The 72,089-nt window shown below is 37.5% G+C and overlaps 2 protein-coding genes and 2 pseudogenes across 2 annotated transcripts in view; 1 reads left to right on the plus strand and 3 right to left on the minus strand.

The window, feature by feature from the left end:
• The window catches only part of LOC150038064 (defensin-like protein 21), a 770-nt gene extending 447 nt beyond the window's left edge, over positions 1-323 (minus strand). Inside the window, exon 1 of the mRNA XM_090310585.1 lies at positions 244-323. Coding sequence (XP_090166711.1) covers positions 244-304 — 61 coding nt within the window. The 5' untranslated portion in view covers positions 305-323. The remainder of the gene's footprint in view (positions 1-243) is intronic.
• Positions 324-29,382: 29,059 nt separating this feature from the next.
• Positions 29,383-37,232, minus strand: LOC120072158 (wee1-like protein kinase; annotated as a pseudogene).
• A 320-nt stretch (positions 37,233-37,552) lies between these two features.
• LOC120072159 (peroxisomal targeting signal type 2 receptor pseudogene) lies at positions 37,553-38,253 on the plus strand (annotated as a pseudogene).
• Positions 38,254-48,104: 9,851 nt separating this feature from the next.
• On the minus strand, positions 48,105-48,731 carry LOC150038065 (uncharacterized). The gene has a single exon (XM_090311126.1). The coding sequence runs from the start codon at positions 48,729-48,731 to the stop codon at positions 48,105-48,107; it is 627 nt and encodes a 208-aa protein (XP_090167252.1).
• Positions 48,732-72,089: the final 23,358 nt, after the last annotated feature.

Raw genomic sequence — 72,089 nt, forward strand, 5'->3', positions numbered from 1 at the left:
ATATGGAAAAAAGTTTTCATAATGCTCATGTTCTTTTTCTCATATATTAGCTGCGTTTAATTTATCAGTTACATACTTTTACATTACTTCTAAACATAATGATTTTGAATTGAATCATGACAAATATAACTCCCAAAACATGCATGGACTATTTTTATCATTTTTCAGGAAAAAAATATATTGATTCATCTAAGGTAACTATTTTAAAACAATTATAAACTAAATCTATAAGAGAAGATATACCTGAATATAAGATGAGGAAGGTTATTAGGATCCAAGTAGAAGCTACTCCTAACTTTGCCATTGCTTTTGACTTTGTTGTACAAAATGGTTGGAATGTATAATGTAGTTGCAAAGGAAGATGTTTTTATAGGAAAAATTCGTACAATGGATGAAGTGCATATTTTGTAATAGATGAGAACAGTTTCCTTTAAAGGTTTTCATGCACTAAACTTTAATGTTAAGAATTTCACCTAAATTTCATTTCAAAATTTAATGAAATGGTTAATATTTTGTTAGATGTTATACCTTCATTTCAAATTAGTGCCATTTTTATTGCAAGTTATATATGTTTATATTTATGGATATCACAGTAATTATTTAAAATTTAGAATTAGATGTATTATTCTTAATTAGTTAATGTTGTGAATAGGTTATAATTTCATTTGCATTCCTATTTTGGTTAAATTCTTATTGCAAGTTATAAATGACCATATTCATGAATCTTAAGAAAACTAATAATTTTATAAACCTGAATATAATCTCGACTAAAAGATCGGCGATTGTAATCCTTCAACACACATTTTATTGGATTATTGGGTAAAATTTTATTTAAATTTTAAATTTAACTTGTGGATTCTTAAATTTGACAATGATGTCTAATTTTCAAACAATTGCGCCAATTTTAGAGTCAACTACAATAGCATCTGGAGAGTATGTAAAATATAAAGTAACAATACTAGTAATAATAGAAATTTAAATACGAGTAATCCTACAAATTAATTAAAATCGTGAATAATCTAAAACTAAAATTGAAAATTTGAATTTTATACTAAATATTAAATTATCATTAATAAATTTGATTTGATAAAGATGGTAAGAAATTTATAATTTAATAATTTTTGTTGTTAGCGTAGAAAATTGAAAATTTATTAATTTATCAATTTAACTATTGAATATGTTATGTGCAGCGATTAAGCACACTTGATGGTGAAGTTGCTTTGTTCTCATTCACATGCTTCTTAAGAAAATTCTAGGTCACTTAACATAGAATTTTTTCAAGCTAAGCACACTTAACTTTGGAGTTCTTATGATTGAGCCGTCGAAAAGGAAATTGCATCAATAGTAACACTTTCAATTCTTTTAAGCATTTCTTAACCATACTTTTATATCTTCAGAATATCTCTCATTCATATTTGATTTCGGTTCATTCATATCCTCTTCCTAAATTCGAGGCATTACATGTCCCCTTCTAATTAAAAGATTAGAAGTTCAAATCCTTCAACCTCATATTTCATTTCATTATTAGGAAAAAAATTAACTAAAATTTGAAACAATTGCATTAATGGTAGACTACTAGCATTTGAAGAGTATGTCAAATCTAAAAAAACAATAAAAATAAAAATTTAAATATGAGTAATCATACGAATTAAAATCTTATGGTCGTCTCATTCAACCAAGTGATAAGTTCCTTCATTTGCTCTAAGAAAGGCTAATTAGGATCAAACTCTGTCCAAAAGATAGGTTTATAACTTTGAAACAAAGAGCAAGATAACAAAAATTACTATAATTCAAACATTTAGGGATGTTTGGATTGATCAAAGATTTTTTTTTAAAATAAATCAATTTTATTTAAATTCTTTTGATAAAAGAGATTTAAAATAAACTTTGAAAGTGTTTCAAAAACTATTTTGAGTGGTTACTAAACATTTTATTTTTTTTTCTAAAATGACTTATTTTCAAAATTAAACCCTTGAAAAGTTAAATTAAACACATCCATAATATCAATGTCAAATTATCTACGTCATCAATATAATAAACAAGATATATAATAATCTCTCTTAATTAAAGTAATCATGTTCTAAAAATAAATAAACATAAAATTATTAAACATCAAGTGAAGTTTTTGGATTTGTGATAGTGAGGAATGAAGAACCATGTAAAGGGACCATAAAACAGAAGTGGATCATCTCAATTTTCCCAAATTTTACATAATGTAAAATTTTATAGAGACAAAAAGAAAATATGCATTTAACCTAGAAATTACAGCATGCATTAAACAAATTACAGAATAATAAAATGGGTTCGAAACACTTATCTTTGAAGAACGATTCTTCACTGAAAAAATCTCTCGAACAATTGGATAGCACCACAATGGCTTCCACGGTATTTTTTGGGTGAGAATCCAAGAGGGTGTGGGGCTCTTACTATTTTGGATTTGTAAGAGGGAAAGGAGATTGAGAGAGGACGGGAAGATGGATAAAAATTATAGGGAGACCTTCGACCTTCTATTTTATTTTCTCAAGAAAAAGAATAATGAATGAAAACCTAGAGAGAATAATGGTAACTCCCTCCCTAAAACTGTTAATTAATTTTTTTATTAAAATAAAATTAATAAAATTAGTTTTAATAAAAAAACTTTAATATATATATATATATTAAACTATATGTTATATACCTATAGTTTGATATTGTATCCCATACAATATAACCTATAGTTTAATTCTCTCAATAATGATATTTAATATAAATCCCATTTATATTAAATTTAATTATATGAATCCAATTCACATAAATTAATATTTGAATCATATTCAAATATGTAATTTCTCTCAAATAAATACTTAATATTATAATGTATCAAATACATTATAGTAATTATATCATATATACTTAAAAATTAATTATTTATTTCATATATATAATTAATTCCCTCAACTAATTTGAACAATTCAAATTAATCCAAAATCTGTTTCTCATTAAATCATGTTAAGCTACCTAGGGGACCTCATGGACCTGTAGCTTGAAGCTTCAACGATACGTGAATAATTAATTAAACTATTTAATTAAATTATTCACCATCTGTTAATTGTCGGACACTCCACTAAAGACCGACAGTTGCACTCTTCGTACTACAAATATATTTTTGTGTTCATTGGATATGACCAATCAATAGTACAACAACCTTTCACAAATCGTTCGTCAGTACAGTTGGGCCAGAATTATCATTTTGTCCCTGTAGTTACATCTAACTCCTTAAGTACCACCGATCCCTCTAATGAGCAACAAATCATAGTTTAACTATGACCAAACCCCTCTCGGGCAAGGAGAGGATGTTGTGCCACATTGTTCATGTTACACCCCGCCCCAAGCCCGCACTCCTAAGTCCAAGGAGAGGCGTGAGGGACCGCAGATACCATCCTTTTGTGATACCTACTGTCCAGCTGAACCTTTCTACTACACTAAAAAAAAACTTTAAGTAAAGGAGATAACAACAACTGATTAAGTAGACCCATTTTATTAAACAATGTAATGTTTATACAACTCCACGACTTAACAACAAAGTTTACAACAACAACTCTTTAAAACCCTCTAGAAGTGTAACTGTGGCTTGTGGTAGACCTTGACCTTAGCAGCAACCTGGAACTCCTCACCTTTCTCTACCTGGGAAGAAAAACATCAAATAACAGAATGAGCTGCATAAAGCTCAGTGAGTGGTAAGCAACTTCTAGAATCTAATTCAACTCATAATAACAAGCATATCATAAATACGAGAGATTACATTCAAACCTCATCCTTGAATGAGTCTGTTCTCAACTCTATCTACATGTACGGTAGATAGCTAAACTGATAACTACTTAGAATGAGTACGCTGTCTACCTACACACACGGTAGATAGTTAACTAATACTAATCATGAACGCCTACTCAGCTGAGTTCCCTTTTGCTCCCAATGTCTCTTATGTGCACATAGCTCCCCGCGCATGGGCTCAGAAGCTAGGCTCGTCGACCCTCTGATCATCCCATACGAGGTTCCTCCCACAGGCTTAGGAACTAGACCTCTCGGTCTCCTGACCATCTCGTGAGGTTTTACTTTCGGGCTCAGGAACTAGGTCTATTGACCCCCTGACTATCCCGATCACATAATCTCATTCTCATGCTAGGTACTCATTCATAACATAATAATATACAATTTAATTTAAAATATATGCTTTAAGACTTAAAGGAAATTACTACTCACCTTGGTAAGGATAGGAATCTTTCTCTCAAGAAGTTCTTTGATCACCTCGGGCTCCCTTTTGAACCCTAAGATCCAGATTCAATTTAAAGCTCAGATTACTCATAGTTCTAGGCTTGATCTCGAGATACTTCCTTCTACAAATATGATCTAAAATTTCTCAGGAATCTTGCCCTAAAATATTCGCTTAGAACTTCTTGTCGTTTGGCCGGAAACAGCAAAACATCAAGACTGGCCCAGCTAACCCAATAGCTCGACCCTTCTGTCTTGTTCTCATTCTCCAGCCCGATTCCTTGAAGCTTCTTCTCCACCAGCCCTACCCTGAAAACTAGACTCTTTTAGCTTTCAGATGGCTTTGGAATCATATCAAACACACGAGTATTCTGGGAAAACTCCTATTGCCAAGTTGATGCTACTTCCAGACCCTCCTGTCCGACAGAATCTCCTTCTCTTGGAACTTCATGACTGACGCATGGTCTTGCTACCAACGCATGTGTTCCTCCATCAACTCATAATCTCCTCCAAATCAGCCTTCATACACTCTTCTGAATGTCCTTTGAGGAGAATTTGAGTTATAGTCTGAAGTCCTTGGCCTTATTTATAGGCGTCCAAGATTGCACTAAGGCCGACACCTCTTACTTGGCCACATGTCCAAGTGTCCTTTCCTTACACTATTAACGCAACCTTGCATCATCGCAACCCAAGGTGTCATCTTCCCCTTTTACCAACGAATGGCCCTCACATTTGCATGTCTTCTTATGCACCCACCTCATTTGCTTAAGGCTATGTTTAGCCACATGTCCGGATGACGTCCTTGAATGTGTCCATCCTTCATATGCGTTCATCTAAACACAAATGCACCCATCCAATTGCCGCAACATTCCTATGTCTGGACACCACCAATTGCACATGCGTCCACATGCCTTGGATGTCCTTGGCTCATAGCACATCACCAACACATAACAACCTTTGGGTCGACTTGGTTCTCAACTCAACACCTCAAGGCATGGCTCACCATCGCCTAGGTTCTTGCTAATGTATCTCTTATGACCAACGCAACCAACCTCATGAACCTTGTTACTGCAAGCCTTAGCAACGCAAGGACAAATCACCATGTGTCCATCTTAGCTCATTCCATCGCCTAGCTCATATTTTAGCAAGGCCGCCGCATCCATCATATCTATTGTATCCATCGCCGCATGCCATCGCGTAGCAGCATCCATCGCGTAGCATCGCCGCATGCCTCTATCGCTGCATGCCTCCATCGCATACTACCAACGCATTCCTTCGGCCGCATACACACATACCATCGGCCGCATACCATAGGTCGCATCACCGCATGCCCTCGGTCGCATCACCGCATGCCCTCGACCGCATCACCGTATGCCCTTGGCTGCATCACTGCATGCCCTCAGCCTCATCACTGCATGCCCTCGGTTGCATCATCGTATGCTCTCACGTAGTACTGCCGCAACCATCGCATCCATCGTGCCGCATGCATTGTTCTAACCTCTCAAGACATTGGCTGCCGCATGCGTTTCTCTTGGCCAAAATTTGGCTTCCTTCAACGCCCTAGAAACCTCTAAAAGCTTCATGGCTAACGCATGGCAACTCTTGGCAATGCCTCTTGCCAATACTTTGGCCAATCATGCGTCCAACCTTACAAACGCATGGTTGCCTTCTCAACTTATGCATTAATGTCTCCTAACACTTAACGCATGGGTCCTTTTGACCTTACACTTAGCCAAATTTCATCAATTAAAGCTTAACTCAAAACTACCCAAGGAAAATCTATTCAACACTTAGAAATTTCCTTCTCTTCAACATAGGATTTAACTTTCACTTAGTTAATTCCTTTTAACACCTACTTGAGTAAGGAAAAATGGAAATCTGGATTTCATAGTTTAAGCCCCGAAATCAGCCCTTAAGGGAGTAATTTATCTACTTGCCCCGACATTGAGGAAAGAGTGAATTCTTTCCATTGTAGCTGTGTTCTTATCTGCCAAATTAGGCGCACCCTAAAATGGTAGGCATGTTGAGTCGGGGATCTGTCCACTCTCACCCATACAAATCAAAGGACCTCCTTCATAGGCTCATTTACAACTGACTCATGATTCATGTCATGTTGCCTATGGTCATCCTGGTGAAATGTAAGTGTCTATTATGAACGATGTTATATAATGAGACTAAACATTCCGTAGTCTAATCTTATACAAAGTCCTTTTTATAGAATATCCCCACTCACATGTCCCCACATGAATAATCAGGATCAAATCATTTATAGCATTTTACAACAATTGTAACATCTACAAAGCGGGCCATACTCATAGTGTCACATCCCACCCCAGATTACCTTCTAGACCTGGATAGAATGGTGACTGCAGCAGTTACCAACCCTTTTGCTGGCACTTACTGCCTAACTATCCCGCTAATCTTTACTCAAACGCTGAATACATACATATCATCAATATACCAATATATTGACTCGGAACTTAACACATTTACATTACAGGGTTTCGCAACATTATTCATACATGAATATTACAACTTAGTGAGCCCTATCTAGTATACTAGTCACTAGACAGACACGTGTGTACTAACTAACATAGGTCGTTAATTACGCTTCCTTCAACCTGTTTCTTTGAGTGGCAGAGCATCAATAGAATAGTCTTTTGGGAACTGAATGCTACCTGAAAGAAAATATTTGAAAACATGAGCTAGAAGGCCAGTGAGTGACTTAATAAAAATATAAATCCCATGCTCAAAACTGGAAGCTTGAAACCATAATACTGAAACTAAAGTATACCAAGCAAACATGTACATAAAACCTTTAAACCACCATTAAACATCATTATTCCTTAGTTGAGAACGAGCATACATACCTCTAGCTCCTAACATCTGTTATCGGCCAAGAGACCCATACTTCGGCCTCCCTTTGTTGGTATATACCCTAGGAGACCCATACTTTGGACTCTCATTCAGAAATACCTACGGCACATGGAGTTTTCTATGTACCGTCAACACCTTAGGTACATTTATTCAAATACCTTCCTTACCTTCAGTATCCAGCTCACTTAAGCTATCAAGTTCTCGAATATAGCATAGAAAACTATTTAGGATACCTTCCCTACCTTTAGTATCCCTTTTCATTATGTTTAGGAATACCAATGCATGTACTTTGACAATCTTAGGTACATCAAGCTTCATTCAACCTTAGCTTTAACCCTAATGCATGCTTCATACTTTGTAAAATAAGTTGACTTAAATCATGTTGATCTAGCTTGTAAAAACTATTAGTATGCGTTAGATATGAAAAACATACTTGGAAAATTCATACATTAGTAACATCATGCGTTGATAAACATTCATAAGCATTAGCAATTCCAAACTATCCTTCTAGCCTAGGAGAAGATATGACTGCCCTTATCCTTAATTGAGAGTGAACTATTAGATCTAACCCTCAATGTCAACCTTGGTCGGGGAGAACCCTTTTGCTCAATCCCTCGACGTCGTATTCCTACGTGCACGTGGTTACAATTGAGTACCGTCATACCTTAGGTACTTGACTAGGATACCTTTTCATTGTCCTTCATTATCCGTCATATAACTAGTCATAAACATTTAGTTGACAGGATACCTTCTCATTTTCCTTCAGTATCCATCATATAACTAGTCATAAACATTTAGATGAAAGGATACCTTCTCAATGTCCTTCAGTATCCATCATATATCTAGTCATAAACATTTAGTTGACAGAATACCTTCTCATTGTCCTTCAGTATCCGTCATATAACTAGTCATAAACATTTAGTAGACAAAATACCTTCTCATTGTCCTTCAACATCTGTCATTAACATTTAGTTGAACACTAAGGCTTAGTGCTCAAATCATCAGACTAGTTCATCCATCATACTGGTTCATCATAAAAATGGAGTTACTTAAACATACTAATAGTATTTGGACAAGATAGCATACCTAAATCGTGTCAATTCCAAGGAAAACATACTTTACTTAACATGAGAAACAGTTTCACAAATATGTTACTTGGCAATCCATTTAAACACTTAGCATGGGAAATATCTTCAAGAAATCATAGTTTCTAAATCATTAAAATAGTAAGTCATCACATAGTCACTCACAGTTCGTTGGCCTCTTAACGGGTTATACACCTTTCCTAGCTCTTCTTAGCTTGAAAGGGCATAATTCTTGATTAAACTACTTAGAATTCTTAGCAAAATATCTCAAATAGTTCATTTACTAAAGGAACTTTCATCAACAAAGACAGCTTTACTAGCGAGATCCTCCTCATGAGCGAGATCAGCGAGATCCTCATGAGCGAGATCAAGCTTTTCCTGGCAACTGTTATTCTAGCGATATTAACCTTACCAGCAAGATACAACCCAATTTATAGTGAGATTCCCTTCTAGAGCGAGATCCTCATTCTCCATATGAGCTGTTTACTTGTTCTTCCCAAGCAGCTTGCTTATGCACAGCTTCTCTGTTACAAATTCAAAAATTCATAACTCAAAATCCAGCCCTCTTTTAAATAAACTTCCTTCTACAAAAATGTTTAGAATTTCGTAAAAACATTACTTTAAATTTCAGCTCAAAATTCCTCGTCGTTTAATCTGTAGATTCAAAACTTCATCATTGGCCCCAATTCAAGCAACTGCTTGCTTGTTCAACAATATCCAGTTCAAACTTCAAAATTATATAACTCGATTTCCAGGCCTCATCTTAAAAAGTTTCATTCTACAAGGTTGTTTATAACTGAGTTAACAATATTTCTTCAAATTTTTAGCTCAAAACGCTTCGTAATTCGTCCTGGAGCTTCAATTCTTCACTGATGGCCTAGATTCACCCAAGAAACGAACCCTTTGTCTTTATTTTGCCCCTCCGGCCTTATTTAGGCGATTTTCCTTCCAGCAACCTGCCACGGAAAATAGACACACATAGCTTTTGAATGCCACTAGAATTACACAAATAGCCTAAGTAGTTTGTCCAAACCGACCTAATGAACTCGACCTTCTTGCTTATATTACCGCCCAAAATCCAGCATGAACTCTCCTTGCCACCTGGCCCACTATTGGTGGTGAAGGGCCAGGATTTAGCAAATTTCCTTTTGCTAACTTTACTCACAAAATTACTTCAGCACTATACCTCATTAGATGGCATGGTCTCATTCATATGCTTATTATGCATTCCATCATCAAGCATGACCTTCCTTAGCCTAGCCGAGTTTTGTCCTACTTTTACACTTAGCTACCCAAGAGCCTATTTCTTCTTGCTTACATCTTCTACCCTTCCTAAGACATGGCTTCATTTAGCTCATTAAAAGACATCACATTACTTACTCTTACTTAAAGTAATTAGGGTTCAGATTTTACAAATTCTTCCCCTCTAAAAGAAATTTCTTCCTCGAAATTTGCTCGAACCTACTTATAACTTAGACTTTGACAAAATCCTTTGGTTGTAAATTTACAACCTTCATCCTTTCTTTGTAATATAACATTTCCCAACTACGACTTACCATACTGTATACATAAGGTTTTCTTAACTATATTAGTTCCTAACTCAGGTACAATTCAAACTTCGAGCTATTACTTGGAACATCAGCAGATTTGGACCTTTTCCTTTTTGTATTCTACTGACCATTTTGTTCCTTACTTTTATACTCAACGTACCCCTGGTACATTTCGAGCTCATTGTTGCTCATCTTTTCCCTCTTCTTAGGATTAATCTGACTAGGACTTCCTCTAGATTACACCCTTTCTCTGAATTCACTAGAATAGACTTCATGTTTGCCACTAACCTCTGAGCAAACCTGCAATACATTTTATTTCTAGTGAAAAGTCTATATTTACCTGTGAGTAATCCTGTCGGCCTCTGCTCTCCAGGTTTCACTTGTTGACAAAACAAACATCATATAACACTTTTCTTATTTTGCTAGATTGTGCCTTAATCTATTAGTCTAGAGTGGCCGTTTCGCTCACTCCTTATCATTCTTTACTGCGTTACTACTTAACTGGGAAGGAACTCCTCTTGCTCTCTTCCTACAATCATAACTTGCATTCCTAGTTGAGAGAGAATCTTTACTCAATCTTTCAACGTCAATTCATGGCTAGAATGGAGTGTTTCAACACTATCAATCACAACTTTTCCCTTAATTGTACAGTTCTAGTTCAAATACCATCGTACCTTAGGTACTACTGCTCAGATACCTTCTCCGTGTATCTCAGTATCGAACTGCTTGGATACCTTCTTCATGTACTTCAGTATTGAGCTATTCAATTCCTAAGACTGAGCTTCAGTACCTTCTCCGTGTACTTCAGTACTGAGCCACTCATACTCAATTTGCATATTCTTATTTCTCAATGACTTACTTGCCCAAAACATTCTTACTAATGCATCCTCATGGTCATTGTAAAACAACATAAATACAATATTAATGTGAGGTGCATTGCTTGGTAACTATTTGAGAACAGTTGTTATAAATAGCTTTCAGTAAACATACATTGCTAAACATTCATAAGCTTTAGCAATTTACTTAAAACATTTAAAGCATCTAAAGTCATTCCCTCCTGCTGCTGGAACCATATGACCAAGAAATACAACCTGGTCTCACCAGAAATCACATTTGTGGAACGTGGCATACAATTGCTTCTTTCGCAGTGTCTGCAAAACTATCCTCAAATGATTCCCGTGATCTTCCCTACTACTTGAATACACCAATATGTCATCAAGGTGACATACTGGATTTGTTGTAACCCTTATTTATTAATTCCTGTAACTGAACTTTCAACTCCTTAAGTTCTTCTCACACCATCCTTTATCGTACCTGAAAAATAGGTGTTGTATCTGGAATTAAATCGATAGTAAACTCAATTTCCTTGTCATTGTAAATCTGATGACTTTTCAGGGAAAACATCCAGAAACTCTTGTACAACTGGTACATCCCCAGGTTTCATCTTCTCGTCCTACGAAATCGTCACATGGGCTAAATAGGCTTAACATCTTTTACTTAGCAACTTCCTAGCCTTCACTGCTATTATTAGGCTTTCTGGAATATTCCTTTGCTTCCTACAAATACTGTCTCTTGCCTACCAAATCTCTCGAACATTATCCATCCTTAAAACAATTCATACGGTTGTAACATTTATTCGGAAAATCCATGCTCTAGAGTGACACTAATTCTAAGAAATCAATGGAAGCACTTCATAACTATACTTATCAACAACTACTCCAGAGCCTGTAAAACTCTTATACTATTACAACCTCTCCACAGCATAATAATAACTACTTAGGGACATGCTCTCTACAATCTTTCCTACAAACAGTGCAACATATCAGATAACAATAAAGGTATAACACCATAGGCAACTAGTTCATAAATATATTGATACATAAAGTTACTTTACCATTCACAACATTAGGTAACTCCTTTACCTCTTGGTAGGACACTTCGTAAAAACCTGCCTTGCCGCTGAGATCGTCCTGCTTCCTTTCTCGTTTTTCTTCTCTTGAATTCCTTCCTTGGCTTCTGAGCCACTAGGCTTATCTATCGTCTATAAAGCCATTCTGTGTTCCATCTGAACTTCTCGACCTAGCTAAGGCATTTCTTCTTGAAATGTCCTGCCTGTCCGTACTGGAAACATACGTTTTTCCCTTAATAACATGTCTCTCGATGATGCTTACCACATATCGTGCATAAGGGTTTCTGACCCGAACTAGCTACCAGCTCGGTAGAAAGCTAAAACCTTGATCTATCACCCATACTAACCACAAGTCTTGGCTTCTTCCTTCCTACACAATGTTGACTTGTAGCTCTCTATCCTTTATCAATTCCTATTAGGTCATTCTAAATACCGTACTTCCTTTCCGAATGTCACAGCCCCTCCCGGATTACGCTTTTATTCTGGAAGAGGATATGACCGTGGTAGTTACTAGCCTTACCGCCAATACTCACCACCCAAGCCTACTAATCTAAATACCAACCTATTCATCTCATTAGTAATATACGCAAACAGCTAACCTCCTTTAAGGTTCTACAAAGATTACATAAATACATGCATACAGCCAAGACATTACTTTTATAGAAAAATATTCACAGGTGGCCTAAACATTCTTACAGAAGCCCTAGTCCCTCTAAAAAACATGTGTACATAAATAAATCATCAACCTAAGTCTTTTAATAAGCCGAGTCTTTCGGTGGCAAGCAGCAGCAGGATCAACCTTGAGGAAACTGACCGCTACCTGGAAAGGAAAAACACAGGAATTCTGTGAGCTAAAAGCCCAGTGAGAGGCTATAGAATCGTAAAGCAACAGCGTAGCATCATTATAAACATGTACGTATACCAATGAGTAAACTCAAGCAATTGTCTCTAAATGTAGCTTTAACCATTCTCAGACATCATTAAACATTATTATTCCCTAGTTGAGAATGAGCCTAAACGCTCTAGCTCCCAAATGTTTATTACTGTCAAAGAAATCCATACTTCGGTCTTTCATTCATAACTGCCTATGTGCACGTGGCCACACTAAGTAGCATCATATTTTAGGTACTTTTGCTCAGATACCTTCTCAAATCTGTCCTTCAGTATCGAGCTACTATGATACCTTCTCATATGTCCTTCGGTATCAAATTGGCCAGATACCTTCTCAAATGTCCTTCAGTATCAAATTGGCCAGATACCTTCTCAAATGTCCTTCGGTACCAAATTGGTTAGATACCTTTTCAACGTCCTTCGGTATCAAATGTGTATTTTGTAACATCAAATTAAGTTCCATTACCACTAATTTACACAAGAACACATTCTCTCATAGTCTTCCTCTGGAAAGCATATATCAAAATCAGAAACATAGCTTTTGTAATGGTTACATGACATACCTTGGCCTGTGTTACACACATAAAAGCCGGGAAACATGCATTAAGTTATTCTCCAACCATTTGTTGCTTGAGGAAGTATAAATTCATCATTAATGTCACTGTGCTTTACTTGATCATATATGCATGAGTATTGGAAACCTTAAGTTTACTTAGTCACTCACAGTTTGTCAAGCTGTTAATGGTTTATATGCTTCCCCTAGCTTTTCTTGGCTAAAAGATATAATTCCCGATTAAACTACTTAGAATTCCTAGTAAAATACCTTAAATAATTCATTTATTAAAGGAACTTCCATCAACACAGACAGCTTTATTGGCAAGATCCCCCTGAGCGAGGTCAGCGAGATCCCTTAGAGCGATACCAGCGAGATCCTCTAGAGCGATGCCAGCGAGATCCTCTAGAGCGATACCAGCGAGATCCTCTAGAGCGAGATCAAGCTTTTCCTGTTAAATTTTCATCTTAGCGATACTCACCTCAATTCCTAGAGAGGTTTTCCCCTAGAGCGAGATCCTCTTTACAAAATCAGCGAGATTCCCTTTATAAGCAAGATCCTCTTGCCCAAATCTCACTAAAACTCTCCACGATGAACTGCTTGCTTGTTCTTCACAAGCAGCTGTCTGCTTATGCACCAATTTCCTGTTATAACTTCAAAAATTCATAACTCAAAATCTAGAGCTTTTTTTCAAGAAACTTCCTTCTACAAACTTGTTTAGATTTGAGTTAATTTCCTTACCTTAAAATGTCCTAGAATTCCTTATAGTTTGGCTTGGAACTTCCAAACTTCACCATGGCCTTGCTTAAACCCGAGATTCTGCCTTCTCTTGGTTTTTTTCACTCCTTGTTCTTCTCCTCCTAAAATTTTCCTTCGGCAAGACAATTTCACAACCTAGATTCTCTTAGCTTTCGAATGGCATCGAATTCACTAAATTTGCTCTTGTCAATTGCCGAAACCATGCTTTTGAAATTTCACTTCCCTTTTATTCTTTCTGCCGCTTCCTGAATTGAAAGAGTAGATTGCCACGTCACCCCACACTTAGTGCCTTCAGCCAAACTAATGATTGAGTTTATTCATTTAATATATTTTCCTTCTCTTCCTTCATAATCCCTATAAACAACATTGATTTCTACTTAATAAATATATAGTATAACATCCTTTGGCTAAACATGCTTATCTAGGGAACCTAAGTTTAGGGTTTACAATCATCTCCCCTTAAAAGAAATTTCATCCTCGAAATTTACCTAATATGTCATTTTAAAAGTTGAGGGTATCTCTTCCTCATTTGCTCTTCAGGTTCCTAGGTTGCTTCCTCGATTCCATGATTACGCCATAACACCTTCACTAAAGGAATTATCTTATTTCTGCGTACCTGATCTTTCCTGTCCAAAATCTTGATGGCCTCTTCCTCGTAAGATAAATCTTCTTTGAGCTGTACTGGTTGTGTTGCTAGTATGTGCATAGGATCAGGATCGTATTTCCTTAGTATCGACACATGAAATACGTCTTGAATACGAGCTAGCTCCATCGGTAACTGCAACCTATAAGTTGTTGGACCAACTCGTTCCACAATTTCATATGGTCCAATGTATCGTGGACTTAACTTCCCTTTTCTCCCAAATCGGAGAATTCCTTTCCATGGGGATAGCAGAAGAAATACCCATTCTCCGACTTCAAAATCTTCTTTGAGCTGTACTGGTTGTGTTGCTAGTATGTGCATAGGATCAGGCACATATTTCCTTAGTATCGACACATGAAATACGTCTTAAATACGAGCTAGCTCCATCGGTAACTGCAACCTATAAGTTGCTGGACCAACTCGTTCCACAATTTCATATGGTCCAATGTATCGTGGACTTAACTTCCCTTTTCTCCCAAATCGGAGAATTCCTTTCCATGGGGATAGCAGAAGAAATACCCGTTCTCCGACTTTAAATTCTAGTTCTCTTCTTTATTTATCGACGTAGCTCTTCTGTCGATCGCGAGCCGCCTTAAGATTATCCCTGATAAGTTTCACACTCTCTGTTGTTTGTTGAACTAATTCTGGTCCCAATAATTGTCATTCTCCGACTTCCTTCCAGCATACTAGAGTCCTACAAGGTTGGCTATACAATGCTTCATAGGGAGCCATTCCGATACTAGGATGGTAGCTATTGTTGTAGGCAAATTCAATCAACGATAAATGTGTATCCCAACTTCCTTTGAATTGTAGTACACAAGCTCTTAACATATCTTCCAATGTCTGTATAGTTCTTTCTGACTGTCCATCTGTTTGCAGATGAAAAGCCATACTGAAATGCAATTTAGTGCCCATAGCCTTCTGTAAACTAGGCCAAAATTTTGAAGTGAACCTCGAGTCCCGATCCGACACTATCGACACTGGGCTCTATATTGACTGATTATCCTATCCACATAAATCTTAGTCAGTTAATCGACTATTACCCAAATTCCATCAAATCCTGAGGGTGTCTTAGGAAATCCAAATAGAAAGTCCATTGTCACATGCTCCCACATCCACTCAGGCACTGGAAGTGGATTGAGTAATGCTGCTGGTCTTTGTCTCTCAGGTTTTACTTGTTGACAGACTATACATCGGTCCATATATTCTGCTATGTCTCTCTTCATCCCAGGCCACCAGTAAGATTTCTTCAATGTTCTATACATCTTGGTGCTATTTAGATGCATGGCATAAGCGGAACTATGTGCTTCCTCTAGAATGGCTTGTTTAAGCTTGTTGCTATGCTATTTACAAATAGGTAATCTTTAATCAATTCAATCCATCTTCGTTGTCTTAAAGTCAACTTTTTTTTATCAAAGATATATTTTAAGCTTTTGTGATCTGTTAATATCCTACAGCGCTCTCCAAATAGGTAATGTCTCCACAAATTCAGAACCAAAACAACTGCTGCCAACTCTAGATCATTTGTGGGATAAATGCCCCTGTGTTTCTTAAGTTGACAAGAAGCATATGCAATCACCTTCCCATCCTGCATCAACACACATCCCAATCCCTGTCGAGATGCGTAACAATAAATCTTAAATTCCTTACCTGGAATATGCAAGGTAAGCACTGGTGCTGATACTAGTCTCCGTTTCAGCTCCTGGAAACTATGTTCACATTCCAAGGACCATTCAAATCTCACGCCTTGCTTGGTCAGGTTCGTCAACGGAAGGGCTATCTTAGAGAAACCCTCCACAAATCTCCGATAATAACCTGCCAAACCTAGGAAACTACGTATTTCTGAAATAGTCGTGGGTCGTTCCCAATTAACTATTGCTTCCTTCTTCTAGGTATATACACTAATGGCCTCTACTGAAACAACATGCCTAAGAAATACTACCCGATTTAACCAAAAATCGCATTTACTGAATTTAGCATACAACTGCCTATCTCGCAATGTCTGCAATATTATCCTCAGGTGGGTAATATGATCCTCCCTACTACCAGAATACACTAGTATATCATCAATGAATACTATCACGAACTAGTCCAAGTAGGGATTCCTGTTCATGAGATCCATGAATACCGCAGGGGCATTTGTCAATCCGGATGGCATTACCAAGAATTCATAATGTCCATATCTTGTTCTAAATGCAGTTTTAGGAATATTGGATTCTCTCACTTTCAGTTGATGATAACCTGATCTCAGGTCTATCTTTGAAAACACTATGGCTCTTCTTAACTGATCAAACAAATCATCAATGCGTGGTAACAGATATTTATTCTTAATTGTTACCTTATTCAACTGCCTATAGTCGATACACAATCTAAGTGTACCGTCTTTCTTCCTCACAAACAATACCGGAGCTCCCTAAGGCAATACACTAGGTAGAATGTATCCCTTGTCAATTAACTCTTGTAGTTGAACCTTTAATTCTTTCAACTCAGTCGACGCCATTCTATACGGTGCCTATGATATAGGAATTTTTCATGGAACTAAGTCAATAGTAAACTCCACCTCCCTGTCGGGTGGTAATCCCGATAGTTCTTCAGGAAATACATCCTGAAATTCATTTACCACTGAGACATCTTCTGGGTTTAGATCTTTCCCTTGAGCAACCATCACATGAGCCAGATAGGCTTTACATTCCTTGCTCAATAACTTCTGAGCTTTCACTGTTGATATCAAATTCCCCGCGATTAATCGCTTGCTTCCTGTTAACATTGCATCCTGGCCATTTGATTTTCTGAGCACCACCTCCTTCTTATAACAGTCTACTAAAGCATGATACTTACTTAGAAAATCCATCCCCAGGATAGCATCAAACTCCAACAGTTCTAAAGGAAGTAAATCAGCATAGAAGTTCTGACCATTGATCAGTACCTCACAACGATTATAGCATCTATCTACTACTATCACATCTCCTAAAGGGGTAGAGATAAATAACTTTTCAGGCATAGGTTCAACCAACCTATCTATACTAGGTGCATACATGCTAGATATAAATGAATGTGTGGCACCAGGATCGAATAAAACATAAGCAGACTGTCCACATAACATAACATTACCGGTCACAAACTCTGGAGACTCCGCTGCCTTCTGGTGTGTCACGATATACACTCGCCCCTGTTGCTGGGGTCGACCTACGACATTCTTCTACTTGGCACCATTCGACCCTTCGCCCTGATTTCCCAGCACTCTTTGGTTGGTTAACTATTTGGGAGGTCGACTGTTGTGCTGTTGGAACGTCCCTGTTCATCTGAGGACAGTCCCTCTTGAAATGCCCTGTTTGTTCGCATTGGAAATATGCACCTCTGCCACTATAGCATGCCCCAAAATGCCTCTTGCCACAACTAGGGCATGTCGGTCTTCTGTCTGTGCTGGCTACCGACTCACCAGCTCGTAGCATCTCTGATCGGCTAATTACACTGGCCAAGGGTCTCGTTTCCCTTTTCTTGGATCCTTGCCAACTGGTTCCCCTGAAATGGCTTCCACTAGTCTAGGTTGCAACTGGAGATCGGAATCCCCTGTCTCTAGGCCCTACTATGGCCTCACTACCTCTTGGCACCTGCTCAACATCTGCCAAACTCCGCTCGACTCGTATTGATGTTTCTACTAACTGGTTAAAATCTAGCCAATTAGCTGTAGACGTCACCGGTGTTCTAATTTCTTTTCTCAAATCTTGTTCAAATTTCCTACATCTATCTCTTTCCTCAACAATAATCGGCAGAGCATATTGTGATAATTCTGTAAACTTCTGCTCATATTCTGCCACCGATATCGTTCCCTGTGTTAATCTGAGGAACTCATATCTTTTTGCATCTCGGAACGGGCTGGGCTAATACTTATCTTCAAAGGCCTTCCTGAACTCAGGCCATAACATCACATCTGTACTGGCTCGTCTGGCATATATCACTTCCACCATTTCTCTGCTTCTTTCTGTAGCAGAAAGGTGGCTAATCCCACTTTTCTATCCTTTGGACCTCTCATAACATTGAAACATTTTTCAACTACATCCAGCCACAACTCAGCTTCAGCTGGATCTATTGTATCTTCAAATGTCACAGCCTCTAGGGCTTTAAACCTCTCAATACCATATTTCTTTTCTGGGTCGGCTCATGTAGAGCCCACACTGGCTACTAATCTCTGCACTATCCTGTCAAAAACTAAGTCCTCTAGCTGAGAATCTGCCTTTGCCTGGGGGTACTAGACTCTCCTTCAGACATCATTTCCTGACCCGCTGGATCATTCACCTTCTTTTTCCACCTAGTGGGTTCTCTCCAACCTCCAGGCCCCTATTGGTAGGGTCAGTATTCCTACTACCTGTCTGCTTACTCGGTCTGCCACGTTGCCTCAGCATTTCACCTAATACAATGTACACATGTTAGAGACTCACACTTAGGGACTTAGACTTATGCATGAACTTCCCCTTTCATTCTCAAAACCTTATGCTCTGATACCAACTTGTCACACCCCCTCCCAGATTACCCTTTTATTCTGGAAGAGGATATAACCGTGGTAGTTACTAACCCTACTGGCAGCATTCACCACCCAAGCCTGCTAATCTAAATACCAACCTATTCATCTCATTAGTAATATACGCAAACAACTAACCTCCTTTAAGGTTCTACAAAGATTACATAAATACATGCATACAGCCAAGACATTACTTTTATAGAAAAATATTCACAGGTGGCCTAAACATTCCTATAGAAGCCCTAGTCTCTCTAAAAAACATGTGTACATAAACAAATCATCAACCTAAGTCTTTTAATAAGCCGAGTCTTTCGGTAGCAAGTAGCAGCAAGATCAACCTTGAAGAAACTAACCGCTACCTGGAAAGGGAAAACATAGGAATTCGGTGAGCTAAAAGCCCAGTGAGAGACTATAGAATTGTAAAGCAACAAGCGTAGCATCATTATAAACATGTAAGTATACCAATGAGTAAACTCAAGAAATTGTCTCTAAATGTAGCTTTAATCATTCTCAAACATCATTAAACATTATTATTCCCTGGTTGAGAACGAGCCTAAATGCTCTAGCTCCTAAATGTTTATTACCGACCAAGAAACCCATACTTCGGTCTCTCATTCATAACTGCCTACGTGCACGTGGCCACACTAAGTAGCATCATATTTTAGGTACTTCTGCTCAGATACCTTCTCAAATCTATCCTTCATTATCGAGCTACTATGATACCTTCTCATATGTCCTTCGGTATCAAATTGGCTAGATACCTTCTCAAATGTCCTTCGGTATCAAATTGGCCAGGTACCTTCCCAAAATGTCCTTTGGTACCAAATTGGTTAGATACCTTCTCAACATCCTTCGGTATCAAATGTGTATTTTGTAACATCAAATTAAGTTCCATTACCACTCATTTACACAAGAACTCATTCTCTCATAGTCTTCCTCTAGGAAGCATATATCAAAATCATAAACATAGCTTTTGTAATGGTTACACGACATACCTTGGCCTGTGTTACACACATACAAGCCGGGAAACATGCATTAAGTTATTCTCCAACCATTTGTTGCTTGAGGAAGTATAAATTCATCATTACTGTCACTGTGCTTTACTTGATCATATATGCATGAGTATTGGAAACCTTAAGTTTACTTAGTCACTTACAGTTCCTCAGGCTCTTAATGGTTTATACGCTTCCCCTAGCTCTTCTTGGCCTGAAAAGATATAATTCCCGATTAAACTACTTAGAATTCCTAGTAAAATACCTTAAATAATTCATTAATTAAAGGAACTTCCATCAACCCAGACAGCTTTACTGGCGAGATCCCCCTGAGCAAGGTCAGCGAGATCCCCATGAGCGATGCTAGCGAGATCCCTCTGAGCGATGCTATCGAGATCCTCTAGAGCGATGCCAGCGAGATCAAGCTTTTCCTGTCAAATTTTCATCTTAGCGATACTCACCTCAATTCCTAGAGAGATTTCCCCCTAGAGCAAGATCTTCCTTACAAAATCAGTGAGATTCCCTTTTATAAGCGAGATCCTCTCGCCCAAATCTCGCTATAATTCTCCACGATGAATTGCTTGTTTGTTCTTCACAAGTAGCTATCTGCTTATGCACCAATTCCCTATTATAAATTCAAAAATTCATAACTCAAAATCCAGAGCTCTTTTAAAGAAACTTCCTTCTACAAATTGTTTAGATTTTAGTTAACCTCCTTACCTTAAAAATTCAGCCCAGAATTCCTTATAGTTTGGCTTGGAACTTCCAAACTTCACCTTGGCCCTACTTAAACCCGAGATTCTGCCTTCTCTCAATTTTCTTCACTCCTTGTTCTTCTCCTCCTAAAATCTTCCTTCGACAAGAAAATTGCACAACCTAGATTCTCTCAGCTTTCGAATGGCACCAAATTCACTAAATTTGCTCTTGTCAATTTCCTAAACCATGCTTTTAAATTTTCACTTCCCTTTTAATCTTTCTGCCGCTTCCGGAATTCAAAAAATAGATTGCCACAACACCCCACACTTAGTGCCTCCAGCCAGACTAATGATTGAGTTTCTTCATTTAATATATTTTCCTTCTCTTCCTTCATAATTCCTATAAACAACATGAATTTCTACTTAATAAATATGTAGTATAACATCCCTTTGGCTAAACATGCTTATCTAGGGAACCAAAATTCGGTGTTTACACCGAATCTGCCAGAATGGATTCAACACTTTCCGCCAACCTCTTGGTGATCTTGTTAAATATTTTGTCCTCTAACTGAGGATCTGTTCCTGTTTGCGGAATGCTCGACTCCCCGTCAGAAGTCGTTTCATGATTTACTGGGTCTTTACCTCTCCGTTCACAATCTTGGAACTTCTTTAAGGTAGGGTCAGGGTTCCCGTTGTCTGTCTGCATGCTCTGCTTGCCACTTTTCCTTGACATCTTCCTCTTACTTAGATAGTACACATGCTATGGACTCAAGACTTAGGCTTATATATAAACTTTTCTTCTCTCTTCCCAAAATCTTTTCCTCTGATACCAACTTGTCACATCCCACCCCAGATTACTCTTTAAACCTGGATAGAATGGTGACTGTGGCAATTACCAACCCTTTTGCCGGCACTTACTGCCTAACTATCCTATTAACATTTACTCAAACCTTGAATACATACATGTCATCAATATACCAACATATTGACTCGAAACTTAACACATTTACATTACAGGGTTTCACAACATTGTTCATACATGAATATTACAACTTAGTGAGCCCCATCTAGTATACTAGTCACTAGACATACACATGTGTACTAACTATCATAGGTCTTTAATTACGCTTCCTTCAACCTGTTTCTTTGAGTAGCAGAGCAGCAGAATAGTCTTTTGAGAACTGATTGCTACCTGAAAGAAAACATTTAAAAATGTGAGCTACAAGCCCAATGAATGACTTAATAAAAATATAAATCCCATGCTCAAAACTGGAAGCTTGAAACCATAATACTATAACTAAAGTATACCAAGCAAACATGTACATAAAACCTCTAAACCACCATTAAACATCATTATTCCTTATTTGAGAACAAGCATACGTCGCTCTAGCTTCCAACGTCTATTACCGACAAAGAGACCCATACTTCGGTCTCCCTTTATTGGTATATAGCCTAGAAGACCCATACTTTGACCTCTCATTCAGAATTACCTACGACACATGGAGTTTTCTATGTACCGTCAACACCTTAGTTACATTTATTCAAATACCTTCCTTACCTTCAGTATCCGGCTCACTTAAGCTATCAAGTTCTTAAATATAGCATAGAAAACTCTTTAGGATACCTTCCCTACCTTTAGTATCCATTTTCATTATGTTTAGGAATACCAATGCATGTACTTTGACAATCTTAGGTACATCAAGCTTCATTCAAGGGGGAGGTGAATGTAAACCCCAAACTCTAAGTTTCCTAGATAAGCATGTCTAGTCCAGGGAATGTTATATTAAATACTTAACAATTGGAAATCTATTTTTATTTATAGGAGTTGTGGAGAAAGGAAAAGAAAAACATATTAAATGAGGAAGCTCATTTATTGGATTGGCTGGAGGCACTAAATATGGGGTGACGTGGCGGTTTAATCCTTGAACTCGGGAGGCGGCAGGAAGATAAAAAAGAAGAGGAATTTCAAAAGCCTAGTTTCTGCAATTGGTATGAGCAAATTTAGTGAAATCAGTGCCATTTGAAAGTTGGGAGAATCTAGTTTTCAAGGTTGTTGCCAAAGAAAGATTGCTTGAGGAGAAGAACAAAAAGTGAAGAATTTGCAGAAGAGGCAGAATCTCGAATTAATCAGGGCCCAAAGTGAAGATTGGAAGCTCCAGGCCAAACTATAAGAAATTTCTGGCTGAACATTTAAGTTAAGAAATTTAACTCAATTCTAAACAGGTTTGTAGAAGAAATTTTCTTGAAACGAGTTCTGGATTTTGAGTTATGAATTTTTGAAGTTGAAATAGAGAATTTGTGCAGAAGCAGACAGTTGCTTGGGAAGAACAAGTAGAGAACTCACCGTGGAGAGCGAAAGTGAGATAAGAAGGATGAGGATCTCGCTTAGGATGATAATCTCGCTGATTTTGTGATGAGGATCTCACTCCAGAAGGAAATCTCGCTAGAAATGTGGGCTGAATCTCGTTGGTGAGGAAGCAAAGCTTGTTAGAGGAGGTGAGTATCGCTAGGATGAATGTTTTGCTAGGAAAAGCTTGATCTCGCTCATGATGAGGAACTCACTCATGAGGATCTCGCTCATGAAGATTAATTCACTCATGATGATTATCTCGCTAGTAATGCTGTCTTTGTTAATGAAAGTTCCATTAGTAAATGAACTATTTGAGGTATTTTTCTAAGAATTCTAAGTAGTTTAATCGGGAATTATGTCCTTTCATGCCAAAAAGAGCTAGGATAGGCGTATAAACCATTAAGAGCCCTGACGAGCTGTGAGTGACTTAGTGAACTTAATGTTTTCAATACTTATGCATATAAGGCCAAGTAAGTTACAATGATGTTAATGGTGAATTTATACTCCCTCAAGCTACAAATGGTTAATGAATGGCTTAACGTATCTTCCTCGGCTTGTATATGTTTAACACAGGCCAAGGAATGTTGTGAAATCATTACAAAAGTTAAGTTTCTAATGTTGAAATATGCTTCCTAGAGGAAGGCTATGATAGAATGAGTTCTTGTGTAAATGACATTTGATGCTAGTAAATAACCCGATACTGAAGGACATGGAAAAGGTATCTGGGTAATAGTACCTAAGGTATTGACGGTACTTAGAAAACTCCACGTGCACGTAGGTGGTTCTGAATGAGATGCCGGAGTATGGGTCTCCTAGGCCATACACCACCAAAGGGAGGCCGAAGTATGGGTCTCTTGGCCGATAATAGACGTTGGGAGCTAGAGCGTTGTAGGCTCGTTCTCAACTAAGGAATAATAATGTTTAATGATGTCCAAGAATGGTTTAAAGCTATATTTAGAGAAAGTTTCTTGAGATACTCATCAATATACTTACATGTTTATAGTGATGTAATGCATGATGTAATATGATTCTATAGTCACTTACAAGGCTACCAGCTCACAGATTTTCTGTGTTTTCCATTTACAGGTAGCAGTCAGATTCCTCATGGTTGATCCTATTGTTGCTTTCCACTGAAAGGCCTGGCTTATTAAGAAGACTTAGGTTGATGATCTCTGTTTATGTACACATGTTTTGAGAGGGACTTGGGCTTTGTTAGAGATGTTTGGGCCCAACTGTAAATATTTTTTTTTTCCGTAGATGTTATGTCATGGCTGTATGCATGTGTTTATATAATCTTTCGTAGAACCGTAAGAAGGCATGCTGTATGCATACAGTATTAATGTTTAACAGGTTGGCATTTAGATTAGATGGCTAAGGTGGTGAGTGCTGGTGGTAGGGCTAGTAACTACCATGGTCATATCCTCTTTCAGATTAAGAGGGTAATCTAGGTGGGGGTGTGACACAGTACCTCTAGAGATGTTTGGGCCCAACTGTTTATGTCATGGCTATATGCATGTGTTTATATAATCTTACGTAGAATTGTAAGGAGGCATGTTGTATGCATACATTATTAATGTTTAACAGGTTGGCATTTAGATTAGACGGCTAAGGTGGTGAGTGTTGGCGGTAAGGCTAGTAACTACCATGGTCATATCCTCTTTCAGATGAAGAGGGTAATCTGGGAGGGGGTGTGACAAGTTGGTATCAGAGCATAAGGTTTTGGGAATAGAAGGGAAAGTTTAAGCATAAGTCTAAGTCCCTAAAGTGTGAGTCCCTAACATGTGTACATTGTAATAGGTGAAATGCCGAGGCAAAGTGGTAAACAGAGTAAGCAGACAGGAGGCAGGAATACTGACTCTACCAATAGGGGCCCGGAGGTTAGAAAGAACCCACCAGGTGGGAAAAAGAAGGTGAACGATCCAGTGGGTCAAGAAACGACGTCTGAAGGAGAATCTAGTACTCCTCAGGCAAGGGTAGATTCTCAGCTAGAAGACGTAGTTTTTGACGGAGATCGCGAAGGTTAGCAGTCAGTGTGGGCTCAGTACGAGCCGACCCAGAGAAGAAATATGGTATCGAGAGGTTTAAAGCCCTAGGGGCTGTGACATTTGAAGGTACAGCAGACCCAGCTGAAGCCGAGTTATGGCTGCATGTAGTTGAAAAATGTTTCAATGTTATGAGTTATCCAAAGGACAGGAAAGTAGGGCTAGCCACCTTTCTACTACAGAAAGAAGCAGAGAAATGGTGGAAAGTGATGTCCACCAGACGCATCAGTACCGATGCGATGTTATGGCCTGAGTTCAGGAAGGCCTTTGAAGACAAGTATTTCCCCAGCTCATTCCGAGATACGAAAAGGGATGAGTTCCTCAGACTAACGCAGGGAATGATGTCAGTGACAGAATATGAGCTGAAATTTACAAAGTTATCACAGTATGCTCTGTCGATTATTGCTAAGGAAAGAGATAGATGCAGGAAATTTGAACAAGATTTGAGGAAAGAAATTAGAACTCCAATAACATCCACAGCTAATTGACTAGATTTTAACCAGTTAGTAGAAACGGCGATACGAGTCGAATGAAGTTTGGTAGATGATGAGCAGTTGCCAAGGGGTAGTGAGGAAGTAGTAGGGCCTAGAGACAGAGGATCTCGACCTCCAGTTGTAACTCAAACTAGTGGAAGCCAATTCAGGGGAACAAGTTGGCAGGGATACAGGAAAAGGAAATCGAGACCCTCAGCCAGTGTAGTTAGCCGACTAGAGATGCCACGAGCTGGTGAGTCGGTAGCCAGCACAGACGAGAAGTCGACGTGTCCTAGTTGTGGCAGGAGGCATCTTGGAGTATGCTATAGTGGCAGAGATGTATGTTTCCAATGTGGACAAGCAGGCATTTCAAGAGGGACTATCCTCAGGTGAACAGGGATGCCCAAACAGCACAACAGACAACCTCCCAGACAGTTAACCAACCAAAGGGCGCTGGAAATCGAGGTGAAGGGTCAAGTGGTGCCAAGCAGAAGAATGTTATAGGTTGACCCCAGCAGCAGGGGTGAGTGTATGCCGTGACACACCAGGAGGCAGCGGAGTCTCCAGATGTTGTGACCGGTAATGTCATATTATGTGGACAGTCTGCATATGTTTTATTTGACCCTGGTGCCACACATTCATTTATGTCTAGCATGTTTGCATCTAGTATAGATAGGTTGGTTGAGCCTATGCCTGAAGAGCTATATATCTCTACCCCTTTGGGAGATGTGATAATAGTAGATAAATGTTATAATCATTGTGAGATACTTATTAATGGTCAGGAATTTTATGTTGATTTACTTCCCTTGGAGCTGTTGGAGTTTGATGCTATCTTAGGGATGGATTTTCTAAGTAAGTATTGTGTTTCAGTGGATTGTTACAATGAGGTAATGCTTAGAAAATCAAATGGCTAGAATGCAATACTAGGAAGCTGCTGAGCAAGGGATGTAAAGCCTATCTGGCTCATGTAGTGATTGCTCAAGGGAAAGAGCTTAATCTAGAGGATGTCCCCATGATAAATGAGTTTCAAGATGTATTTCCTAAGGAATTATCGGGATTGCCACCCGACAGAGAGGTGGAGTTCACTATTGACATAATTCCAAGAACAACTCCTATATCGCAGGCACCGTATAGAATGACGCCAACTCTGTTAAAAAAATTAAAGGTTCAGCTATAGGAGTTAATTGACAAGGGATACATTCGACCTAGTGTATCACCTTGGGGAGCTCCGGTGTTATTTGTAAGGAAGAAAGACGGTACACTTAGATTGTGTATCGACTATGGGCAGCTGAATAAGGTAACGATTGAGAATAATTATCCGTTACCACGCATTGGTGATTTGTTTGATCAGCTAAGAGGAGCCACGATGTTTTCAAAGATAGACCTGAGATCGGGGTATCATCAGCTGAAGGTGAAGGAAGCTGACATTCCTAAAACAGCATTTAGAACAAGATATGGGTAGTATGAATTTCTAGTAATGCCATTCGGACTAAAAAATGCCCCTACGGTATTCATGGATCTTATGAATAGGATATTTCATCCCTATTTGGACCACTTTGTGATAGTATTTATTGATGATATATTTGTATATTCTGGCAGTAGGGAGGATCATATAACCCACCCGAGGATAGTATTGAAGACGCTGCGAGATAAGCAGTTGTATGCTAAGTTTAGTAAATGTGATTTTTGGTTAGATCGGATTGTATTTCTTGGGCATGTTGTCTCAGCAGATGGTATCAGTGTAGATTCCCAGAAGATAGAAGCATTGGTTAATTGGGAACGACCCACGACTATTTCAGAGATACGCAGTTTCCTAGGTTTGGCAGGTTATTACTGGAGGTTTGTAGAGGGTTTCTCTAAGATAGCCCTTCCATTAACGAACCTGGCTGAGAAAAGTGTGAGATTTGAGTGGTCGTCGGAATGTGAGCATAGTTTTCAGGAGCTGAAACAGAGACTAGGATCAGTGCCAGTACTTACCTTGCCTGTTCCAGGCAAGGAATTTAAGATTTATCGTGACGCATCCCGACAAGGATTTGGATGTGTGTTGATGCAGGATGGGAAAGTGATTGCATATGCCTCTCGTCAACTTAAGAAGCACGAGAGCATTTATCCTCCGCATGATCTGGAGCTGGAAACAGTTGTTTTAGCTCTGAAGTTGTTGAGACATTACCTATTTGGAGAGCACTGCAGAATATTCACAAATCACAAAAGTTTAAAATATATCTTTGATAAAAAAAAAAAAGAGTTGAATTTAAGACAAAGAAGATGGATTGAATTGATCAAAGATTATGACTGTTCCATCGAGTACCACCCTTGTAAGACTAATGTTGTAACGGACGCACTAAGTAGGAAATCCTCGAGACCCAAGGCCATTATTGGTTCAATGAGAGGAATGCTATTGCAGGAGTTCAGGAATTCTAGAACCATCTTATCAGTGGGACCGTCAGGAGGAGTGATAGCTACATTCCAGGTAAGGCCTACCCTAGTAGAAGACCTTAAGCAGGATCATTGAAAGACCCTGACCTTCAGAAAATTGTTGATGATGTAAGTAAGGGAATCAGAGTTGACTTTCAACTAAAAGCAGATAATGTCCTAGAGAAGGAGGGAAGAATGTGTGTGCCTAGTAAGCTACAGCTTAAGCAAGCCATTATGGAGGAAGCACATAGTTCCGCTTATATTATGCATCCAGGGAGCACCAAGATGTATAGAACTTTGAAGAAATCTTACTGGTGGCCTGGGATGAAGAGAGACACAGCAGAATATGTGGATCGATGTATAGTCTGTCAACAAGTGAAACCTGAGAGACAAAGACCAGCAGGATTACTCAATCCACTCCCAGTGCCTGAGTGGAAGTGGGAGCATTTGACAATGGACTTCCTGTTTGGATTACCTAGGATGCCCTCAGGATATGATCGTATTTGGGTAATAGTTGATAGACTAACCAAGATGACCAAGTTTATAACAGTAAAATTTACTTTTACACTAGACCGTCTAGCTAAGATTTATGTGGATAGGATAATCAGTCAACATGGAGCCTTAGTGTCGATAGTGTCAGACCGAGACTCGAGGTTTACTTCAAAATTTTGGCCTAGTTTACAGAAGGTTATGGGCACTAAATTGCATTTCAGTACGGTTTTTCATCCATAAACAGATGGACAGTCGGAAAGAACTATACAGACACTGGAAGATATGTTGAGAGCTTGTGTATTACAATTCAAAGGAAGTTGGATACACATTTACCGTTGATTGAATTTGCATATAACAATAGCTACCATTCTAGTATCGGAATGGCTCCCTATGAAGCGTTGTACGGTCGACCTTGCAGAACCCCAGTATGTTGGAACAAAGTTGGAGAACGACACTTATTGGGTCTAGAATTAGTTCAAAAAAAAAAAAAACAGAAAATGTGAAGCTTATCAGGATAATTTTAAGGCAGCCCACGATAGATAGAGGAGCTATGCTGACAAGCGAAGAAGAGAACTATAATTTAAAATCGGAGATCGGGTATTTCTTCGACTGTTCCCATGGAAAGGAATTCTTCGGTTTGGGAGAAAAGGGAAGTTAAGTCCACGATACATCGGACCATATGAAATTGTGGAACGAGTTGGTCCAGCAGCATATAGGTTGCAGTTGCCGATGGAGCTAACTCGTATTCACGATGTATTTCATGTGTCAATGTTAAGGAAATACGTGCCTGATCCTATGCACATACTAGCAGCACAACCAATACAGCTCAAGGAAGATTTATCTTATGAGGAAGAGGCCATCGAGATTTTAGACAAGAAAGACTAGGTACTCAAGAGTAAGACGATTCCTTTGGTAAAGGTGCTATGGCGTAATCATGGAATTCAGGAAGCTACATGGGAACTTGAAGAACAAATAAGGAAGAAATATCCTCAACTTTTCAAATGACATATCAGGTAAATTTTGAGAATGAAATTTCTTTTAAGGGGGAGGTGAATGTAAACCCCGAACTCTAAGTTTTCAAGATAAGCATGTCTAGTCAAGGGAATGTTATATTAAATACTTAACAATTGGAAATTTATGTTTATTTATAGAAGTTGTGGAGAAAGGAAAAGAAAAACATATTAAATGAGGAAGCTCATTTATTGGTTTGGCTGGAGGCACTAAATATGGGGTGACGTGGCAGTTTAATCCTTGAACTCGGGAGGCGGCAGGAAGATAAAAAGAAAGAGGAAATTCAAAAGCTTGGTTTCGGCAATTGGCATGAGCAAATTTAGTGAAATCAGTGCCATTTGAAAGTTGAGAGAATCTAGTTCTCGAGGTTTTCTTGCCGAAGAAAGATTGTAGAAGGAAAAGAACTAGAAGTGAAGAATTTGTAGAGGAGGCAGAATCTTAGAATAATCAGGGCTCGAGGTGAATATTGGAAGCTCCAGGCCAAATTATAAGAAATGTTTGGCTAAAATTTTAAGGTAAGAAATTTAACTCAATTCTAAACAAGTTTGTAGAAGTAAGTTTCTTGAAAGAAGTTCTGGTTTTTAAGTTATGAATTTTTGAAGTTGAAATAGAGAATCTTTGCAGAAACAGACAACTGCTTGGGAAGAACAAGCAAACAGCTCACCGTGGAGAGCGAGAGCGAGATGAGAAGGATAAGGATAAGGATCTCGTGCAGGATGATAATCTCGCTGATTTTGTGATGAAGATCATGCTGAAGAAGGAAATCTCACTAGAAATGTGGGTTGAATCTCGTTGGTGAAGAAGCAAAGCTTGTTAGAGGAGGTGAGTATCGCTAGGATGAAAGTTTTGCTAGCAAAAGCATGATCTTACTCATGAGGATCTCACTCATGATGAGGATCTCACTAATGATGAAGATCTCGCTCATGAGGATGAATTCACTCATGATGATTATCTCGCTAGTAATGCTGTCTTTGTTGATGAAAATTCCATTAGTAAATGAACTAATTGAGGTATTTTGCTAAGAATTCTAAGTGGTTTAACCAAGAATTATGTCCTTTCAAGCCAAGAAGAGCTAGGACAGGCGTATAAACCGTTAAGAGTCCCGATGAGCTGTGAGTGACTAAGTGAACTTAATGTTTTCAATACTTATGCATATAAGGCCAAGTAAGTTATAATGATGTTAATGGTGAATTTATACTCCCTCAAGCAACAAATGGTTAATGAATAGCTTAACGTATCTTCCTCGGCTTGTATATGTTTAACACAGGCCAAGGTATGTTGTAAATCATTACAAAAGTTATGTTTCTAATGTTGAAATATGCTTCCTAGAGGAAGGCTATGATAGAATGACTTCTTGTGTAAATGAATGCAATGAAACCTAATTTGATGCTATGAAATAACTCGACACTGAAGGACATGGAGAAGGTATCTGGGTAATAGTACCTAAGATATTGACGGTACTTAGAAAACTCTACATTCACGTAGGTAGTTCTGAATGAGAGGTCGAAGTATGGGTCTCCTAGGTCATACACCACCAAAGGGAGGCCGAAGTATGGGTCTCTTGGCCGGTAATAGACATTAGGAGCTAGAGCGTTGTAGGCTCGTTCTCAACTAAGGAATAATGATGTTTAATGATGTCCAAGAATGGTTTAAAGCTATATTTAGAAAAAAGTTGCTTGAGATACTCATCAATATACTTACATGTTTATAGTGATGTAATGCATGATGTAATATGATTCTATAATCACTCACTAGGCTACCAGCTCACAGATTTTCTATGTTTTCCATTTATAGGTAACGGTCAGATTCCTCAAGGTTGATCCTGTTGCTGCTTTCTATTGAAAGGCCCGGCTTATTAAGAAGACTTAGGTTGATGATCTGTTTATGTACACATGTTTTTAGAGGGACTAGGGTTTTGTTAGAGATGTTTGGGCCCAACTGTAAATATTTTTTTTTTCTGTAGATGTTATGTCATGGCTGTATGCATGTGTTTATATAATCTTTCGTAGAATCGTAAGGAGGCATGCTGTATGCATACATTATTAATGTTTAACAGGTTGGCATTTAGATTAGATGGCTAAGGTGGTGAGTGCTGGTGGTAGGGCTAGTAACTACCATGGTCATATCCTCTTTCAGATTAAGAGGGTAATCTGGGTGGGGGTGTGACACAGTACCTCTAGAGATGGACCACCTAGATTCCATCAAAGATTGAATGGGCACTAACAAGCATCAAGCTCATCGCAACAACCAACAACTTCACCTTTGGAAAATTTATTAAAAGTATACATACAGAAAATTGAGGCGGTCATGGAAAATCAAGCGACATCCATTTGAAATCTTGAAATTAAAATAGGGTAGATCGTTGGAGAGTTGAAAAACATACCACAAGGCTTACTATCAAGCAACACTGAAGTTCCTCACAATGTGGGACGTTTAAGCAAAGAACAATATCACACAGCAATATTAAGAAGTGGTCGCATCATGAAAGAACATCCGAAGGAAAAATCAAGCAAGTCCACTAATGAGGTATAAAAGTATTCTTTTGATGAACACACTAACGCACAATCAATACAAGAACCAACAGTACCATCACATGAAAACCAAAAGGAACGCAGAGACTCATCTTCGATAGCTTTTACCTTAAAGGGATCAAATGAGGTGCAACTACCACCATACCTAGAAAGATTGTAAAAGAAGAATGATGAAGGCCAATTCCAACACTTCCTCGAAGTGTTAAAGCAATTGTAGATTAAAATTCCTTTCATCAAGGCATTAGAGCAGATGTCGTCTTATGCCAAATTCTTAAAAGACATCACATCAAAGAAAAACAAGATGGGAAATTTCGAGATTGTCCCATTTACACAAGATTGTAGCACCATTATTCCACAAAAAATGTGAGATCTAGGGAGTTTCACCATTCCCTGTTCCATTGGAAGAGTTTATATAGGGCAAGCCCTATGCGACTTTGGAGGCAGCATCGACTAGTTGGAGTTAATGTCCTAAATCGAGTGTATCTTGTAGTTTTTTAAGACAAATTATATATCTAATAAAGTAAAAGGTATTTTATTAATGTTTAGATTGCATTAATTTAATCTAATAAATTAAGATCTAAGGTTTTTTTTTTATGAAACATAAACATGTATGTAGAGACATAAAGGTAGATCATGTTTAAGTAATAACCTAAATGATTTGCAGTAGATGGATAAGGTTGGATACCTTATCCTAGTGACACTACAAATATGGCTTGCTTTGCAGATGTTACAGTTGTTGTAAGGTGCTACAAATGATCTGATCCTAATAGTTCATGTCATTAGAAGAAATTCGGGCTTTAATGTCGATTTTAAACCGACATTAATGATAATGTTATTAAAGCCCTTTAATGTCGGTTGCCTTTAATGTCAGTTTTAAAGCGACATTAAAGGGCTTCAATAACACAGCCTTCAATATCGGTTGCAACCAACATTAAAGACCTTCAGTGAAATTTCCAACCGACATTAAAGCCCGAATCTGTCCGTTTTTTTTTTTTAATTCCGTTGTCGAATCCATTTTTTTGGTAAAAAAGTATAACATGACACATCATCATTGAACGTTGTGGCTATGACATATTATTCATGTATGGATTGTAAATCTACTTTAATTTCCAACCGACATTAAAGCCTCTATTTTTTTTTTAATTATGAACCGACACTGAAGCACGAATCTGTCCATTTTTTTTAAATTTCGTTGCCAATCCATTTTTTTGGTCAAAAAGTATAACATGAGACATCATCATTAAACGTTGTGGCTATGACATATTATTCATGTATGCTATTACATTTAATCCACAAATTTTACTATAATATTATAATTTAAAAGGTTGTACAATAATTCAGGCCTTGAAAACACAAATTACAAGTAATACAAACATTATGAGATTACTGTCTCTCTCCACTTGGTAAGTATGGATCCCTTCATAATTCTTCTTGAACCAACCCCCTAGCTTCAGCAGTGTCTAGTTATAGGCATCTTTGTCTGACCACTGTTGTCAAAGGATCACAAACAAAAAAGGTTTAAGACAAAGGATTGAAAGTGAAAATGTGATAAGAATTCATATTCAACTAACCGTGTTTATTGGGAATGCGCATAAATGGTACATTTAAGGCAAAATTTTTGACTGAATGTGTTGGATCTAAAGTTCCCCAAGAAAAAGCATAAAGAGGTTGCGATACCAAATATTTACTCCTTTGTTGCATCTGCAAAACAAGAAAACTCAATAGTTGAATAAATGAGAGAATCTTCTTTTTCAAGATTTTGAAGAAGAGAAGCTTGGTTACCTAGATATGAGATATGAAGACGATGGAAAATTTTTGGCAGCATAACGATGCTACCACAACAAAACCAAAAATTTACCTTGAACCTGTTCAAAGAAACACACTCCCAAAAATATTTCACAACCACTTGTTCTCAACAGAACTATCAGAATTCCCAAAAAATAAATATTCAAGAACACATACATCAATAAGAAAATTTAGCTCACAATATACTTCAAACCTCAAAAGTCAAAGACTATCATAGTGCATGAATAACCCATAAACTACCATAGTGCGACCTACAAACTCGAGCACCTTGAATCAAATCTAAACTACAAATAAATAGTACCCATGAGTCATAAACGGGTGTTACATTATAATCCAATATGATCCAAAGAGAAATAAATAGTACCCATGAGTCATAAACGAGTGTTACTTCTAAGGAAAGAAATAAATGCAGCTTCCTTTTGTCTTTTGGAAGGTAGGGTTGCAACTTTGTACAGTTTTACTTTAGGTGGGATAAGTTTTGACCTTTTGACAATGACAACTTTTTACATTTTTAGTGGAAAGTAAAACTAATGGGAAGAAATGCAAACATGGGTAAGTATATAATGACCAGATTCCACCATAAGGTTCACAGAGGATGAGTCCAAGCCAAAAGGCATAGTCAGTAGAAATGAAGAGAAAACAAAATACGACATTAGTAATCAGTACCTTGATTATGTTTTGAAATTGCAACGAATGACCAGGAAGGAGTGACAATTTTCCCTCCTTAAGGTTCATGAAATGCGTTTCTGGTAGTGTGGATCCTCGGAAATCTCATAAATAGCAGCTCCCAAGGAGAAAATATCAACTTTGTCAAGATAATCACATCTTTCATTCAGAATTTCTTGAGGCATATAGCGTGCATCACCCTCCTCAATCGGTAGGTTCTTATCAAGAAAGGTAACACACCCAAAATCACCAAGTTTAAAGACACCATCTTTGACATAAATATTGTCAGGTTTCACGTCTAAATGAGCTACTCCTTTCTCATGCACAAAGAGCAATGCCTTTGCAATCTATTTGTAGTTTCATTGTCAGTAGAGAAGCCATTAATTTCAAGAGTTACCAGTTTTAGAACTTAAAATTTGGAATAGATAAAGCTTACATATTAAACATTTTAAGGCTACATAAGAATTGGAATGTATAAAGATTAAAAAAAAATAGTACATAACTTATAACATTCTGGATCATTATTTTTCCGAAGAGGCATTTCCTGTTCAAATTAACATATTGAATGAACTGCAGAAATAAAAAATTTACTCTTTCAAGTAACAAATTAAAATTAAGCTTTCATTAATGTCATCGTGTGTTAAAAAAAAGAAACAATTTTGGAATGAAATGTCATATGCAGAGAATGTAATGTTTCACAGCTCAAAATGGAACTAAATCTCACCTGATACAAGGCTTTCAGTGCATCTACATTAGAGAATGGGTGAGAATACTTGCCAATTGATAAACTACAATCATAGAGCTCCATTTGAATACAGAGTTGTTCATTTTCAAACAATGAAAAGTAGTATCCAACAATGTTTTCATGATATCATACACGTTCAATAGAGGATAACAATCAAGAAAAAATAAAAAATTGCACCAGAGAAGAAAAAGAGAACAATGACAACAGATAAATATAATAAATGGAAAACCATATCTAGATAAATTTACTAACGTAAAGCTGCCAAAGCTTGAACTTCCATCAAAGATCTCCTCCTACAAAGGGAAGGAAAAACTTCAATTACACATTTGCTAGTGTTTAGAGGTTAAACATATACAGACACGCACCAAAAGAAGTAACCTTTCTATGTCTTGATTCAACGATCTTGTGCTTTGTTTGATAACATATAAGCAGCCATCAATCCTCTTCAATACCTTGAAGACACGGCTAAAATTTCTAGTCCCTATTTGCTAAAAATAGACTAAAGTTATTGCAAAATTTAATAGCCTGAATTGAATATTAATAGAAAAAATCTCAATCTCTATTAGCAAAAGCTTGCAGACACTAACTAGATGTTTCTGAATAACTTTATCTCATGAAAATCAGTGTGATATCTTGAAAGACCATCTCCACTAAACAGCGCAGGAAAAAGTCCTACACAAAATTGAAAAACACAAAACGAATTGATTTCCCAGAAAAATCTATCATACTGTAGAAGACGATTTCAAAAATATATTTTTTTTTAAAGGAAACAAGACCTTTCATTGATATAACAAAAATAATGTAATGCTTAAACTTACAAGAAATGATATTAAAGTAAAATACAACAATGGATAAAACAGAGAAGAAACGATTTCAAAAAAATGTTTTATTACTTTTGATGTCACTAAGAACTAAGTGAACTGTACCTGCACATTTTGTTCTTTAATTACCAAATGGGTCTATGCCTACATCTGAAGCATCTTTCAAGTATGGGTTCTTCATGCAAGGAGGAGGCATAACTCGACAGCGAAGAGCAACTACAGATTGAGAAACATAGTTTTGTTTCTTTGGCATTGCCATTATCTCTTTCTCCATATCCACATCATCTGATCCAAACATGTCGTTTCCAAGTTCCACAACTTGTTCACAGCCAGATAAACTCGGACTCAAAGGATGTACTAAAACACTTTTTGCACCAAAATGAATATTAAATGAAGAAAACTATTACATTACATTGTTCGAACAACTTAAATCACTTATTTCAGAAACAAATACAAGGTTGTCAGATTTTGAAGCCTCAAAAATATTTCAGATCAATGTCTCTATATTGATCAATGACTCTGACACTAATTCTCATTAGTTGCAAGTGATTAACCATTTACCATTATTGATTTGGAAAGTTTAGCCTAACATGATTACAATTAAGCATATATCATTTGCACGTGATCATCTGATTTCTTATATCAATCCCATTCAATACAATTAATTAGCTGAGATAAAAGTTCAAGATCGTCAACTTACCATGTATTTTTCTCTTAGTTTTAACAGTATTAATCTTCTCTGGAAACAAAATGCTTGAACCGGAGGAACAGCAGAAGCTTTTAGGGCCTCACTTGAAGAGCAAAGACACTGGTAGGCCTCCAAAAGTTTGTCAGAATAAATTTTTTTAGTGATACTCCCGGCTTGATGTTGGTTTATTTGTTCTTCAATGGAAAACATGTTTAGAATGGTTTCCTTCTCTAACTAGATTACCAAGCCAGAACCATATTGTGGTAATAGTAGTAATTGGATTTTTCTCTCCGCAAGATCAAACTGAAACAAAGATTTCAACCAGTAATGGAAGACATCAGGGCAAATCTTTGAAATTAAATGGCCAAAAATCAAAGTAGCAGCAAACCATGATCCATGACATGCCGCATGTCTCCTAGCCTTATACCTGTCCTTATAAGCTGAAGATAAATTAGTATGAGCTTGAGCCATAATAGGCAAAATATTGGAGTTTAGGCAAGAAGAGGCATAAGAAAAGAAGAAATGGGGAAGGAGTTTTGGAGCCATAATATTGAAATAACCCCATGTTTAAAGCCAAGAGGTTAAGCAAAAAAATCAAACCAGAAACAAGCTACAAACAAACTCACCATGTTGCTAAAAAGAAGAACCACGACATTGACTTGAGCACAGAATGGGCAATTTGTAGTTGGATAAAGGGATTAAAAAAGAGATGCGTAGCTTCGAACTAACCAAGAGGATGAGATCAGACTTCAGAGAGAGAGAGACAAAGAGATGCTCCTCACTCCTAAATCATGCCCGTCTTTAAGACTCCCTTTAATGGCTAATCCGTCAAGTTTAACCCCTTCTACGAATCCAGCATCGTCGTTGCCACCGCTCAAAATTTTAGAATCCTTGGCAATGTTCTCCTTCACTCCCTCGATCTCAATCCAGTGGGTCCCTTATTCGAGCACAACGCCTTTGACACCGCCGATGGAGTCAACGACGTCTCTTGGTCTGAATCTCATGACTCCGTTCTCGTCGTCGCCATCTCCGATGGCTCTGTCAAGCTTTACAACCTCGCTTTTCCCCCCATATCTAATCCCATTCGTTCCTTCCACGAATATACTCGCGAGGTTCACTCTATTGACTACAACCCCGTTCATTCGACTTCTTTTTTACTTCCTCCTGGGACGATACCACCAAGCTCTGGACCCTAGACCGCCCTACCAGTGTCAGAACATTCAAAGAGCATGCCTATTGCGTCTATTCCTTCGTCTGGAACCCTCGTCATGACAATGTCTTTGCTTCTGCCTCTGGCGATTGCACCATTCTCATTTGGGATGTGCGAGAACCAGGCTCCACCATGGAGAGACCCACGACCAGGAGAGACCCAAACGTGATGGAGACTGACGAACGGACGACGGACAACCACGAACGGATGACAGACACCCTGATTTGCACGACCAAGGAGAGATATGGTTTGGGTAAGAGAGAAATGAAAGGGTTTGGGTAGGAGAGATAGGCGCAAGAGTTGAAAATTGAAAGGGAGTTTTTAATAAAGTAAGAAAAAAAATAAATTAGACCTTTAATGTCGGTTTAAAACTGACATTAAAGCCCATCTTCAATATCGATTTAAAACCGACATCAAAGATCCATTTTTTTTTTTTTTGTTTAAAACTGGCATTATATATCTGATTTCACTTTTTCCAACCGACATTAAAGCCCAAAATTCTTGTAGCGTGTGTGTGGAGACATACGAATGGGGTATTCTATATAAAAAGTTTGTATAAGACCAGACCGCAAAATGAATAGTCTCTCTATATAATACCGTTGCTAGAAGAGACTTACATTCACTAAGATGACCATAGGTGACTAGACCTTAATCCTGAGTGAGTTGTGAACTCTTGTCTGTGAGGACAATCCTTTGATTTGTATGGATGAGAGTGGCCTTGTTAGTCGACTTAACAAGCCTACCCTTTTGGGGACTTGTCCGAATAGAGAGCTAGGAACACAACTACATAAGATTGAATTTACTCATTTCTCAAAACATAGAGAAAGTAGATAAATTGCTCCCTTACTAGCTGATTCTAGGTCTTGAACATTGAGGTCTCAACCTCTCACTGGCCAGAGAGGTGTTAGTTTATAGTTGGACTATAAATTGATTTTTCATTAGAGGGATTACTTGTATTTAAGGAGTTAGATGTAACAATAGGGGTAAAATTGTATTTTGACCTAGCTATAGTTATGAGCAATTTGTGAAGGGCCGCCTTATTGTGGATTGGTTATATTTATGGACATAGAAATAAATCTACAGTGCGAAGAATGCCGCTATCGATCTTTAGTGGAGCGGCCGGTAGTTAATGAAAATTGATTAATTTAATTAAAGAGTTTAACTAATTAATCTTATACCATTGAAGCTTCTAATCTATAGGTCCATAAGGTCCACTTGTTACCTTACTAAAGGATTTATAAGAGGAATGGTTTGAATTGTTCAAATCAATTACATATTAATGAAATTAATATAATATGGTTAATTATAGATGTGATCTATAATTAAGAGCGATTTTTTTTTTTTTTTTGTTAATAAGATTCAAATATAAAAGAGATGGATACATATAAATATGTGATAATTATATGTTGATTAATTCTATATAAAATATGATTTAATATAGTCGTTTAATTAATTTTTGAGAAGTAGAGATAAACATGTGATATTTATTTATTTATTAATTAATTATACATATTAATTGGATTTAATATATATGGTTATTTAATTATTGGGCTAATTAATTAAATAAAAGTTATTTAATTAAATTAGAATTAGAGTAGGAATAGGAAAGACTAGGAGAAGGGGTCACCATTCCTCTTTATAAATAGGTCTTCATGGCCCATGTTTATAACACAGTTGAATTGGAAATTTTGAATCCTAGTTTCCTACTACTTCTCTCAAAATCTCTCTTCTTTTCTGTACTACTTATTCTTCCTCTTCCAAGTCTTGGAGACCATGCATCCAATTCTTGGGATCCTAGAGAATAATAAGATGTCACTTATGGTGGTATCCCTTGATCATTGAAGAGACGTTCTAGAGAAGACGCGGAGGGAATCGTGAAGAATTTCGGAATCTACAAAGGTAAAGTTTAGCTCTTCCATCTTTTCTTCTCTTAAATGCATACTAATCTTGATTTTTTATCCATTATGTTATTATTTTTATTCCATATTATTTTAATGTAAAATCGAAAACAAAATTGCAGGGTGATTACACGCTTCCGCTTGGGATTCGATCCCTTCAATTGGTATCAGAGCCCAATTTGTGCAATTTTGATTTTTCATTTTTTAGAAAAAAAAAATCATAATAGAATGATGGGTTTCTGTTAAAATATATGCATGAGATGTAAGTGATTTTAATTGTGGCTTGCGGGTTGACTGTTTGGGCTTTAGGCATTTAAATTTATATTTTTAATTGATGATCAATGTAAAACCCAATGTTTATGGGTATTCTTTTTACTGTAAATCGAGTCTGTATGTTCTTGTCTTTTGTGGCAAAAAAGTTTCTATGAAAAGAACCCGGAAAAAAAAAGGCAAAACAAGAAAAAATGGAGAGAAATAATGTAGTGCAGTTTGATTTTTCAAGGACAACTTTTACAAATTTGTCGTTAACTGGAGTTCTAATTGTTAGCTCGCGCTGAAATTTGGTCAATGAAGACATGCAAAAACGCATGTCATCTTAGGCCTTTTATTTAGAATTACGAGGGCTGTAAAGCAGAATATGCGACAATTATGTTAAGAATTCATGAGAAAATGAGATTGCGTCGTTCAACATTAAGAATCTCGACTAACCCACTATTATGTATTATTATGCGTTGAATTGTCTATCTTTCATAGTTAACGCAAAAAGCGGACGCAGATGCAGAAGCCAGGCTATCGCGGAGATGATCGCATACACTCGACGAATGAATATTGCATCTATTAATCGCATGCGGTGATTGACGACAGTTGTATAGGTGTTACGGCTGTCAAGCGAATGCGTCCATTGTATGGGAATTGCGGTCATCGAGCGAATGCGGTCATCGCATAGAAGATGCAGTCATCGTGTAGAAGTTGCAGTAACCAAGCGAATGCGGTCATTTCAAGATTGCGGCTACACGATGATAACCATAATAGCAGGATTACCGCAAGGTTGGTGGAATGGAAAAATCAACGCATATCTCGAGAAAATCAAAACATGATGTTGACATTTCACCTACCACACCGTTAGTAGCCGAGATTTAGAAAAGGACCAACGCATCACAGATGTCAAAATCCGAGCAGGTCCATTAATGTTATCGGCGATCATTCTCTATAAATAGAAGCCGCTGAGCATAACTTTAGATTATCCAAGGTTTCCATCCGAGTTTCTACCTTCGGGTGGATCATTATGTTCCAAATGAACGCATGAGAGGAAAGCTTGAGAGTTCTTCATCTCCTTCATCCATTCCGAGTGATGACCGGAGCCTTCGCCGGAGTTAGATCTCAAGAGAGTCAGCTCCACCGCCCTTCCATGGCACCATTGGCAGCTTTGACGCACATCTGTTGAAAGCAAGACATTGTTTCCAGCTAGCCTTTTCCATTTCTCTTCTTTCTTATATTGTATTGTATTACATTATACCTTACGAAATTAATACATTTTGTGAACAATGCATTTCTATAATTTCCATCGACTCCATCTCCATCTTCATTACTTAGCATATTTAACCTTCATTGCATCTCTTAGTGAGATTGCTAGAGTATCGTATACTTAATCATGTGGCATAGGAATATAAAACATGTAGCAAACCACCGGGAGGTGTGCATTGTGTGAGTGTGTGAGAAAGCCTTATTTGCTTAGTGTGAAGCTGTAGCAACGCTTGTCTATAAGTGGACGCAATGCTTGTCTATGAGTAAAATTAGCAACCACTAACTGCCTGGGAGGGTAAGTGGATGGTCGCATTAAGCAGTGTAAGCAAGTGTTCACTAGAGATAGGAATAATCTTACGTCAACTAGGCTTTTGTGGTTACCTTATCTTATGTATGCGTCTATCATACCTTTAGAGCTACTCGGGAGAGAGTCTAAAGAAAGAACCTAAGACTCGGGAGAGCTAGGTTAGAATCGATGCTTGGGAGAGCTAGATTTAGGTCAATATTTAAATACTGTAAATAGAAATCAAGATTTTTTTTTATGTGGAGAAAAAAATGACATAAGTTGTTAACATACCCTACATAATGCCATCAAATTTCTACCTATATAAGGGAACATCACTACCATATTCTTACCTTATTGAATTCACGTAAACCTTCCACAATTTTCAGGTAAGTTAGCTAATGTTTGTGATTGAGATGATTTTTTAGAATTTTAATATTGAAAATTTTGTCAATATTAAATAAGCTAAGACTATGAAAATGAATTTTTAAAATTTTTTAGAATTCATGTAAACCCTCCACAATTAAGCTAAGACTACGAAAATTTTAAAATTTTCAATAAGGGACTTCTACACAAGTGTTAAGTTCATAATATTGAAAATTTAATGTTTTTTTTTTTAAGATTGTCGAGATAAGTTTGAAAGACCCAAATTTTATCTTTTATATTTTTTTAAAGATTTATTTAATCTAAATCTATATTGTTTTTTAATTAAAGATTTAATTGCGATATTTTGAATTGGAGAAAAATAAAGATTTAAAAGAACCATTTTTTGAAGTTATAAAAGGAAAAACAAAATAAATGAAAAGGAAAGAAGGAACGCTAATGTTTCATCTTTTTCTCTTTTTCCCCCACATCCACAAGCTACCCCATTTCCATCATGTTTCTTGTTTTTTCTCTCCTCCCTCTCATTCTACTATATAATAAAACATTGTTGAGAAAAGAATAGAGAGCTTATATAATGCATTCCTCTAAACTTGTGGGGAAAGGGAGAGAGAAACTTTATTTAGAGAGAAAATTTTAGATTACAGATCAGGAGGCGCCTCTAAGGTTAAAGAGTTCATATAACATAGTCCTCTAAACTCAAGGGCCAAAAGCGAGATTCCCATACTTGGTCATTTGAAGTACAAGATATATGATTCAAGGCATTCGAACAGTATTGATTTTCCCTTTCTTCCTATATTTTCATACCATCTTGTACATATTTAGTTCAATTCGTATACCCAACATCGTATATCTAATGTTATTATTTGAACAAAGAAAAAGAAAAAGAATTGGCTGAATCGTATTCAATAATTATAGGTTGCTTGTTTATTATATGCCTCTTGAAGAATATTAAATTTTAAAAGAAGTAAGACATATTCCTCAATTTTCTTTTTTAGGTGCAATTTCTTTTACTTTTTTTAAATTCAACTCATACTGGCAGAGATGAGATTGAGTCCTTCTTTCTTATTATATTAATGATTTTTATTATTAAAATCATTGCTATTGAAGAGCAATGCATGACACTGCATACATGAAAACAAAGGTTAAAAAAGAAATAATAACATGAAATCAGCAATAGCAATGACAAATATGGCCACTCCTAACTTGTTTGCAAAAGCCTCCTTTTTCACAACCAGAAATGCAATAAATCCAACACTTTCCATCTCCTTGATCATCTACTCCAGGCTTGCAGGGCCCTAGTTTAGGATGGTTGTTGCAGCACAATTGAGCACTTATATTCAAACTCCCTGTAATTTGACCCATTAAGTTTCAGTAAGAAATGAAACTCTTCAAGCTACTTTCAAACTGCTACTAACATGAGTTTAAAGCGAGTGTAATATTTGAAGTTTAATAAATTTTTATGGGATTTGATTAGTTAGATAGGAATGTTGTTCTAGACTGGTGAAATGTATTTCTAGAGTAATATAGAAAGAAGTTTTCATAATGTTCATGTTCTTTTTCTCATACATTAGCTGCGTTTAATTTATCAGTTACATACTTTTACATTACTTCTAAACATAATGATTTTGAATTGAATCATGACAAATATAACTCCCAAAACATGCATGGACTATTTTTATCATTTTTCAAGAAAAAAAATATATTGCTTCATCTATAAGAAAACTACTTTAAAATAATTACAAACTAAATATATAAGAAAAGATATACCTGAATATAAGATGAGGAAGGTTATTAGGATCCAAATAGAAGCTACTCCTAACTTTGCCATTGCTTTTGACTTTGTTGTACAAAATGGTTGGAATGTATAATGTAGTTTCAAAGGAAGATGTTTTTATAGGAAAAATTCGTACAATGGATGAAGTGCATATTTTGTAATAAATGAGAACAGTTTCCTTTAAAGGTTTTCATGCACTAAACTTTAATGTTAAGAATTTCACCTAAATTTCATTTCAAAATTTAGTGAAATGGTTAATATTTTGTTAGAGGTTATACCTTCATTTCAAATTAGTGCCATTTTTATTGCAAGTTATATATGTTTATATTTATGGATATCATAGTAATTATTTAAAATTTAGAATTAGATTTAACCTATCTTAGATGTATTATTCTTAATTAGTTAATGTTGTGAATATATTATAATTTCATTTGCATTCCTATTTTGGTTAAATTCTTATTGCAAGTTATAAATGGTCATATTCATGAATCTTAAGAAAACTAAAAATTTTATAAACCTGAATATAATCTCGACTAAAAGATGGGCGATTGTAATCCTTCAACACACACATTTTATTGGATTAACTTATAGATTCTTAAATTTGACAATGATGTCTAATTTTCAAACAATTGCACCAATGGTAGAGTCAACTACAATAGCATTTGGAGAGTAGGTAAAATATAAAGTAACAATACTAGTAATAACAATAATAATAATAATAGAAATTTAAATATGACTAATCCTAAAAATTAATTAAAATCGTGAATAATTTAAGACTAAAATTGAAATTTTGAATTTTATACTAAATATTAAATTATCATTAATAAATTTGATTTGATAAAGATGGTAAGAAATTTATAATTTAATAATTTTTGTTGTTAGGGTAGAAAATTGAAAATTTATCAATTTATCAATTTACTTTTAGATAATTTATTTGCTTCCTATTTGACTCATTTTTTAAAATGTTCATTGTTTACATTGGTTACAAAGTTTGGAACTTCTATTCAAAGTGGGAAGAGTTTTTTTTTCCTTATATCTTAATCTTACCTCAACTGAACCTTTTATGTAACCATATTTCTTAATTTTTTTTTCTCAATTTAGCATCAAGGTATCCAATTGGCCTACACAGTTTGAGATCTCCCATTACTCTCTTGCATGTTACAAGTCATTTTATATTCAAAATTTAAGTGACTCGTATAAATTTTGACAATTATGTAGCATTCTTATGATTTTTTATAGACTGAAAGTTCAATGCTTTTCCATTGTTGATTGATGACTATGTTGTGATTGTCAATTTTTAGATTGATTAATGAGTTGTGTGTGATTAGGCACACTTAATAGTGGACTTCGAGTTTAACAAAAAATTATTAGGGAGTGTGTTTTATTTACAACAATTTTTTTATTTTTATTTTTTACTTTTATTGCATTAAAAATCAATTGTTTATGATTTCAATTATTTTGATTTAAACCACTATCATGAGGATTCTATCCTATAATAATCTCAAGTATTACTTGCTAAATGGCTAGTTTATACTTGAGCTAATGCTTAGGTGACAAAAGAAATTCAAAATTTATCAAGTTAGCTACTTTTACATAATTTCTATTTAATTTGAAATAGAAATTATTAAAATTATTTTGAAAGTTTGAAAGTTAACACAACTATATTGATGGGGACTTGTCTGAATAGGGAGATAGGAATACAACTACACAAGATGGAATTCACTCGTTTCCTAAAACTTAGAGAAAGTAGATAAATTGCTCCCTAATAGCTGATTCTGGGTCTTGAACATTGAGGCCTCAACCTCTCACTTCCCAGAGAGGTATTAGTTTATAGTTGGACTATAAATTGATTTTTCATTAGGGATTACTTGTATTTAATGAGTTAGATGTAACAATGGGTAAAATGGTATTTTGACCTAGCTATAGTTATGAGCAATTTGTGAAAGGTCACTTTATTGTTGATTGGTTATATCCGTGGACACAGAAATAAATCTACAGTGCGAAAAATGTAACTATCGATCTTTAGTGAAGTGGCCGGTAGTTAATGAAAATTGATCAATTTAATTAAAAAGTTTAACTAATTAATATTATACCATTGGAGTTTCTAATATATAGGTCCATAAGGTCCACTTGTTACCTTACTAAAGGATATATAAGTGTCACACCTCCTTCCAGATTACCCTCCTAATCTAAAAGAGGATGTGACCACGGTAGTTGCTAGCTCCGTTGCCAGCACCCACCACCAAAGCTCTCTAATCTAAATTTCAACCTGCTAAATATTAATAATGTGTGAATATGGTATGCCTCCTTAAAAGGACAACAAAATATAATATAAACACATGTGTACAGCTATGATATAACATCTAAGTCCTCTTATTAAGTCGAGTCTTTAGGTGGTAAGCAGTAGTAGGATCAACCCTGAAGAATCTGACCGCTACCTGGAAAAGGAGAACACAAAAACTTGGTGAGCTAAAAGCCCAGTGAGTGACTTTAGAATCGTAAAGCAACAAGCATAGCAATACTAAAAACATGTAAATATACAAACGAGTAAACTCAAGCAATTGTCTCTAAATGTAGTTTTAAGCCATTTTCAGACATCATTAAACATTATTATTCCCTAATTGAGAACGAGCCTAAACGCTCTAGCTCACAAACGTTAATTACCGGCCAAGAGACCCATACTTCGGTCTCTCATTCATAACTGCCTACATGCATGTGGTCATACTAAGTACCATCATTCTTAGGTACTTCTGCTCAAATACCTTCTCAAATTTATCCTTCAGTGTCGATCTATTAAGAGACCTTCTCAAACGTCCTTCAGTATCAAATTTGCCAGGTACCTTCTCAAATGTCTTTTAGTACCAAATTGGTTAGATACCTTCTCAAATGTCCTTCGGTATCAAATGTGTATTTTGTAACATCAAATTAAGTTCCATTGCCTAGTATTTACACAAGAACTGTTCCATTGCACTCATTTACACAATAATTCATTCTCCTATAGCCTTCCTCTAGGAAGCATATATCAAAATCAGAACATAGCTTTTGTAATGGTTACACGACATACCTTGGCCTGTGTTTCACACATACAAGCTAGAAACATGCATTAAGTTATTCTCCCACCATTTATTGCTTGAGGAAGTATAATTTCATCATTAATGTCACTGTTCTTTACTTGATCATATATGCATGAGTATTGGAAACCTTAAGTTTACTTAGTCACTTACCGCTCGTCAAGCTCTTAATGGTTTGTACGCTTCCCCTAACTCTGCTTGGCTTGAAAAGATATAATTCCCGATTAAACTACTTAGAATTCTTAGTAAAATACCTCAATTAATTCATTTATTAAAAGAACTTTCATCAACACAAACAGCTTTATTGGCAAGATCCCCTTGAGCGATGCTAGCGAAATCCCCCTAAGCGATGCTAACAAGATCCCCCTGAGTGATGCTAGCGAGATCCTTTAGAGCGAGATCAATCTTTTCCTATCAAATTTTCATCTTAGCGATACTCACTTTACCAGCGATACTCAGCCCAATTCCTAACGAGATTTTCCCTAGCGCGAGATTCTTCTTACAAAATCAGTGAGATTTCCTTTATAAGCGAGATTCTCATGCCCAAATCTCACTATAATTCTCCACGATGAACTGCTTGCTTGTTCTTCACAAGCAGCTATCTGCTTATGCACCACTTAACTTCAAAAATTCATAACTCAAAATTCAGAGCTCTTTTCAAGAAACTTCCTTCTACAAACTTGTATAGCTTTGAGTTAACTTCCTTACCTTAAAATTTCAGTGTAGAATTCCTTATAGTTTGGCTTGGAAATTCCAAGCTTCACCTTGGCCCTGCTTAAACCTGAGATTCTGCCTTCTCTTGGTTTTCTTCACTCTTTGTTCTTTCTCCTCTTGAAATCTTCCTCTGGCAAGCCAATTTCACAACCTAGATTCTCTCAGCTCTCGAATGGCACCGAATTCACTAGAATTTTCATGTCAATTGCCGAAACCAAGTTTTAAATTTCTTTTTCCAAAAACACCTCCCACTGCCTCCCAAGTTCAAGGATTAACTGCCACGTCACCCCACCTGATATGTTTTTCCTTCCCTTCCATCATAATTCCTATGAATAACCATGAATTATTACTTTAATAAAAATAAGAAAAAAATATATAATATAACATTCCTTTGGCTAAACATGCTTATCTAGGATCCTAGAGTTCGGGGTTTACAATCATCCCCTCCTTAAAAGAAATTTCGTCCTCGAAATTTACCTAATATGTCAATAGAAAAGTTGAGGATATCTCCTCCTCATTTGCTCTCTAGGTTCCCAGGTAGCTTCCTCGACTCCATGATTACGCCATAGCACCTTCACCAAAGGAATTGTCTTATTTCTGAGTACCTGGTCTTTCCTGTCCAAGAACTCGATGGCCTTCTCCTTGTAAGATAAATATTTTTTGAGTTGTACCAGTTGTGTTGCTAGTATGTGCATGGGATCAGGCACGTATTTCCTTAGCATTGACACATGAAATACGTCATGAATACGAGCTAGCTCCATCGGCAACTGTAACCTATAAGCTGCTGGACCAACCCGTTCCATAATTTCATATGCTCCGATGTATCGTGGACTTAACTTCCTTTTTCTCCCAAACCGGAGAATTCCTTTCCATGGGAATAGTCGGAGAAATACCCGTTCTCCGACTTCAAATTCTAGTTCTCTTCTTTGCTTATCGGCATAGCTCTTCTGTCTATCACGAGCCGCCTTAAGATTATCCCTCATAAGTTTCACGTTCTCTGTTGTTTGTTGAACTAATTCTGGACCCAATAATTGTAATTGTCGTTCTCCGACTTCATTCCAGCATACTGGGGTCCTGCAAGGTCGGCCGTACATTGCTTCATAGGGAGCCATTCCGATACTACAATGGTAGCTATTGTTGTAGGCAAATTCAATCAACGGTAGGTGTGTATCCCAATTTCCTTTGAATTGTAATACACAAGCTCTTAACATATCTTCCAGTGTCTATATAGTTCTCTCCGACTGTCCATCTGTTTGCAGATGAAAAGCCGTACTGAAATGAAATTTAGTGCCCATAGCCTTTTGTAAACTAGGCCAAAATTTTGAAGTAAACCTCGAGTCCCAGTCTGACACTATCAACACTGGAGCTCCGTATTGACTTATTATCTTGTCCACATAAATCTTAGCTAGACGATCCAGTGTAAAAGTAACTTTTACTAGTATAAACTTGGCTGTCTTGGTTAGTCTACCGACTATTACCCAAATGCCATTAAATCCTGAGGGTGTCTTAGGCAATCCAAATAGAAAGTCCATTGTCACATGCTCCCACTTCCACTCAGGCATTGGAAGTGGATTGAGTAATCCTACTGGTCTTTGTCTATCAAGTTTTACTTGTTGACAGACTATACATCGGTCCACATATTTTGCTATGTCTCTCTTCATCCCAGGCCACCAGTAAGATTTATTCAAAGTTCTATACATCTTGGTGCTACCTGGATGCATGGCATAAGTAGAATTATGTGCTTCCTCTAGACTGGCTTGTTTAAGCTGTAGCTTGTTAGGCACACACATTCTCCCCTCCTTTTCCAGTACACTGTCTGTTCCCAATTGAAAGTCAACCCTGATGCCCTTACTTACATCATCAGCAATCTTCTGAAAATTAGGGTCTTCCAACTGATCCCGCTTAAGGTTTTCTACTAAGGTCAGCCTTATTTGAAAAGTAGCTATCATTCCTCCTGACGATTCCACTCATAAGGTGGTTCTGGAATTCCTGAACTCATGCAATAGCATTTCTCTTATTGAACCAATAATGGCCTTGGGTCCCGAGGATTTCCTACTTAGTGCATCTGCCACAACATTAGCCTTACCAGGGTGGAACTCGATGGAACAGTCATAATATTTAATCAATTCAATCCATCTTCGTTGTCTTAAATTCAACTCTTTTTTATCAAAGATGTATTTTAAGCTTTTGTGATTTGTAAATATATTGTAACGCTCTCCAAATAGGTAATGTCTCCACAACTTCAGAGCCAAAACAATTGCTGCCAACTCCAGATCATGCGTGGGATAAATGCCCTCATGTTTCTTAAGTTGACGAGAGGCATATGCAATCACCTTCCCATCCTGCATCAACACACATCTCAATCCTTGTCGGGATGCGTCACAATAAATCTCAAATTCCTTACTTGGAATAGGCAAGGTAAGCACTGGTGCTAATACTAGTCTCCGTTTCAGCTTCTGGAAACTATGTTCACACTTCAACAACCATTCAAACCTCACGCCTTTCTTAGCCAGGCTCGTCAATGGAAAGGCTATCTTAGAGAAACCCTCCACAAACCTCCGATAATAACCTGCCAAACATAGGAAATTGCGTATTTCTGAAACAGATGTGGGTCGTTCCCAATTAACTATTGCTTCCATCTTCTGGGTATCTACACTAATTCCCTCTGCTGAAATAACATGCCCAAGAAAAACTACCTGATCTAACCAAAAATCGCATTTACTAAATTTAGCATACAACTGCCTATCTCGCAACGTTTGCAATACTATCCCTAGGTGGGTAATATGATCCTCTCTACTACTAGAATACCCTAGTATATCATCAATGAATACTATCACGAACTGTTCCAAGTAGGGATGAAATATCCTGTTCATGAGATCCATGAATACCGCAGGGGCATTTGTCAATGTCCATATCTTGTTCTAAATGCGGTTTTAGGAATATTGGCTTCTCTCACTTTTAGTTGATGATAACCCGATCTCAAGTCTATCTTTGAAAACACCGTGGCTCCTCTTAGCTGATCAAACAAATCATCCATGCGTGGTAACGGATATTTGTTTTTAATCGTTACCTTATTCAGCTGCCTATAGTCGATACACAATCTAAGTGTATCGTCTTTCTTCCTCACAAACAATACCGGAGCTCCCCAAGGCGATACACTAGGTCGAATGTATCCCTTGTCAATTAACTCTTGCAGCTGAACCTTTAATTCTTTCAACTCAGTCGGCGTCATTCTATACGGTGCCTGTGATATAGAAGTTGTTCCTGGAACTAAGTCAATAGTAAACTCCACCTCCCTATCGAGTGGTAATCCCGATAGTTCTTCAAAAAATACATCCCAAAATTCATTTACCACTGGGACATCTTTTGGTTTAGCTCTTTACCTTGAGTAACCATCACATGAGCCAGATAGGCTTTACTTCCCTTGCTCAATAGCTTCCGAGCTTTCACTGTTGATATCAAATTCCCCATGACTAATCGTTTGCTTCCTGTCAGCATTACATCCTGGCCATTTGATTTTCTGAGCACTGCCTCTTTCTTGTAACAGTCTACTGAAGTAGGATACTTACTTAGAAAATCCATCCCCAGGATAGCATCAAACTCTAACAATTCTAAAGGAAGTAAATCAGCATAGAAGCTCTAACCATTGATCAGTACCTCACAATTATTATAACATCTATCTACTACCATCACATCTCCCAAAGGAGTAGAGAAAAATAACTCTTTAGGCATAGGTTCAACCAACCTATCTATACTAGATGCATACATGCTAGATATAAATGAATTTGTGGCACCAGAATCAAATAAAACATAAGTAGACTGTCCACATAACATAACATTACCGGTCACAACATCTGGAGACTCTGCTGCCTCCTGGTGTGTCACGGCGTGCACTCGCCCCTACTGGTGGGGTCGACCTACGACATTCTTCTGCTTGGCACCACTCGACCCTTCGCCCCGATTTCCAACACTCTTTGGTTGGCTAACTGTTTGAGAGGTCGGCTGTTGTGATGTTGGAACATCCCTGTTCATCTGGGGATAGTTCCTCTTGAAATGCCCTACTTGTCCGCATTGGAAACATGCACCTCTGCCACTATAGCATGCCCCAAAATGCCTCTTGCCATAACTAGAGCATGTCAGTCTTTTGTCTGTGTTGGCTACCGACTCACCAGCTTGTGGCATCTCTGATCGGCTAACTGCACTGGCTGAGGGTCTCGTTTTCCTTTTCTTGGATCCCTGCCAACTGGTTCCCTTGAAATGGCTTCCATTAGTCTGGGTTGCAACTGGAGATCGGAATACCCTGTCTCTAGGCCCTACTACGGCCTTACTGCCTCTTGGCAACTGCTCAACATCTACCAAATTTTGCTCGACTCGTATTGCTGTTTCTACTAACTGGTTAAAATCTAGCCAATTAGTCGTAGACGTCACTGGATTTCTAATTTCTTTCCTCAAACCTTGTTCAAATTTCCTGCATCTTTCTCTTTCCTCAGTAATAATCGGCAAAGCATATTGTGATAACTCTGTAAACTTCTACTCATATTCTGCCACCGACATTGTTCCTTATGTTAATCTGAGGAACTCATCCCTTTTTTCATCCCGGAATGAGCTGGGGTAATACTTATCTTCAAAAGCCTTCCTGAACTCAGGCCATAACATCGCATATGTGCTGGCTCGTCTGGCAAATATCACTTTCCACCACTTCTCTGCTCCTTTCAGTAGTAGAAAGGCGGCTAGCCCTACTTTTCTGTCCTCTGGACAACCCATAACATTGAAACATTTTTCAACTACATCCAGCCATAACTCAGCTTCAGCCGGATCTGTTGTACCTTCAAATGGCACAGCCCCTAGGGCTTTAAACCTCTCAATACCATATTTCTTCTCTAGGTCTGCTCGTACTGAGCCCACACAAGCTGCTATCCTGCACTATTCTGTCAGACACTGCATCTTCTAGCTGCGAATCTGCCCTTGCTTGGGGAGTACTAGACTTTCCCTCGGACATCGTTTCCTGACCACTAGATAATTCACCTTCTTTTTCCTACCTGGTGCATTATTTCTAACCTCCGGTCCTTTAATGGTAGGGTCAGTATTCCTACCACCTGTCTGCTTACTCTGTTCGCCACTTTGCCTCGGCATTTCACTTAATACAATGTATACATGTTAAGGACTCACACTAAGGGACTTAGGCTTATACATAAACTTCCCTCTCATTCCCAAAACCTTATTCTCCGATACCAACTTGTCACACCCCCTTCTAGATTACCCTCCTAATCTAAAAGATGGTATGGCCGCGGTAGTTGCTAGCCCCACTGCCAGCAGCAACCACCAAAGCTCTCTAATCTAAATGTCAACCTGCTAAATATTAATAATGTGTGAATATGGTATGACACCTTAAAAGGACAACAAAATATAATATAAGCACATGCATACAACTATGATATAACATCTAAGTACTCTTATTAAGCCGAGTCTTTAGGTGGCAAGCAGCAATAGGATCAACCCTGAGGAATCTGACCGCTACCTGGAAAAGGAGAACATAGAAACTTGGTGAGATAAAAGCCCAGTGAGTGACTTTAGAATCGTAAAGCAACAAGCATAGCAATACTACAAACATGTAATATACAAACGTGTAATCTAAAGTAATTGTCTCTAAATGTAGCTTTAAGCCATTCTCAGACATCATTAAACATTATTATTCCGTATTTGAGAATGAGCCTAAACATTCTAGCTCTTAAATGTTTATTACCGGCCAAGAGACCCATACTTCGGTCTCTCATTCATAACTGCCTACGTGCACGTGGCCATACTAAGTACCATCATATCTTAGGTACTTCTGCTCAGATACCTTCTCAAATTTGTCCTTAAGTATCGAGCTACTAAAATACCTTCTCAAACGTCTTACGATATCAAATTGGCCAGATACCTTCTCGAATGTCCTTCGGTATCAAATTGGTCAGGTACCTTCTCAAATGTCCTTCGGTATCAAATTGGTTAGATACCTTCTCAAATGTCTTTCGGTATCAAATGTGTATTTTGTAACATCAAATTAAGTTCCATTGCCTAGTATTTACATAAGAACAGTTCCATTGCCACTCATTTACATAAGAACTCATTCTCCCATAGCCTTTCTCTAGGAAGCATATATCAAAATCAGAACATAGCTTTTGTAATGGTTACACGACATACCTTGGCCTGTGTTACACACATACAAGCCGGAAACATGCATTAAGTTATTCTCCCACCATTTGTTGCTTGAGGAAGTATAATTTAATCATTAATGTTGTTGTGCTTTACTTGATCATATATGCATGAGTATTGGAAACCTTAAGTTTACTTAGTCACTCACCGCTCGTCAGGCTCTTAATGGTTTGTACGTTTCCCCTAGCTCTTCTTGGCCTGAAAAGATATAATTCCTGATTAAACTACTTAGAATTCTTAGTAAAATACCTCAAGTAATTCATTTATTAAAAGAAATTTCATCAACACAGACAATTTTACTGGCGAGATCCCCCTGAGCGATGCTAGCAAGATCCTCTAGAGCGATGCTAGCGAGATCCTCTAGAGTGAGGTCAAGCTTTTCCTATCAAATTTTCATCTTAGCGATACTCAGCCCAATTCCTAGTGAGATTTCCCCCTAGAGCGAGATCCTTCTTATAAAATCAGTGAGATTTCTTTATAAGCGAGATCTTCATGCCCAAATCTCGCTATAATTCTACACGATGAAGTGCTTGCTTGTTATTCACAAGCAGTTGTCTGCTTATGAACCAATTCCCTGTTATAAATTCAAAAATTCATAACTCAAAATTCAGAGCTCTTTTCAAGAAACTTCCTTCTACAAACTTGTTTAGATTTGAGTTAACTTCCTTACCTTAAAACTTCCTTCTACTAGTTTAATAAAAATAAGAAAAAAAATATATAATATAACATTCCTTTGGCTAAACATGCTTATCTAGGATCCTAGAGTTCGGGGTTTACATAAGAGGAATAGTTTGAATTATTCAAATCAATTGCATATTAGTGAGATTAATATAATATAGCTAATTATAGATGTGATCTATAATTAAGAGAGATTTTTTTTTTAACAAGATTCAAATATAAAAAAGATGGATACATATAAATATGTGATAATTATATGTTGATTAATTCTATATAAAATATGATTTAACATAGTCGTTTAATTAATTTTTGAGAAGTAGAGATAAATAAACATGTGAAGTTTATTTATTTATTAATTAATTATACATATTAATTGGATTTAATATATATGGTTATTTAATTATTGGGTTAATTAATTAAATAAAATTTATTTAATTAAATTAGAATTAGAGAAGGAATAGGAAAAACAAGGAGAAGGGGTCACCATTCCTCTTTATAAATAGGTCTTCATGGCCAATGTTTGTAACACAATTGAAATGGGAATTTTGAATCCTAGTCTCCTACTACTTCTCTCAAAATATCTCTTCTTTTCTCTACTAATTATTCTTCCTCTTCCATGTCTTGGAGACCATATATCCAATTCTTGGGATCGTAGAGAATAACAATGTGTCACTTATGGTGGTATCCCTTGATCATTGAAGAGATGTTCTAGAGAAGACGCGGAGGGAATCGTGAAGAATTTTAGAATCTACAAAGGTAAAGTTTAGTTCTTCCCTCTTTTCTTCTCTTAAATGCATACTAATCTTGATTTTTTATCCATTATATTATTATTATTATTCCATATTTTTAATGTAAAATCGAAAACAAAATTGCAAGGTGATTACATGTATCCGCTTGCGATTCGATCCTTTTAATTGGTATCAGAGCCTAATTTGTACAATTTTGATTTTTTATTTTTTAGAAGCAAAATCATAATAGAATGATGGGTTGCTTTTAAAATATATGCATGAGATGTATGTGATTTTAATTGTGGTTTGTAGGTTAACTATTTAGACTTTAGACATTTAGATTTATATTTTTAATTGATGACCAATGTAAAACCCAATGTTTAGAGTATTCTTTTTACTGTAAATTGAGTCTGTATGTTCGTGTCTTTTGTGGCAAAAAAGTTTCAATGAAAATAACCTGGAAAAAAAGGCAAAAAAAAGAAAAAATGGAGAGAAACAATGTAGTGAAGTTCAATTTTTCAAGGACAACTTTTACAAATTCGTCGTTAATTGGAGTTATAACCATTAGCTCGCACTGAAATTTGGTCAGTGATGACATGGAGAAAGGCACGTGAATACATGTTTACGCTCGACACATGAATATTGCGTCTATTAATCGCATGCGGTGATTACATACGACAGTCGTATGGGTGTGGCAGCTGTCAAGAGAATGCGTCCATCGTATAGAAATTGCAGTCGTCGAGCGAATGCGGTCATTGCATAGAAGATGCGGTCATCGTGTAAAAGTTGCGATAACCAAGCGGATGCGGTCATTTCAAGATTGCGGCTACACGATGATAACCATAATAGCAGGATTACCGCAAGGTTGGTGGAATGGAAGCATCAATGCATATCTTGGGAAAATCAAAAGATGATGTTCACATTTCACCTACCACACCGTTAGCAGCCGAGATTCAGAAAAGGACCAACGCACCGCAGATGTCAAAATCCGAGTAGGTCCATTAATGTTGTCGGCGATCAATCTTTAAAAATAGAAGCCATTGAGCATAACTTCAGATTATCCAAGGTTTCCATATGAGTTTCTACCTTCGGGTGGATCCTTGTGATCCAAACGAACACGTGAGAGGAAAACTTGAGAGTTCTTCATCTTCTTCATCCATTCCGAGTGACGACTGGAGCCTTCGCCAGAGTTAGATCTCGAGAGAGCTAGCTCCATCTCCCTTCCATGGCACCACCGGCAGCCTTGACACACATCTGCTGGAAGCAAGACATTGCTTCCAGCCAGCCTTTTCCATTTCTCTTCTTTCTTATTTTGTATTGTCTTACATTATGCCTTAAGAACTTAATACATTTTGTGAACAATGCATTTCTATAATTTCCTTCGACTCCATTTCCATATTCATTACTTAGCATATTTAACCTTCATTGCATCACTTAGTGAGATTGCTAGAGTATCGCATATTTAATCATGCGGCATAGGAATATGAAGCATGTAGCAAACCACCGGGAGGTGTGCGTTGCGTGAGTATGTGAAAAAATCTTATTTGCTTAGTGTGAAGTGATGCTTGCGTTTTATGATGTGGAAATGTGGATCATATACGTTGATGGATTTGCATTGTGCACTCATGTTTCCCCAGCGGAATTCAAGTGTAAATTCCAAATGTGGCAGATTCCTGGTAAGTCTAGGGTCGAATACAGGGACTTGTAAAAACAGATTGCGTTGGTAATTTTTATAAAGACTTTGCGGTAACTGGATAAATAAATAAAGTGTTGGGTTTGTTGTTTGCGTTAATGAAAAATAAATAACAAATGTGGTAGAGTTTGAAAAGAGTTGGTAAATGGGATATGCGATGAATATGCAGTGAACGAGTTGAGAAGAGTTTCGGTTAATACTCCCTAGAATGCGTTCATGCTTTGCGATCATGCAACATGCATACAATAGTAAGCCATCTCTCGATGTGAATGCTACGACTTCTAATGCTAGAATGCATGCGATGTACATGCAAAGGTGTCTATAAGGTCTACACATAAGCCTCTAATTCTTGTCTATGCGATGATACACAAACAAGGCGACCACATATCATCGTACATAATCCTAGGATGCATGCGATGCAAGTTGACAAACATAGTTTATCTCTAAGTCCCTATCTCTTGTTTATGCAAGTCTAATCTTGCTCTTTCGAGTCCAGATTCTAACCTAGCTCTCTCGAGACATTATGTTCTTTCTTTAGACACTCTCTTGAGTAACTCTAAAGGGTATTTTACACAGCATAAAACAAGACAATCACAAGCAATGAATTCCTAGGTCATGTTACCTTAGTTCTTCTCAACCCATTCGATTAGTTTAGCTACTCATGCATATTAAGAGAGTGAACAGATGTAGAAATAGAACTTCCATTGTATAAATATGAAGATGAAGTACAAAATAACAATGCAAGTATAGAATAAAGAGCCTGGTAGCAATCTCTTGCTGCCAGGCGTTTACACTATTTCTACTCGTGCTCAAAATATAATCTCGCTCTCGCGAGAGTCGGCCCGCTCTCTGATCTTACGCCTCAAGTTTCTCTCTCGACATGACCTGAGCGATCTCTGATGCTACATTCTCTTGCTCCGCCTTAAAATTGAAAGGAAAACTATGGACAGAAGCGTGAACTTGTGGAGCAAAAGATTATAAAAACAGTGAACCCCTTCTCTGAAGAATGCCCTTGGTATTTATAGAGCATCCATGGTGAAAGGCGGCTTCTCTCTCCTGGTTGTACAGATGGGACAACTTTAATTCCTGACTGATGCGTCGAATAATTGTCACCGATAAAGCTGAATGTACTTTATGACCGTTATCGGCTGTTAACTTAATTTGGATTCGACTGTCATCAGCTTTCTGTCCCATCGCGCTTAATTGGCCTTTCACCCACATACGCCCTCCATGTTGCGCTGACCAAGTTGCAGCGATTCTTCTTGGGCGAATGTTTGCGAGCACTATCAACGCAAAGCCTTGTGGTGAAGTTGCGCTTGACCAATTCTTGCATTGCATTAATGCATATTTTGCACAAAAATACAAAAATCAACTGTTCTAATGCGTTGAACGCATGCGACCGCAATATTACGAAGTTGATGCTTAATGGATGCAAAGTAACATATTTCGTCAACGCAATCCAACATTATTTAAGAACTTAGCACTATGATAACATGCATTTTTCCCCATTATCACACCCCCAAATTTAAACAATGCTTGTCCTCAAGCATCAGCTAAAGATTCCTTTACCAAGTCAACCGCAATGTTCTTTTCCTAGATTTCTCAAGAATACTTCGATCAAATCCTATATACCTGAATTTTCTTAAGTCTTATTCAAGCCTCTTCTTTAAAATATTTCTAAGACCTAGGGACTGCAAGCTTACCTTTCAAAAGGACTTTACTAAATTCTGGAACATCGCATGATTTATTTCAAAAAGAAAATTTTCTATCAGGGTGTCAAATGATTTTATCCTTGAAAAAAAAATTTCTTCATTGATATTTTTTTTCTGACCTTGCACTGATCCGAGTGCCTTGCCTTCGTTTTGGCTTGCCCCCATGGGTGTCGGACATCCAACTACGAGCAATGCACTCTTTCTCAGACTAAACTCGTACCCTTCTGGTAGTGGAGTTGTGGTCATTTATTTATGCGTTGATCCTGGTGACTTACTTTCGTTTTGGCTTGCCCCCACATGTGTCATGTGGACATCCAACTACAGGTAAGTGCCTTTCATAACTTAACTCTTATCAACATGGGTTTCCCATTGTGTTGACAGTGGAGTTGTTTTCTCAAAATGATTTTTTTAATAGCAAGGTCGAAAATAAATACCTCACCCCCAAATTTAAAATGCGAAAATATCCTCATTGCCAAAAAATTAAAATAAGTCATGCGATGGTCCTAGAATGCATTGTAAAGATAGTTTGAAAGAAAGCTAGCAAACCCCTAACTTCTAGAAATATTTCATGAGGTGACTATCTTAAGATTAAGTTAACTCTAGTATATACGAAAGAAATAGAAGCATATTTGTCATCATTGAAATCATACTTGGCAAAGAACAAAATGCGGTAAACTACTAAATTTATCTATGTCAAATGATTGCGATGATCAAAGAGGATGCGGTGATAAAACGTTGAAAACTAAAATGCAATGTGATAGTGCAAAATTTGAAATAAAGATAAGGAAGAATACACCCCTAAATTTGCGTTGTCGCTCGCATTGTGTATTGACCTATCCATCTTTGCGGCGATCTATCTTCTGTGGGTTGCGATGATGGAGTAAGATAAGTGCTTCTTCGCATAATATCTCCACAATCCAGTGCCTCGATCGTTGTAAGAAAGACAAAGAGAGGGTCAAATTATTTTAAACAAAAAAAAATTTGTCATCCCAATCTCCCATTTTTTTTTTAGTAAAATAAGGATAGATGAAGATTGAAAGGATAAAGTGAAAATTTCGAATAGTGGAAAAGAGTTGAAGAATTGATGTTTCCCAAAACTTGTGTCCCTGATAGATTGCGATTATTTGATAATGCAGGGACCACCTACTTCCTTCTTTATTCAAAGTTCTTTAGTTCCATGCATCGACTTAGCAATGCCAACCTTCTCCATGATATGCCTTTACTCGCTACCCATTGACTTTGAATATGTTGGTTCCATCATCATTTGATAATTCAACCACGCCATGAAGAAATACTTGTCTAATTATGAACGATCTGGACCAACGTGACTTTAGTTTTCCCGGGAAGAGTTACAGACGTGAGTTGAAGAGTAAGACCTTTTGTCCGACTTGGAGGTTCTTACCGCATATGTGTTGGTCGTGCCAGCACTTAGTGCGCTCTTTATAAATCTTCGCATTTTCATATGCGTCATTCCTCCATTCTTCTAGCTCGACCAGTTGCATTTCGCGCTTCTCTTGCTGTCTTCAAATCAAAATTCAGCCTTTTTACCGTCCACAGTGCCTTATAATCTAGCCCCAAAGGAAGTGACATGCTTTACCAAATACCAACGCATACGGGGACATACATATTGGTGTTTTGAATGCGGTTCGGTATGCCCATAACGCATCATCAAGCTTTGTTGCCCAATCCTTCCGTGAAGGTTTTACTACCGTCTCAAGTATCAACTTAATTTCTCGATTGGACACTTCCGCCTGACCATTCGTTTGCAGATGGTATGTGGTGGCCACTTTGTGGAGGATATTGTACTTGCGCAACAGCTCCTTGATATTTTGATTGACAAAGTGGGATCTTTCATCACTTATGATGGCACGAGGAGTGTCAAATCGGGTGAAAATATTTTTCTTCAGGAACTGGGAGTCTACCGCCTCATCACCTGCGGCGCATGCTATTGCCTCTACCCACTTGGAGACATAATCGATGGCCAATAAAATGTAATGCTTTCCATGCGAGGCAGGGAATCGCCCCATGAAATCAATCCCCCATACATCGAATAATTCCGGCTCCAAGATAATGTTCATTGGCATTGCGTTCTTTCATGAAATGTTACCTGTGCGTTGGCACCGATCACATTTCAATGCGTAGTCAGCCACATCCTTGAATAATGTAGGCCAAAAGAATCCACTTTGCTAACTTTTGTTGCAGTTGTTGCCTTCCAAAATGCCCACCATATAGTGAGTCGTGGCCTTGTGACAATATTGTTGAGCAGCATTCGGTACGCATAATCGAATAATCTGGTCTGCACCTCTTTCATACAGATTTGACTCATCCCAATAATAATGTTTGCATTCGTGCTTGGGCTTCTTCTGTTGGTGATAGGTGTAATCTTCAGGAAATTGCTCACAAACCAAATAATTAATGATGTCCAGATACTAAGGCAATTCTTCTATGTGGAACAGCTGCTCATCCGGGAATACGGCACTCACCTCAGATTCATTGCAGTCAACCTCGGGATTTTCCAGTCTGGAAAAATGATCCGCAACTTGATCCTCTGTCTCCTTCTGATCAATTATTTCGATTAAAATTCTTGGAGGAGGAGAACCCATCTGATCAACCTTGACTTTGCGTCCTTTTTTGTCATTAAGTATTTGATCACCAAGTGATCGGTGTGGATGAGTACCTTGGTTCCCAACAGATATGCCCAAAATTTTTCCAACGCAAAAATCACAGCCAGGAGTTCTTTCTCTGTGGTGGTATAATTTTTTTGAGTAAGATTTAATGTTTTACTCGCATATGCAGTAGGATGCAAAATTGTTTTTCTCTTTTGCACTAAAGCTGCTCCCATCGCATACCTGCTTGCGTCACACATGATTTCAAATGGTAGTGTCCAGTTTGGCACAATCAACACGGGTGCGGTAATCAGCGCATTTTTCAAAACTCTGAATGCATTGAGCCAGTTGTTTTCAAACTCGAATTTTCTTTCTGCCTCTAACAACGCACTCAGTGGTCGTTCTATCTTAGAAAAGACCTTGACAAATCATCTATAGAATCCAGCATGCCTCAAGAAGCTTCGTACAGCCTTCACACTGGTTGGAGGTGGAAGTTTTTCAATTGCTTCAATCTTTGCTTTGTCCACCTTCAATCCCTCCCGGGAGACCTTATGTCCCAACACTATGCCCTTCTTAACCATGAAATGACATTTTTCCTAATTGAGCACCAGATTCGTCTCTTCACATCTTTTCTGAATATTCTCCAAGTTGGCTAAGTAAACTTCATAAGTGTTCCCATAAATAGAGAAGTCATCCATAAATATTTCCACAGAGTCCTCGAGATAATTTGAAAAGATCGCCATCATGCACCTTTGGAACGTGTTTGGTGCATTGCAGAAGCCAAACGGCACGTGGCGAAAAGCAAACGTCCCATATGGGTAGGTGAATGTGGTCTTATCTTGATCTTCAAGAGCTATCATGATTTGATTGTATCTGGTATACCCATCCAGGAACCAGTAAAAATCATTCCCTGCTAGTCTATCTAGCATTTGATCCATCCAAGCAAAATTGGGGTGGTTTCTCCACTCGGGGTTGTAGGTGTTTGAAAAGGGATTATTCTTTACAAAGTATACAGATTGTGGATTTTGCGGGCAATCTTCCATCGCATGCCCATCACCACAAGTCGCACACCTTGCGGTGTTTTGACTGATTGCGTTGATTTGCCCACCTTGCGGTGTTGGGCTGCTGATCGTCATTCCTTGGATCAAATCCATCATTGCGGTCATTTGGTTTTGTAATGAAGCAATAGCATGGTTGTTTGCGTCAGAGTCTTTGAGTCTTAATCTCTGTTCACTCTCTCTCCAGTCTTCATGGTTCTTAAAGATGCGATCCAAGATATTCTTCGCCTCATCGTATGTTTTATCAAGCAGACCACTAGCGGCTGCTACATTGGCAGGGGTCTGCGAAACGGGATTCAAACCATGATAGAAAATCTCCATTTGAAGGCAGTCTAGTAACCCATTATGTGTACAATCCTGAATCAACCTCTTAAACCTCGCCCAAGCATCGCTGAGTGATTTGTCCTTGCTTGTTCAAAATTTGTAACAAGCTTCCTTCATCTTGCGTTTTCGGTAGGTGGAAAATACTTTTTCATAAATTTCTCCACTACCTGTTTCCAAGAAGTGATCTCTCCTAGCTAGAGAGAATATGCCCATTTCCTAGCCTGATCACAGTGAGAAAATGGGAACAACATTAGTCGAACTTCTTCAGTAGAGATGTTCGAAAACACAAAAGTATTGCAGATTTCAATAAAACTTCGGAGGTGGACGTGCGGGTCCTCACAACGCCTTCTTCCAAATTGACCTGCAGTCTGGATCATCTATAGCATCACTGATTTTATTTCAAATCTACTTCTGTCGAGAGCAGGCCTCATGATTCCCGGAGAGAAATCATAGAGGTTTGGCTTTGCATAGTCCCTAATGGGCCTATTGCGATCGTTTGCCAACAGAATTAGATTCGCCATAACATTATTATCATTTGGTGCTCCATTTCCAGGCTGCTCCACCATCTCTTCTTTGCCTGATTGTGGTTGCTGTTGGTGGTCTCTCAATCTTCGTCTAAAAGTCCTCTCAATCTCTGCGTCGTAATTCGCCAGAAATTGAGAGTTCTACAAAGAAGTCCCCTGCAACGATGCCAAAAAGTTTATGCTTGCATTTTATGAAGTGGAAATGTGGATGATATGCGTTGTGCACTCATGTTTCCCCAGCAGAATCCAAGTGTAAATTCCTCTGAGTTTCCTGGTAAGTCTAGGGTCGAACATAGGGACTTGTGAAAACAGATTGGGTTGGTAACTTTTATAAAGATTTTGCGGTAACCGAATAAATAAATAAAGTGTTGGGTTTGTTGTTTACGTTAATGAAAAATAAATAACAAATGCGGCGGAGTTTGAAAAGAGTTAGTAAACGAGAGATGCGATGAATATGCAATGAACGGGTTGAGAAGGGTTTCGGCTAACACTCCCTAGAATCCGTTTATGCTTTGCGATCATGCAACATGCATACAATAGTAAACCATCTCTCGATGTGAATGCTACGGCTTCTAATGCTAGAACACATGCGATGTACGTGCAAAGGTGTCTATAGGGCTTACACATAAGCCTCTAATTCTTGTCTATGCGATGATACACAAACAAGGCAACCACATATCATCATACTTATTCCTAGGATGCATGCGATGCAAGTTGACAAACAAAGCTTATCTCTAAGTCCCTATCTCTTGTTTATGCAAGTCTAATCTTGCTCTTTCGAGTCCAGATTCTAACCTAGCTCTCTTGAGACATTAGGTTCTTTCTTTAGACTCTCTCTCGAGTAACTCTAAAGGGTATTTTACATAGCATAAAACAAGACAATCGCAAGCACTAGACTTTCTAGGTCATGTTAGCTTAGTTCTTCTCAACCCATTCGACTAGTTTAGCTACTCATGCACATTAAGAGAGTTAACAGATGTAGAAATAGAACTTCCATTGTATAAATATGAAGATGAAGTACAAAATAAAAATGCAAGTATAGAATAAAGAGCCTGGTAGCAATCTCTTACTGCCAGGCATTTACATTGTTTCTACTCGTGCTCAAAATATAATCTTGCTCTCGCAAGAGTCATCCCGCTCTCTGATCTTACGTCCCAAGGTTCTCTCTTGACTTACCTTGAGTGATCTCCGGCGCCACCACTCTTCTCTTGCTCTGCTTTAAAATGGAAAGAAAACTATAGACAGAGGCGTGAACTTGTGGAACAAAAGATTATAAAAACGGTGAACCCCTTCTCTAAAGAATGCCCTCGGTATTTATAGAGCATCCATGGTGAAAGGTGACTTCTCTCTCCTGGTTGTAGAGATGGGATAGCTTTAATTCCTCACTAATGCGTCGAATAATTGTCACCGATAAAGCTGAATGTACTTTGTGACCGTTATCGACTGTCAACTTAATTTGGATTCGACTGTCATCAGCTTCCTGTCCCATCGCGCTTAATTAGCCTTTCACCCAGATGCGCCCACCATGTTGTGCTGACCAAGTTTCGGCGATCCTTCTTAGGAGAATGTTTGCGAGCACGATCAACGCAAAGCCTTGCGGTGAAGTTGCACTTGACCAATGATTCCTATGATCGCAATTCTTGCATTTCGTTAACGTATATTCTGCACAAAAATACAAAAATCAGCTGTTCTAATGCGCTCAATGCATGCGATCGCAATATTACGAAATTGATGTTTAATGGACGCAAAGTAACATATTTCATCAACGCAATCCAACATTGGTTAAGAACTTAGCACTATGATAACGTGCATTTCTGCCTATTATCATGAAGCTATAGCAACGCTTATCTATAAGCGGACGCAATGCTTGTCTATGAGTAAAATCAGCAACAACTAACTGCCTGGGAGGGTAAGTGATTGGTTGCATTAAGCAGTGTAAGCAAGTGTTCACTAGAGATATGAATAATCTTACGCCAACCAGGCTTTTGCAGTTATCTTGTCTTGTATATGCGTCCATCACACCTTTAGAGCTACTTGGGAGAGAGTCTAAATAAAGAACCTAAGACTCGGGTGAGCTAGGTTAGAATCGATGCTCGGGAGAGCTAGATTAAGATCGCATAAGCAAGAATGGAGATTTAGGAATAATTTCAGTTTGCTAATACAAATCACGTGCATTTGCGGCGGGCGTGTATGGCATGAACGCATTAGTTGGCGTTGGCTGGGGTTGCCCTTGCGGTCAAGCTTAGGGTTGCGATGAAGACATCCTCACATTTTATCTATTTTCCATGCATTTTACTACATGTCAACATTTGTCGTGTCTCTATCTCTCATTCATATTCAAATCGCTTAGTCTGTTAGTTAGGAGTAGGAGTAATCTATAGTTTAGGAGTAGTCTGTAGTTTAAAATCCCCCATCATTCTTTTATTCATCTGCCGCATACACATCACCGCAGAGCATTTAGTTACAAGTCCCTGAGTTTGACCTCGGGTCACCCGAGAAACTTGCGTTCGCGTTATACTTAGCGTGAGCGCAAGAAAACTTGTGACAGGTACGCATGGTCATTGCATACATTCGTTAACGCATATTTTCATCCCAACGCATGACCACGAACGCATGAGTATCAATGCATACCTTAAGACATGCATCGCATATTGCGTTTGCTAATTTTCATCATCAAGTTTTTGGCGTCGTTGTTGGGGACTTGGCAGCTAATTGTTTGTTGAGTTTTGTGTCTCTACAGGCAACCTTTTATCTTGGGAGTATTGTAGCTTGTGTGACCAAGTTGCAAACAATATTGAAGTGTATGCGATGCGCCGAAAGCCAATATTGACCCCAGGCAAGAAGGGCAATCAGTCGCATGAGCTGAAAGTAGTTTTAAGTGCATGACGGCCGCATGCGCCCACCAATTGCCAGCCGTTCCAATGGTCAAGGCGATCCCCTTGACCCAAGCAGTTGAGAGAAATCTCCTGCATGGGAGACTCCTTGCGGTGACAACACTTCAATTTCTCCAGGGACGTCTTCTACTCTATCTTTACCTTGCTTTCTTAGTTTAGTTTATTTTTATTGTTATTTTGGATATGCGGTTGCTTCCTTGGCTGTGGTGCGTTTGCTCCTTTTAGCTGCGATAATAATTCTCCTCGGTGTGCAGTTACAACGAAAGAATTCCCTTCATCCTTCAACGCATGGCTTTGATCACATGGATACCAACGCATAATCGCATGCATTATTCTACCTAAGGTCCTTTCTTGTTATCCTTTATGCATTATCCTTTTGAAATTCTCCTTGTCTGATTGCGTTCCTTTGCAATGCACCTATGATGGTACGTATAATTCATCGCATCTGTTAACTACGCATCGCAAGGTGCTCCCTACTTTTAATAGCTTCTTCAAATTTTGAATGTCTTAAGTTTTATTGTGCGCAAACCTTTGCTTAAACATTTATTATCGCATTCCTGTTGAGTTTGTTTTTAGCTTTGCGGTGAAAGCGCTGCCAACCTCTAAATTTGGGGGTGGCAACAATCCCGGAGAATTGCGTTCATTACATTGCGATCATTTCAATGCAAAAAAAAAAAAAAATTGAGAATAACAACTCTATTGTCAATGTAATGGGGAAACCGATGTTGATAAGAGTTAAAGTTGTGGAAGGCACTTACCTGTAGTTAGATGTCTACATGACATACGTGGGGGCAAGCCAAAACGAAAGTAAGTCACCAAGATCAACGCATAAGTGCAACTCCTCTGTCGGGCGCAAGCAAAATTAAGAAAGACAAGAGTTGAGTTGAATATGGAATGCAACTGAAGTTGGATGCCCGCATGACATATGTGGGGGTAAGCCAAAACGAAGAGTGTAACCAGGCTTAACGCCGCATTCGAATAAGTAATCGCAAATTTTTGAAGTGTTTTGAACGAACGCATTCTCAGAAGTTAAACGCAAAGTTGCCATGAATGAATAAAAATTTTTTGAGCAAAGGCTTGCCGGATCTAAACTTAGAAAAGATCTTTTTGAAGAAGCAGCCAAAGTGGAGGAGAGCGTTGCGGCCATGGTTAGAGGTATGAGTAAATTATATTCTGAGAGGCTGGTCATCCCAAAGGAAGGCCTGACGATGAGTTAGAATTTCTTGAGTATAACGCATGCTTGAGAATAAGCTTGATTCTAAGTTTGGGGGTGTGATGACATGCAGAAATGCACGTCATCTTAGGCCTTTTATTTAGAATTATGAGGGCTGTTAAGTAGAATATGCGACAATTATGTTAGGAATTCATGAGAAAATGAGTTTGTGTCGTTCAACATTAAGAATCTCGGCTAACCCACTATTATGTGTTATTATGTGTTGAATTGTTTATCTTTGTAGTTAACGCAAAAAGCATACGCAAACGCGAAAGCCGGGCTATCGCGGAGACGATTGCATACGCTCAACGCATGAATATTGCATCTATTAATAGCATGTGGTGATCGCGTACGACAGTCGTACGGGTGTTGCGGCTGTCAAGCGAATGCGTCCATCGTATGGGAATTGCAGTCGTCGAGCGAATGCGGTCATCGTGTAGAAGTTGCGATAACCAAGCGAATGTGGTCATTTCAAGATTGTGGCTACACGATGATAACCATAATAGTAGGATTACCGCAAGGTTGGTGGAATGCAAGCATCAATGCATATCTCAGGAAAATCAAAAGATGATGTTCACATTTCACCTACCACGTCGTTAGCAGCCGAGATTCAGAAAACGACCAACGCGTCGCGGATGTCAAAATCAGAGCAGGTCCATTAATGTTGTCGGCGATCAATCTCTATAAATAGAAGCCGCTGAGCATAACTTCAGATTATCCAAGTTTTCCATCCGAGTTTCTACCTTCAGGTGGATCACATGATCCAAAAAAATGCATGAGAGGAAAGCTTGAGAGTTATTCATTTCCTTCATCCATTCCAAGTGATGATCGGAGCATTCGCCGAAGTTAGATCTCGAGAGAGTCAGCTCCACCACCCTTCCATGGCACCACCGGTAGCCTTGACACACATCTGCTGGAAGCAAGACATTGCTTCTAGCTAGCCTTTTCCATTTCTCTTCTTTCTTATATTGTATTGTATTACATTATGCCTTAAGAAATTAATACATTTTGTGAACAATGCATTTCTATAATTTCCTTCGACTCCATCTCCATCTTCACTACTTAGCATATTTAACCTTCATTGCATCACTTAGTGAGATTGCTAGAGTATCGCATACTTAATCATGCGGCATAGGAATATGAAGCATGTAGCAAACCACCGGGAGGTGTGTGTTGTGTGAGTTTGTGAGAAAATCTTATTTGCTTAGTGTGAAGTTGTAGCAACGCATGTCTATAAATAGACGCAATGCTTGTCTATGAGTAAAATTAGTAACAACTAACTGCCTGGGAGGGTAAGTGGTTGGTCGCATTAAGCAATGTAAGCAAGTGTTCACTAGAGATAGGAATAATCTTACATCAACCAGGCTTTTGAAGTTACCTTGTCTTATGTATGCATCCATCACACCTTTAGAGCTACTCGAGACAGAGTCTAAAGAAATAACCTAAGATTTAGGAGAGCTAGGTTAGAATCGATGCTCGGGAGAGCTAGATTAAGATTGCATAAGCAAGAATGAAGATTAGGAATATGTTCCATTTGCTAATACAAATAACATGCATTTGCGGCGGGCATGTATGGCATGGACGCATTAGTTGGCGTTGGCTGGGGTTGCGCTTGCGGTTAAGCTTAGGGTTGTGATGAAGGCATCCTCATATTTTATCTATTTTCCATGCATTTTACTACGTGTCAATAGTTTTCATGTCTCTATCTCTCATTCATATTCAAATCACTTAGTCTGTTAGTTAGGAGTAGGAGTAGTCTGTAGTTTAAAATCCTCCATCATTCTTTTATTCATCTGCTGTATACACATCACCGCAGAGCATTTAGTTACAAGTCCCTGAGTTTGACCTCGGGTCACCTGAGAAACATGCGTTCGCGTTATACTTAGCATGAGCGCAAGAAAACTTGTGACAGGAACACATGGTCATCGCATACATTCGTTAACGCATACTTTCATCCCAACACATGACCACTGACGCATGATTATCAACGCATACCTTAAGACATGCATCGCATATTGCGTTCGCTAATTTTCGTCATCAGTCAGTATGTTTAAGACACCTAGTGTCTCGTTTTGACCAGTTGGATTATCTTTTGAGCCCTGGTTTATCCGCCATCGCCGCTGAATAGAAGTCATTTTTTTTTCTTTTTCTATTTTCTTTTAGGATATTTTAAAATCTAGGGTTTTAAATTTTATTTTATTTTCTAGGAACGTCAATCACTGGTCAACTTTGCTATTTTGTTAATTTAATTATGCATAAGATGTATGATTTAAATTATTTTAGAATGGTGTATAAAGTATGCCATTTAAATTCAAAGTCTCACCTTAAGATAAACGTGTTCATGTATCATGTCAATATGTAAGTGTTATATTTTTGGGATACATGATTAAATTAGCATGCTCATGCATCTTAGTATGGTACATTAAGCATGTTCATGTATCATACTAGGTTATAATTGTTATAATGTATGATGAGATGATGGATATGTGTGCTTAATAATTGTTAGATATAAGTGTTATATTTTTCAATCAAAATAAAAATTGCATTGAGCATGACATTACTTAGATAAATATAAATGCTATATTTAACCAATGTCTTTGAATGCAATTATAGAATTTATTTTTCATTAGTTTATAATGGTTATAAGTATAATGAAATTAAAAATTTATAATAAAGAGTTGCATGCAAACATAAGTCCAATTTAATTTTAACGGTTTAAAATTAATTCACCTAGACTTATATTAAACACGTTTCTAATGAGATTAGAAATAGGTTAATCTTTTAATTCGTTTTAATTGGATTAAAATGAATTTCAATAAGAGATTAAATTTATAAAAAAATTGCCCATAAGGGACTTTATCTAAGGAAAGTTCTGTATAGGCTGAGGTATTTAAACTGATGAAAATGGAACACCTCTACTTCACAATCGACCTCGAAGGTGAATTGGGAAGATAGTTTATAAGCATGCAATAAGTGATTGACTTCGTGAAAAAATTTAACAAATGAAGTCACATATTGTTGAAAATTCAATATAAGTGTTATATTAAGCAAATTAACAAAGACATAGCTAAAATTAATTAGCCGGTTTTTACTAAGTTAATAAACCCATTTTTGTAAAATACTCAGTGGGAGGAAAAATAATATACGATATGTCAATTTTTTTTTTCACTCATGTTCTCCCTAAAAGTTCATACTGTTAGTCTCATATTTGGCCTCGAGGCGCCCTAGAAACGTCCTCTTTCAGATGGTGTTTGCATGAATCAATATTAAGGTGAATGGAGAGAGTTTTTATAGTTAGTGGGAGAAAGATATGTGTCAACATATCCTACAACCTCTTTCATTGGTTTGCATCGTGAGACTTTCTTGCACGACCTCGAGGCACCCTGAGAGCGTCTCCCTTCAAATGGTTTGTGCATTAGGTTAATATTAAGGGAAAACTTCATAAATAGTTTCTGGATAAGGTCGTTCTATTTTTTTTCCCAATCAACTTTTCCCTTCGGTTGGCTTATTCGGACGGAACTCTAGGGTCTAAAATGATTAGTCACACTTACAATAAATTGTTAAGCAAGTTAATGATTTCTTGATCAAATCAATGGTGACTAATCGTTATAGGAATAAGAGTTATTCTGGTGTAATGAATGATTGAGAAGTGTCTCAATTCAGGGAAAGGGTGACTAACCACCTTTCGGTGGCTTTTGCCCTAAATCATTGAAGCATCATTACAACATTGAATAATTTTGGGTTCATTATTAGTTTTTGCTAAAGTGATTGGATTAAAATGATTTTTTGCATAAGTGTCTAAAATAAGTAATTTGTTTTGTATCAGCAAAAATGACTAGTGCTTCAATAAACCTTCTTAATGTTGAAATATGAACCTAATTCAATTACACAACTTGGAAATAATTGATTAAAACTATGTTCGTGGTTAACGACCTTAACTTCTTCTTCACTAAGCAATGACCTCTAGTTCCAACCCTTGATGCAACACGAAATGTTCTTGATGTATACAAAAGGTTGATAAAGGTCAATCTTGATACTTGAGTTCACATTTTGGTGAGCATATTTGTTGCCTTGGCCAAAGGATTCGAAAGCATGGTCACTGCACTTTAGACCATGCAATCAATGCAAGAGTTGTTTGAGCGAGTGTCTTCACAATTCAAGCAAGATGGGGTTGATATAGACGAAACAAGTAATGCCAGCTCCCTATTTGAACTCCGGTCCATATTGAATGTCAAGAGACAAATAGAGGAGGCAAAAGTTGCTAACTCTAGCGAAGTTTATCAAAGAGGTTTGATCTCGGAGGAAAAAATTGGAGTTCATAATAAGGGTTTTCAAGCTGATCCCACTATTGTCTAGAATAGGAAGAGATCCAATGATAGTAAATATGATTACTTGTCCTAGAGTCGTGCTTAGTAGAGAATAATGATTATGACTAGATAGTTGGTTTAGGGGATACTAATCACATATGTTTTTCCTATCAGGGATTTAATTCCTAGAGAGAATTGAAAGTTGGGGAGATGATTCATCAAGTTAGTACCGGTGAGGCCGTTTCAGTTGTTGCCATAGGCAGGCTTAAGTTACTTTTGGACAAGAAATAATATATATTATTAGATGAGTATATGTAGTTCATAATATGAAAAGGAATTTAATTTCTGTTTCTTGTTTGATTGAGCAAAAACTATTCTATCTCCTTCTCTGGAAGTAAAGTACTTAGGATTTGGTTAAAAAGAAAGTAACTTATATGTATTAAGGCCGTTAGTTACAAAGGTTGTCCTAAATACTAAAACATTGAAAACGGCAACAACTGCTAAAAGATCAAGGATTTCTCCTAATGAAAATGCCCAC

The sequence above is a fragment of the Benincasa hispida genome, chromosome 2, assembly GCF_027475165.1.
Source record: "Benincasa hispida cultivar pf3 chromosome 2, pf3_genome.v1.1, whole genome shotgun sequence".
NCBI classification, from domain to species: domain Eukaryota; kingdom Viridiplantae; phylum Streptophyta; class Magnoliopsida; order Cucurbitales; family Cucurbitaceae; genus Benincasa; species Benincasa hispida.

Bases quoted from the DNA above. Each gene is read 5' to 3' on its own strand.
- LOC150038065 (XM_090311126.1), bottom strand. From the start codon at position 48,731: ATGGCTCCCTATGAAGCAATGTACGGCCGACCTTGCAGGACCCCAGTA.